General features: G+C 52.4%; 3 protein-coding genes across 3 annotated transcripts in view; 1 reads left to right on the top strand and 2 right to left on the bottom strand.

Annotated features, from left to right (window-relative positions):
• Window positions 1-816: 816 nt before the first annotated feature.
• Window positions 817-10,532, top strand: LOC115651062 (snaclec 3-like). Its single transcript, XM_030561914.1, has 6 exons — window positions 817-1,000; window positions 2,798-2,916; window positions 6,067-6,213; window positions 7,852-7,966; window positions 8,936-9,008; window positions 9,698-10,532. Exons 1-6 carry the CDS (start codon window positions 952-954, stop codon window positions 9,717-9,719), a joined length of 525 nt encoding a protein of 174 aa, XP_030417774.1. The 5' UTR covers window positions 817-951; the 3' UTR covers window positions 9,720-10,532.
• Window positions 10,533-26,183: 15,651 nt separating this feature from the next.
• DTX4 (deltex E3 ubiquitin ligase 4) lies at window positions 26,184-50,178 on the bottom strand. The gene is made up of 9 exons (XM_030561913.1): window positions 49,300-50,178; window positions 42,394-43,129; window positions 37,607-37,668; window positions 36,940-37,101; window positions 36,609-36,670; window positions 35,676-35,828; window positions 33,010-33,171; window positions 29,961-30,050; window positions 26,184-28,301 (listed from the first exon to the last, which is right to left on the bottom strand). The coding sequence occupies exons 1-9, from the start codon at window positions 49,505-49,507 to the stop codon at window positions 28,068-28,070; spliced, it is 1,869 nt and encodes a 622-aa protein (XP_030417773.1). The 5' UTR covers window positions 49,508-50,178; the 3' UTR covers window positions 26,184-28,067.
• A 10,505-nt stretch (window positions 50,179-60,683) lies between these two features.
• The window catches only part of FAM111A (family with sequence similarity 111 member A), a 1,710-nt gene continuing 1,445 nt past the window's right edge, over window positions 60,684-60,948 (bottom strand). The window contains exon 1 of the mRNA XM_030562229.1: window positions 60,684-60,948. This exon is cut by the window's right edge and continues 1,445 nt beyond it. Within this exon, the coding sequence (XP_030418089.1) occupies window positions 60,684-60,948 (265 nt within the window).

The raw sequence follows: 60,948 nt of genomic DNA, 5'->3' as shown, positions 1-60,948 counted from the left end.
GCACAATTATTCTCTCACTCACTCTGCAGTGGCTCACCAGTGTGATTGGATGCCACAATCCCCTCCCCTCCTTGATTATTTTTTTAGTGCAGATTTTATATACAGCTCGTTGATGGCCTTTCCCTGGACAGTTGAATGTGGTTGCATCAGAAATGGCCTGCCTTTGACCCTTCGCACGATTCCTTAACCTGCTGGGGGGCAGCAGGAAGACAAACGTCACAGCTTCTCTTCCAAACAATTTCTCCTTCGCCACCCCCCGCCCTCCATGGCTACAGTCTCCAGGATTTTACCAATCCAAATTAGCTCTCTGCAACTTACATGGACAATTTTAACTCTCACAATGTAACAAATTTGACCTGGAGTTGCTACTGCATGTTGTTTTTTAACCAGTGTGTCTACCCAATTTTTGCCCTCCCCGTCCAAATTGCTCCCTAGTTACAAGTCTGATGGGGGGGGAGGGGAACTCATTCCAGTGGGCATGGTCCATTTGCACACTTCCCTTTAAGAGCTGAATTTTCCACTGCTGGGCTACAGTTTTCTCTCCTTTCCACCTGTGCAGCCACTCTGTCCTCCCCTAATGGCAAAGAAAGGAATTGCAGGATGTAGGATGACTATTCATCAGGTCCCAGGGAGATTTTCTTGTGCCTTCTCTCTCCCTGCCTGAAGACAACTATTTCATTTGTCCACCACAATAAAGTGAGTAGCTGCAGGGCTTACTCCACTGGCCTCTGCATGGAGAGAGAGTTAAACCAGGCTGCTGGAGCCAAAAGGAACAAAGAGGAAGTTCAGAGGAGCAGGATTTCCTGTGATGAGTCCCTGCTGTGTAGAGGACTGATACAAAATTTCCTGCATCCGCACTGTGAGCAAAGCCCGAGAGTCCAACCTGAGGGGAGTCTGTGCTAGCCAGTGGGGCTGTTGGGATTTGTCTGCTGACTCGCATCCTCACCAGAGATGGGTCCCAGGACATTCTTCTCCCTCATGCTCATCTTCATTGCCTGGGGTGAGTTGCATTATCCTTCCCTGCTGCTAACGCCCCGCCCAACCACACTGTTCTGTAGGCACCACCACTCCACAGAGATGGCTTCGTGGAATCAGTGGGGAACCCTGGTCCTGGTAGAGAGGTGTCTTCACCGCCGTGCCCCTCCTGCCGGCTTAGCACCCATTGCTTTCTCTTGCTGGATTTTGGCAAAGAGACCAAGGACTGGGAGGTCCATGGACTCTGAAAACCTCACTCACCCCAGGCTTGAGAGGTGGAAGGTGAAGCAGAGGGTGCCTGGCTCCCTGTCTTCTCCTCTTCCCCCCACCTCTCACCCTGACCTTGAAGCTTCCTTTGTCTCTCCATCCCACTTGTGCCCCTTTCCATGCACCTCGGCATGGAATGACCTCCCTCTTCCTATGCACCCAGAGGTTCCCCTGTCCTCCAAAGTCATCCTAACTCCTCACTTTATGCTTGGGAGGAACTCCCTGTAAACAGCCACAAAACTGCCTCCTTGTCCTTCAAAATTCTCCCCTGCCATGACAGCTACAAAAACTTGACATCAGTCATGCTGCTGGCATGCCGAGACCCCTGCCCAACCTGTTGACTAATATGGTCACATTATTTGCTTGCACTCCTCCGTACGGCTGCAACCAGCTCTTGGCCTGGGTTGTAAGCTTTTGGGGCAGGGCTGTCTGCTTGTTCTTTGTACAGTGCCTAGCGCAATGGGGTCTTGGTCCATGAAGAGCGCTCCGAGCCGCTCCCGTGATATAATTAATCATCATAATAATAGCACCAGTGGGATTAATCTGCCACAGAGCCAGGGCTGGGACAGGTTCAGCACCCACTTCTGGAGCAAAAGGGGGAAGCAGTGTGCTGACGGATTCAGGTCCCACTCTGCTTGCTGGGCAGCACAGCTCTTCACTGCCACAAGCTAGCTCTAAATAATGTGGTTCATATTATTTTACTTTCCTTTCACTCTAAACTCTTCTCCATTCCCTTCTTCCTTGGGTCATGATGGATTCTTCGTCACTGGCCATGTCAAAATCAAGATTGGATGCTTCCCGAGAGATCTGCTGTAGGGATTATTTGGGGGCAGTTTTCTGGCCTGTATCATCCAGGCGGTAACACTAGATACCACCATGGTCTCTTCTGGCCTTGACTGCTATGAATCTTGTCTGTCACCACCTTTTATGTTTGTACCATGTCGTTTTTAAGCAAGAGACCCCTTCTTTTTCATTTGTTGTAAAGCACCAAGCAAAATGTTGCTGCTGTATTAATAATTATTGTGTATGAAAAACCACTATTGATAAATGAAGCAATCAGTGAAAATCATTAACAAGTCTAGCACCCCCTAGAATCATTCTTCTCCCTGCATGAGGGTATTGATACTGCTATGGTGGTGCCACCAGATGGTGCTGTTACGCACAATCTTAGCATGTGAGCCAGAGTACAGTCTTGGCAGATATAGTCTTGTTAGTTTGGTAATGCAATTTATTTTTGGGGGCCAAGTGTTGCAAAGGGCAGGAGGGTTTGTTGCTCCTTGGGAACCTGGCACCGATGCATGGGCTGAGATCACTGACAGAGGGGCTTGAATGTGTGCTATTTGTGACCACCTCTGTTCCAGGACTGGTGCATAAAATGTAAACGATCAAGGTGCACTAAGAAACTACTCAGACTTCATGTCACTGATTTCTCCTGCAATGAGCAATTGGTGTAATACTTACCTGCCTTTGGGACCAATGCATGAAACATGCTGCACTGATATTTTATTCTCTCTTGCATGCTTATTGCACTTGTGGTTCCCGATCTTCATACCAGGTGCCTGCTCTCAGGAGAACTGTCTCTGCGCCCGCGGCTTTTGTAACGAGGGCTGGGTGCAGTATCAAGACTCCTGCTATAAGGCTTCAATGGAACCGATGAAATGGCCTGACGCTGAGGCAAGTCTGAATGCAGGGACGTAGCGTGGCTTAGTGGAAAGAGCCCCAGCCTGAGACATAGGACAGTTGGACTCTATTCCCAGCACTGGTTTGCTGGGTGACCTAGGGCAAGTCACTCTCCTGTCTGTGCCTTCCCAATCAGTAAAATGTAAAGATACTGACTGACTTTGTAAAGTGCTTTGAGATCTTGTAACAGTGCATGGCCTCTGGTCCTACCTCTCTCTGAGCACACAGAGCACTTGGAGATGCTCTGCTTGGGAACACCACTTGTAGTTGATTTACACCAGTGATCACCAACCCATCGATTGTGATCAACTGGTCGATCCTGGAGCCTCTGCCAGTTGATCGCAATCTGTGGGCCGCTAAAAGTCCCGCAGTGCAGTGGGGCTTAGGCAGGCTGGCTGCCTGCCATGGCCCCACACTGCTCCCAGTAGCAGCTGGCTGCTGGCACGTCATGGTGGCTCCTGGGGGAGGGAGAGAAGGCGGCTCCGCATGCGACCCCCACTCCCAGCACTGTCCTCACAGCTCCGTCCTCGCAAGAACTGGCCAATGGGAGCTGTGGGGGTGGCACTTGTGGTCACGGGCAGTGCACGGAGACTTGTTGCCCCCCAAGGGGTACAAAGAGATGTGCCAGCAGCCAGCCACTTCCAGGAGTGGTGTCGGGCCATGGCAGGCAGGCAGCCTGCCTGAGCCTCGCTGCTCCACCTACCGGGAGCTGCCTGTGGTAAGTGCCTCCTGGACAGAGCCTGTACCTCGTACCCCCTCCTGCACCCCAACCCCCTGCCCCAGGCCGGAGCCACTCCTGCACCCAAACTCCCTCCCAGAGCCAGCACCCCTCACCCCCTTCCACACCCCAATCCCCTGCACCAGCCCGGAGCCCCCTCGTGCATCCCAACTCCCTGCCCCAGGCTCAGCCTGGAGCCCCCTCCTACCCTCTGAACCCCTCAGCACGTCCAGAGCCTGCACCCCTCCTGCAGTGCACCCCAACCCCCTGCGCCAGCCCGGAGGGAGTGGGGAATGGAGTGAGCAGGATGGGGCCTCGGAGAAGGGGTGGGGCCTCAGGGAAAGGGTGGGATAAATCCTGGGTTAATCTTAAATTCAAAGAGTGATCTTGTGTGTAAAAAGGTTGGAGACCCCTGATTTACAGTGTTCCCGCCTCACCTTTTCAGCATAGTGCAGCACCTCATCTGCAATAGCACATAATCCTCAGCCCCTTAGAGCAAGGACTGGAGAGGGAGGAGAGCTCGCCCCCAGAGATCTCTCCTGGGACTAATGCTGAGGGTACATCTACACTGTGATTAAAACCCCACTGCACTGTGTCTCTGAGCCCATGTCAGCTGCCTCGGGCTCGCAGGACAACAAATAGCTTTGTAACTGTCGGAGCTTGGGCTGGAGTCTGGGCTCTGAAACCTGAACGTCAACACTGCAATTTATAGCCCCATAGCCCGAGCCCCAGGAGTCCAAGTCAGCTGAGCTGGGCCAGACCCGGCCATGCTGCAGGTCTTTGATTGCAGCGCAGACACTCTCCCCTGGCACTACCTTCCTGGGCCTCATTAACCCTGTAGCTGTCTGCAGCCACCTCTGACCTGTCACGTAGGCACAGCTTTGCCCCTCCGCTTTACTCTGGGGCTCTTTAATGGGTGCCCCAGCGGGCAGAGTGCTGGTCCAGCTGCTGTCGCCCAGCGCGCCGGCCCAGATCAGCCGATGAGAAGCTCTTGAGAAGAGCTAGGGAGTATTAACAGCTGGGCATATTTGCTGAGCAGGGAGAGAGACAGGGGACAGGAAATGCTCCTGAGGGCACATTACTAAGAGCTGGATTCTGGCCAGCCATGGGTGGCGCTGTACATGGCTCCCTTGAGATCAGTGACATGATCTCCTATGATCTCCGTGATCTCCAATCGGTGACGTGGGCTCCTATGCAGCATCTGTTCCAAGGGCTCCACGGACGTCTCATTAAATCCTGAGCCCTGTGCGTGAATCTGCCCCTTGAGCAGCTGGTGTGACTCGTGCTAGGGGGAATCTTGGAATCCTTCCTCCACCACATGAACAAGTTGGGGGAATTTCCCAGCCTTCCAGATGGCATCTGTTCACCTACTCTAAATATTCCTTGGATGGCCATTATTCCCCTCCCACCAAGATCTCTGTATCCATAAGCTTATATTCAGCTAGAGGGCATTTCTTAGAATCACAGAATATCAAGGGTGGAAGGGACCTCAGGAGGTCATCTAGTCCAACCCCCTGCTCAAAGCAGGACCAATCCCCAACTAAATCAACTTTGTGGGTCTGTCTGTCTGTCTGTAAGGTGATAACGCTTGAATGCCACATGCCATCTGTTCCAAAACGTCAGGGAAACTTCTAGCCATCGATGCCCAGAGTTCTATTGATCTGGGGGTGGGGGGGTCAGAAAAAACAAAAATGGGGAAATGGAGGACACGGGTCTGGTTTTTGCAGAGCAGGTAGCTACAACCACCTCTCTAATTGTTGGTGGAGGGCAGCCATTAACACCTTCTGGCACAACACAGCCCCTGACCTGAGCTCTGCCTGTCCTCCCAACAGACTTTTCAAACGTTGACATTCTCAGGCTGTGTCTACACCAGGGAGAGGCAGAAGCTCTGTAAAAAAAGGGAGGGGGGGCATAGGTGCCTGAATCATGGCCCCTGGCCCCACTGCCTCTTCCCCAGAGACCCTGCCTCTGTGCTGCCCCTTCCCCACTAGCCCACGCCTCCACATCCCCTCTTCCCCCACTTTTAAAAGTGGGATGGATGTGTCCCCTTGCCCCCCCCCCCATTCTGGCACATGCTATAATGGCACAATTGCAGCTGTGCTGCTGTAGTGTAGCCACTTACTATAGCCACGGGAGGGGGGCTTTTGTCCCTGTAGCAAATGGCCTAGTCCCCTCCCTGTGGCGGAAACCAAGGTCTGAGAAGCTAAGAGACTTGCCCAGGGCCACCTGGTGAGTCTGTGGCAGAACTGGGAATTCAGGCCATCTCTCTTGAGGGCTAGCCCCTGCCTCAACGACCAGACCACCCCCCTTCTCTCGGGCCCTGACCCACTGATGTCAATGGGCGTTTTTCCATTGATTTCTTAGCGTTTTGGGTCAGGGGCGCTGGTTGCAGCCTTGTGTGATTTGTCCATGCGGTGCCTTTTCAGGTGGCGTGTCAAAGCTATGGCAAGAATTCCCATCTGGCCTCCATCCACAGCGTAGAGGAAAATGACTTCATCTTCCACCTGATGGGCAAGCCGCTGGATTACACTAAAGGACAGGCCTACTGGATCGGTGCACATGACACTTTCAAGGTAGCTCCTGCCTCACTCATCTGGCACAACCCGCAATCAGAGCAACTGCAAGTCAGAGCAATCGCCGAGGCTGGAGGGTCAGACTGGCATTTCCACTTACTTATACCAGAGAGACATCGTGGGATTGAGGGCAGAATTTGGCTCCCTCTGTCTTACATTGTGGGCTTATTATTTCAATCTAAAGTAGAGCGAAGAGTGTTTGCCTGGATTAGGCCCCAGGAGTCCTCAGGTCTATTCCTGCCTCTGCTGCTGGGGTGGCTTTAGGCAAGTCCCAGCATCTCCTTGTGCCTCAGTTTCCCCATCTGTAAAATTAGGGTAACGCTACTGACCTGCTTTGTAAAAAGTTTTGAGCTCTACTAATGAAAAGTGCTAGAGAAGAGGTAGGTGTTACTGTTCCTGAGCTGCAAAGCATGCTGGGATACAGGATGTAAAAAAGGCGCAGTGGAAACTACAGCTGTTTTGTCACCTCCGCACTCCAGCTGACGTTCACCCTCTAAGAAACAGGCCCTGCCATCTGGGCTTGCGGGAGAGCTAGGGCTGGGCGTGGCTGCTGCATGTGGGAAAGATGGAGGGCCGGTGCAAGGAAGTTTCACACCCTAGGGGAAACTTCCATCTTGTGTCCCCCCCAGCGCCTCCGCCCTGAGGTGCTCCCCCCACAGCAGATCCCCTCCCGCCCTGAGGTGCCCCCCTTGCAGCAGATCCCCACTCCCCACCCTCCGCCCTGAGGCACCCCCCCGCCCCAGCTCACCCCCCCCACTCCAGCTCACCCCTGCTCCGCACACGAGCACCCCAAGCATGCAGTCGCTGCTTCACTTCTCCCGCTTCCCAGGATTGCGGTGCCTACGCTGATTGGCGTTGCAAGCCTGGGAGGCGGAAGAAGTGAAACAGCCACAGCGTGCTCGGGGAGGAGGCAGAGCAGGGGTCAGCTGGGGCAGGGAGTTCCCCTGAGTGCCGCCCCCCCCAACTTGCTGCAGAGAGCCCTCCCTGCGCTCCCCTGCCCCAGCTCCCTCCTCCTAAATGCCAGTGGCAACGAAGGTGGCCGAAGATCCAGCCACCGCGGTCACTGCCGAAGAAAATGCCCCCCCCCCCCCCGAAATCCCAGCGCCCTAGGCAACAGCCTAGGTCACCTAAATGGTTGCACCGACCCTGGGAAGATGTGTTAGGATCTGGTGGAGGCTGGTGCGATCCCAAAGTGGAGGTGACACTGGCACGCGAAGGTGAACGCGGTGCCAGTTTAGGATTATAGCAGAGCTGATTCCAAGCCAGGGCGGTGCTGCTCACTCTGACAGACAGAAGGATGGCCCAGCGCTTAGGGCAGTGCAAGGGGACTTGAGAGTCCTGGGTTCAGTTCCTGGGTCTGCCACTGTCTGCCTGTGTGACCTTGATGCAGTCACTTAATCTACCCTGTGCTGAGTTCCCCTATCTGTAACATGGGGCGGACCCTTCCCCACTCCCCGGGGTGGTGTGAGGCTGACTCTGTCAGTGCTGGAGAGGGCTTCAGTGAGGAAGAGGCCTCCACAGCTGGGATATTAGGTGCTAGAGACAATGCTGATCCCTTACTGGCTATTGCTCCATCTCCTCTCCCTGCAGCGCTCCTGGCCCCCGGTTTGGTCACTAACACTGTCACCCTTTCTCTAGGAGGGGTCTTTCATGTGGACGGATGGTTCCAAATACAATTTCCGGACATTTCCTGCAGGCCAGCCCGATGGCCTCCCAGGAGAGAACTACCTGGGCTCTTGGATCCTGCAAAATGGTGGGAGTTTTGTCCTGGGGGTGGGGGGCAGAGGCTTGGTGGCTCCATTTGGTCAGGGCTGGCTCATTATCTCAACCCCCTGACTCTCGCCAGAAGAACATCACCCAGATTCAGTTCCTGCTGGTTGGCTGCACCATCCGATCAAATCATTTTGCTGTCTGGTTTGGTCCCCTGGCCCTGCCCTAGCAGCTCAGTCCACTGACTGACCTACCTCTGCCCCTGACTGTGGCTTATGCCAAATGCTTTGGAAGAAGACAACCCCTGCCTGCACCCCTCCAAAAACAGGCCAATCCAAACAAAAGCCCTCCCTAGTGTCTGGCCATTTCCTGGGGAGAGCCCTCCCCAGTACACCCCGATCAGTGCCAGAGGATGGAAAACTCAAGTGCATTGTGACCCAGGTTCAAAGTGAACTCCGCAAACAGAACCATGTGTGATCACCTCGGGCTGGGAGCAGCTCCGGCCTGCCCCATGTGCCGTCAGGTACAGCAGAACTACGTATGTGCGTGCAAAGAGGAGACACGTGGGCGGGGGGTGGGGGTGGGGTAAAGGAGGGTTGCCCCTCCATTTGCTGCTTGGCTTGTACTAAGCATGCTCACATGAACTGAGCATGCTCAGAAACACTACTGAAGCCAGCTGCCCTCACTCCGTCCTCCCCCACTATTGGCAGGCATGGGTCATCGGTTACATCAATTTGCAATGGAGAAATTGATGACCCAAGATGCAAGATGGCAATGGACAAGGGCAATATTGTTCTCAGCCTTTCTTTTCATGCCTCATCTCAGTTCCCACTAGTGTTTTCCAGTATCTATCTATCTAATCACCCCAGCCATGACCGAACAGATGTCCACACAGGTACAGTGGTTACATTAGCTCTCACATGCAGATGACTTTCCTAGTCATGGAAGTGCCCGTTCCTGCCAGCGGGTGGTTTGTTCTTAGGCTGATTCCTTCTGACTCCGTCTCTTTCAGGCTTTGTAACCTGGAACGACTATAACGCCAGCCGGTCCTTTCCGTTCGTTTGCAAATACACCCTGCGGAACAGGTACCATCCAGCTTCGCTCCCACCAGGGCGGGGTATTCTCCGGACAGGTGAACTCTAGCAGAGGCTGAAGGTGTCCCGGTGACTGTTTGGGCACCCCCGGGGCCCTGTTGTTGTTTATATTGCAGTTGTGCTCAGACTGGGCCAGCTACTGTACAAACACGTAGGAAGACACAATCTCTGTCCCAGTGAGCTCCACACACAGCGATGGCAGCATCCTGCCTGCACACCGCCTGCTTGGGAAGAGACGTCTTTGGGGAGCTTAGTCTCCAGGACTCCTCTGGCCTATGGGTGGGTGACTCCTGTGAGATGGGTACTTTGCTCCCAGGCTGAGATCCACCAGCTCAGGCAGGAGCCACTAAACGGCCTTCAGACAGGAGCATCTTTAGTTACTGCTGACCTGAAACTGGCCATACTGGCACTAGAGCCTTAGATGGGAAAGGCCTCGTATCCCCTTCCCTGACTCCCTAAACTTGCTGGGACCACTTCCCTGGGGCCTCGTTGGAGCTAGTACCCCCTACAAGGCAAAGGCCCCATGTCCCATTTCCCATCCCTTGAGCCAGCTAGTGCCACACCCTCGGTCCAGATCAGAACTGGCCCCCCTAGAGAGAAAAGGTCCCATCCACATCTGGGCACCACAACCAATAGCTGTTTCTCTTCCTATTTTGCATGGGCAATGCCTGTTCCTACAGCTTCAGGGACCAATCCTGGTAACAGGACGTGGTGGAAGACGCGGCCTGTATCCTGCAGTGGAGGCTGCGTCACTTTCCTGTTCTGTAGCTTCACATCTGGAACCAATTACTGCTGTGTCCTTATCCCATCTTTTGTGTCCTGGGTAGGACTGGGCGATTAACAGGTTTGGGGGTTTGCTGGGAATTCTAAAAATTAGGAGGGGAAATTTTTAAAAAAAAAATATTGTGCAAATGGAGAAGTGGGGAAAATCACTTTGCACCAAACAAAAATTTTGTTTTGATTGTGACCATATTAAAATTCTTGTTTGCTTGTTTGTTTTTAATCAAACTAAAGGCCATTTCAAAAGGGAAAGTAGTTTCAGACCAAACATGCCAAACGTTTCGATTTGTTCTGGGTTATTTTTGGTTTTTAGTTGTGACCGATACACTTTAGTGAAGCCAAAGCGATTCACCAAATGGTTCGGTTTCACCAAACCTGCATTTTTCACCGGAAAAGAGGCTGGTCTGAAAGGTGTCACACGACTGTATTCCCCCTCGGTCCCCGCTGGTGGGCTCCTGCTGGGAGCCACTTTCCAATGGGACCCTGCAGCAGGCCGGAGGCTGGGGGAACAAAGGTCACAGTCTCTTTGGACGCCAGAGCCACCCAGCTGTACACTGCACGCTCACTGCCATGGCATCACTCAGCTATTCTGCTCATGCAAATCTGCTTAGAGAACTCCCTGCTCTGATCCCTGCTTGTCTTTCTCCCTCCTGCTTTATACATGTACCTGGGCATTCCTACCAATGTTCTGGGCCAAAACAAAATGATCAATAAAAAAGCTACGTGGCAAGAGAACGAATGTAGTAGTCATTATACAGCACCTGGCACAGTGGGGACCTGGCCATGGGTGAGGCCCCCAGGTGCTACTGTAATGCACCTAATAATGTGCAGCACCTGGCACAGTGGAAGGTGTCAGGGCAGCAACATGTGGGGAAAGGTGTATAAAACCACTGCAGCTTTGCCAGGTGGAACATTCGCTTGCAGTGTCGCCTTGGGGATGAGTCAAGGTTCCAAATTTCCTCTTGACTCTCTGAGATTTCAAGGGACAGGGCGATTTCTACGCTCTCCTCCAGCTGAATTCCCCATCGCAAGTCACCAGCACGACCCTACAGGGCTCTGCTGAATCCCTGAGGTGGAATTGCTCTGGTAGGCGTTGGGCTGTGTCTGCTCTTGACTATAACCACAAAGGGCTGAATCCCAGAGCCCTTATCCAGCCGGTAACATTGGGGCGTTTCCCTGGCTAAGGGCTGTGTGAAATCTGCAGGCCCAATGCTACAGCCTCAAGTTACGAGGTGCCCCGAATGGAGACTCTGCTCCTGCAGGGAGGCAGCGTTTGCTCCACGGCAGAAAAATGGGGTTCATCCCCCTCAGCCTGCCTGGATCCCCAGATCCCACATGGATCAGGCCATTGGAAGACTGTAGCTGACTTGATGCAGCGTATAAGTTCTGCCAAGGGGGGGACAGTCCAGGTACCGATGGGCTCTCTGTCCTGGTGGAGAAAGGCAGCACATGACACACTCGAGTTAGAAACAAGACACGGATGTTTGCCAGGCTGGGTGAGTAACCCTGGCACAGCCAGCCAAGGGAAGGGGGCCTTCAAACCCAGCCAGGAGGCCTTGGGGGAAGACGCTTCATCCAGACAGTCGTTACTGGGCGCAGGGCAGGAGGAAATGGGTGAACTTTAAGGGCCTGTGATATACAGGAGTTCGGACTTGATGATCTAATAATCCCTTCATGTCTTAAACTCCATGAGTCTCTGCAAGGCACTGCATGCTCAGGCTCGGCCAGGCAGGTCTTTGCTGGATCTTGGGCTCCTACGGCTCTGCTTCAGGCCCGACAGCCAACAGAGGAACACCTCAACAGGCATCTGCCCTTGAGATGTCCTGCTGCAGGGTTAGGGCACCTCAGGAAAGTCAATGCGGTCTCTGGAGCAGTCTCCAGGGAGCCGGTGGGGAGTGATTTTTGCCCAGAGTGGCACCTCCTGCTGGCTGTCTTGGGGATTAGCACCGCAAGTCAGTAGCCCCATTCCTGACGTGCCTTGCCTGCCATCATGTCTGCTCTCAGATCCATGTCATGCCAAGGACCGAGGTATCCTCTGAGTCACTATCTGTGCTCACCTGGGGAACTGGCAGTCAGGTGTCCAGTCTCTACCCCAGTGGCGAGTGGGGGGACTCAGACCCTGAACGTAAGGGTGCTGGGGGACCGAGTGGGGCAAATGAAAGATAAACTACCCATTGCAAAGAGCAGGGGGACACCTCGCATACCAGAGGGAAACGTTTAGCGATGGTATGCAGGGCCAGGCAGAAGTGTGTCTCCTGTTGAGGGAGGCAGAAAGAGAAAGGGATGAGCTACAGCTACAGCTTAGGCAGCTGCAGGGTAGGAGACACCCAACCCCCCCGAGGGATGTAGTCTTGAGCGGGACGGTGTGTGATGGGGTGTCTACCCCACACAGATGTAAAAGGGGCTAATCCTGCATGGGAGCAGTGGAGTTCGGTCCTCCAGTCAGCCTAGAGAGGCTGTGTTGGGTGCAGGCAATCAGGAAAGGGCTGCAGGGAGCAGCCAATCAGAGCCCAGCAGGCTCACATAAAAGAAGTCCCTGGGGCAGAGCTGGTCAGTGGCTGCTGGGAGCTTGAGGAGTCAGCACTGTGTCTCTAGCAGGCAGAGAGCCCTGCAGTGTCATGGACAGAGCAGTGCTGGCGGGGACCGGGGGGGGGGGCGAGAGGGAACTCCCAGCTGGCTGCTAGGACTGTGGCCCTGAGGGAAGAGGGTGCTGGGGTTGCAGGGAAGTGGCCCAGGAAAACGTGCTGAGCAGTTGGTTGGGATGCAGCATGTGGTGGCCATCTACAGGGTCCCTGGGCTGGGACCAGGAATAGTGGGTGGGCCTGAGTCCCTCCTCTGCCCCACAGGGAAAGCAGCTGGATTGTTAGACTGGGATACACCTCTACCCTGATATAACGCGGTCCTCGAGAGCGAAAAAAATCTCACCGTGTTATAGCTGAGACCGCATTACACTGGGATAGGGAGAGGAACCGCTTTTACCACTCCCTGCCCCAGCTTCTCCCCCTCCCCTAGGCTTGCCACACCAATCAGCTGTTTGACCCTGCAAGCCTGGAGTGTGTGTGGGGGGAGCGGAGCAGCAGCAGCGCTCTCAGAGCAGGAGGCGAAGATGAGCTACAGCGAGGAGCGGTTCCTCTGCGCTCCACACCCTCCCCCCCGTTACTTGCTGCGGCCCTCCCCTGCCCCAGCTCACCTCTGCTCCATCTCCTTCCACGAGCGCGCCGCAGCCCTGCTTCTCCCCCCTCCCTCCCAGGCTTGTGGTGCAAATCAGCTGATTGGTGCTGCAAGCCGGGGTGGGGGGGGAAGCGGAGCTGCGGCGTGCTTGTGGGAGGCGGCGAAGCGGAGGTGAGCTGGGGCAGGGGTGCCTGGGGAGGGCTGCAGTAAGTAATGGGGGAGGGGGGGCAGAGGAAGCACTTGCGGTAACACAAATTCGGATATAATGAGGTAAAGCATCCCTGTCCCCCGGAGCGCTACTTTACCGCATGATAGCCGAATTCGCGTTATATCAGACTGCATTATATCAGAGTAGAGGTGTACTAACCACCGGAAGGGGGAACATGGATGGTGACACGGATGGAGGCCTGAGTTGCAAAGAGGGTGTTGTGGTGCCTGAGGTGGTGAGGGGGGCTGCAGGCAGATGCAGTGACGGTGTGCAAGCTGCAGACGGGGTGGGCGGCTTCAAGCTCCACCCCAGCGTGACCAGGAGGAGGTGCCAGTCTGGCAGCGGGTGATGCGCCCTGTGACATGCCCATCCCAGAGACAGCATCCCTGCAAAGGCTTGTCGCTTTGCATCCTGACACCCTGGTGTGTCGGTAGCTGCACTGGCCCCCTGTAGCCTTGTGCTTCACTGTCTTGTTCTGGGTGCCTAGCTCCTGCTGAGGTGTTTGCCTCAAACAGGTTGCCAGCCAGCCTCACCCAGGACTCGGGCCCTTCCTGGCCCTGCAGGATGGGGTCACGCCAAGGTGGAAGGTGGCCCAGTGTTTACAGGGCTGGCTCGGTGCTGGGAAATGAATGGCCGTGCTTCCCCCGGGGCTGTTGTACTCACCACAAAGTGTCAGCCCAGAGCAACAGGTTGGGGGGGACAATGCCCCACTAAAGGCTGTGGCCACAAACCCTTTGGAGGAAGAAACTGCACCACAGGATGTTCATTTTACCTTTGGTCCTTTGGCACGAGCTGTTTGATGTTTGGGGCCTTATTTCTGTTACTGTGGGCAGTTGATGAGACAAGTCACATCTATTCTTTGGTGCCATCTTGCATATCTCCAAAGAATGTATACACAGTCCTGACAGCAGCAGGCATCAGGACCGGCCCACAACATTGTGGCACCTGAGGCGGGGAGCCCCATGCCCCCTCGCTTGGGCCAAAACTTTGAAAGGTCTCAGTTCTGCCTTCTTCCTGTTCTACCCCGCTCATCGTACTGCTCTGCCTACCTATCCCAATAAAGGAGATATAACTTAAAATGCCTTGGTCAAAAATTTTAAGTAACACTTAAACGCCTGAACAGCAAATGTAACTTTTGTTTGCATAGTAAACACTGCATTTTTATCTGTTTGAAAAATCAAAGTGGTGCTTTCCATGCCTTCATGGCTGCAAAGATTTGAACTGTTTCCTGCTGAAGGTCCGTAGTCTGGGCCAACTCATGCTCTGTTGAGATGGTTGCAAGGCCAACCAGCCTCTCCTGTGTCATTGTGGAGCGTAAATGTGTTTTATTAACTTCAGCTTGGAGAAGCTGTGTTCTCCACTGGCACCTGTTACAGGAAGTGTTAGAAGTATGTGCAGAGCAACAAAAGCATTTGAAAAGAGAGTGGTCATCTTATGGGTGCACATATATTCCAGAACAGCCTTTGGAGTTGATCCTGCTGAAATGTATCTTGACAGGGCTTTCAGTTCATCACCTAAATCACTCGCATGTCATCATGTGTTAACACTGTCTCTAGTGCCCTGTATTGCTGGTGTAGGTCTCTCGGGTATAGTGAGGAGTTTTGGAATATCATACAACATCCCAAATATACTGCTGTGTTCCTTGAGCTGCATGGAACGTTCTTCAATTGACTGTATTGCACAATCTAGCACCTGGTTAAAGAATTCAACTTTGAATTATTGTTTGGGGTCTCTTATGGGATCACCCTGTGCCTTGTAATCAATGTCTTCTGCTTTGGTGACTCTTGTATTTTTGAATGGGTAGGAAAATAGCTTCAGTGTGAAGTTCCTCTGCCAACTTCTGTGCACTCTTCTGAACGTTTTGAAATCCCTCATCTGACCGGTAAGACTGTAGGTATGACTTTGCTTTGTCCAGTGTTTCCATTGCTCCAGATATATCAAGGTCAACACCTTAGAGTCTCTTACTGTTTGAAATAAAAGTTGTAAGCATGTCATGCCACAACACTAAGCCACACAGAAATGTGAAATAATGTATGTTTCTGGTGATTCTATTTCCCTCTGCCACTGTTCTCCCACAGACAGTTCTTGTCATAGCATTATCCACCAAAATGGCAACTATGGCATCATCTATCTTGCCAATTTGGTGTTTGTTAGGCTTTATCGCCTCCACTCGACTTTCCCATCGTGTGGCTCTTAGTGGGTTCAGTGTCACAGTGGATGTTCCCAGATGTTGCTTCGAAATTTGCCATCGATGAGTTGATGCAGAGAAAAATACGTAGACACTTTGAATTACATTAAAAAATTCAACAGCCTCACTAGAAGCTGATGCTGCATCACTGACCATCAAATTCAATGAATGGGAATTGAATGGGACAAAAAAACTCGAGGGTTTAACTCTCGGATCCATGTCTGCACTCCTCTGTTCTTTCCTCTCATGTTGGCACCATTATCGTAGCCCTGACCTCTCATGTCAGCTATTGCAATCCCCATATCTTCCAGCTTTTTAAGAAGCACATATGCCATACCAGCTCCTGTGGTATCATCAATGTCAATACATTCTAGAAAATGCTCTCTGACAGTCACCATTCAGGGACATTTTCACTAGGTTCTGTTGTTGTTGTTACAAAATGCATCATTAAAGTTGTTTGTTCCGTATGGCTGATGTCCGGTGTAAAGGCCAGAATAACAGAGTCATATCTTGCTGGCTTCAGATCTGCCAAAATCCTCTGTTTGACTTTTGTTGCCAGTAACTGTATGATCTCATTTTGAATTGTTTTTCCACGGTAGTGGTGTGTGTACATTTCTTGGGTGGTGACTCTGTCACGGAGTCAGGGCCTGTGCTTCCATTTAGGTGACCTAGGCGGTCGCCTAGGGTGCCATGATTTGGGGGAGGGCAGCATTTTGCCGCTCTCGGCGGCAATTCGGCGGCGGTGGGTCCTTCCACACTCTGGGTCTTTGACGACAATTCCGTGGCGGGTCCTTCAATCGCTCTGGGACCCGCTGCTGAAGTGCCCTGAAGACCGGGAGCGCGGAAGGACCCCCCCGCCGCAGAATTGCCGCCGCCGACCGGGAGCATGGAAGGACCCTCGCCTAGGGCGCCAAAAACCCTGGCGTCACTCCTGCACGGAGTGTGAGGAAGTCAGTGCCCTGCACCCCTCTGCCTGAGATTCACCATGACCTTCAGCCAGCCAGTAAAACAGAAGGTTTGTCAGATGACAGGAACACAGTCCCAAGCAGAATGTCTAGGTACAACCATAACCCCTCAATCAAGTCCTTCTGGGGGGTTCAGGGAGCTTAGACCCCAACTTGGGGTTCCCTGCGTTGCACCACCCAGCCCAAGACTGAAAACAGAACTCGTCCAGCAGCTCTCTTCCCCCTCCCCCCAGCTCCTCCTGCCTGGGAGAGTGAACAAAGGAGAGAAGGTGTCACTTCTCCCAAACCCCCCCCCCCCGGCTCACATTGCAGCTCAGCCCACGTCCAGACTAACCCGCGGCATCGGCGGGTTAAAATCGATTGCTCAGGGATCGATATATAGCGTCTAGTCTGGACGCGATGTATCGATCCCCGAGCGCGCTTACATCGATTCCGGAACTCCATCAACCCGAACGGAGTTCCGGAATCGACATGGAGAGCCGCGGACATCGATGCCGCGCCGTCTGGACGGGTGAGTACCTCGATTTTAGAAATTCGACTTCAGCTACGTTATTCACGTAGCTGAAGTTGCGTATCTAAAATCGATTTTAATACCCTAGTCTGGACGTGGCCTCAGATAGCTTCCTTCAAGGGAAGTTCCCAGTCCCCAATGTAACTCTCCTGCAACATTCCCAGGTCAAACCTGCCCTGCTTCCTGCTCCGTCACAGACTCTTCTTAGATGCTTCTGGAGTACAGCACCAAACTCAGTCATCAGCTCCACAATTTTAAGGAAGTTTCCATTATTTGGCACATATAATTGATCTGAAGTGCCACACAGTGCTAAGGTTTGGATAGCAGCATTCTCACAATGGCAATGAGCCTTTTCTGAACATTTTGCCAGTAAAGAGACTGTGATGCAATCTTCTCTTGATGCTGACCATCTATGGTGGCCTTTAACCTTAGTCTCATCTCAAGTTCTTTCCACCTATGGAATTCTCTCTGGTGATTTGCTGCCTTCTCATGGCATGCCAGATTTCTAGACAGATTCTTCCAGTCCTTTGTTCCTGTAGAACCCAGTGTGGCTGGAACATTAGACTGGAAGAGTTTGCAACAAACAGTATGCAGCATTCTGGGTTTTTGAGTACATAAGCCATGGCCTCTCCTCTTTGTCACCATTGGGGATTTCACACCAGGAATGTGTTGGATGGAAACTTCTATTTTCAGTGTCTTTGGGGAACGTGAAGTTTTTCACTTCCTGCGGCTCTTGCAGTACAAGGCTCAGGCTATTGCTCAAGTGAGTCCACAGTCCTGGGTCATCTAGACTTAAGGAACTAAACTCAGCAGCAGCTGTTTCTTGCGCACTCTCCTCTGTGGCTCTCCACACTCAATTGAAGAGGACAAATAAGCAGGCTGGAAGCAGGGCCTGAGTGAGGGAAGATATCAGCGTCTTAAGGGCCTAACTGGCTCCTAGTACTTCAGTTGACTGCCTGTTCTCCTCAAGCAGGTTCAGGGAAGCAGCAGGAAACTCCCTGAGAAGCTGGTGTGAATCAGTCCAGGCTCCTGGGGGTGCTGGAGAGGTACATAAGAGGCTCCTCCTCCTCTCTCTCCCTGCAGCTCCTGCTGCTTTCTGTTATTCCCTCACCTTTTCGCCCGCCTGCCTGTTATGTCTCTTGTGCCCTCCTTCCTCCAGCACAGCACTCCACCCTCTCTGTGCATCTAGAGCAGAGAGAAAACATATGCACCAGCAGCAGGCACAATTTTCTACACTCTGGGTCCTAGCGGTGCCCACCACAGCCTGGCACCTGAGGCAGCTGCCTCAGTTTGCCTCATGGTAAGGCCAGCCCTGGCAGGCAGCTCCCGTTACCAGAAATCCTCATGCCTGCCTCTCCAGCGTGCTGTCTGCCCAAGAAGCCCAACAGGTCCTTCCTTTCAGGGCCACGCTCACAACTGCTGCTTCTGGCTTTCTTTGTCTCCAATACACACATGCTTTGAAAGCAGGGAAACCCCTTGTTATAGGGACTGATGAACTGCCTCCTGATTGGGTTTAAGAGAGGGCACCTGGGCCCTAGGCCAGTCCACTGGAAGCTGCTTGACTCTGAGGAGGAAAGGAGAGACCCAGGAGCAGCTGGGGAGAGCTGACAGAGTGAGAGGAACAATATTGAGAGCTTAGCATTTTCCAGATCCAGACCCTGGTCGTCGGCAGGCAGGATCGAACCTGGAGCTAAATGAGCCTCTGCTGCATTAGCTAAAAGCCACATGGTGCATAGTTAATGTTGTAGCAGATTAATTAACCTCTAATCAGTGCCTCTAGAGGGGCCACAGCACCACACCCAGGAGGTGTGTGTGGGCTACACAGGCTAACCTGATTTCAGTTTTTGTGCTTCCTCCAGCTGTCAGGCCACTCAGGATCCTTCCCACCAGTTGCCTCTAGCTGACCACTGCTGTGCACAGTGACGGAGCACAAGTGTGGAACAATGTAAGTATTTAAGAAGGTGGAGGGGGGGAGGGGCTGTTTGATGGCGCTGTGGACTGGAATTCAGAGAGGTGGCTTCTATTCCTGGCTCTGCTGCGACAGCTTGGGCAGGTCACCTCCCCTTTCTGAGCCTCGGTTTCCCCATCCGTGAAAGGGGATGCTAATTACTTTGTGAAGTGCTGTGAAATCGCCTGATGGAAAGTGCACCATAAACCCTAGGGATGACTAATCTGGTCTGCAGCCTTAACTACAGCACTCAATGCCAGCTCTCAGGCTGTAAGGAGATGTACTAGATGACCTGCAATCAAAGTTAAGGTTGTGCAGAGCCCCTTAGCTTTGGCATCTGAGCACTGACAAGGCAGCAATCTTAATGCAGTATTTTTGTCATGGAATGAATAAAATACATTCCCCATTAGGCCAGTCCTGTGGAATGCTCCCTAGGGATTAGGGCTTGGGTAAAATGAACGGTGCTTGTATCCTGAAAGCTTTGGATTTCGTCAGATACGTTGTTCTGTTTCTGGCCTGTCATTTTCATCAGGGTCAGACAAGGCTCCCGTTGTGTTTGCATTCCTCTTCATGCTTCGCAGCCTTAATTCCCAACACAGGTTGAGCTGCAACAGCCGCAATCAGAAAAATGAAGAGACTTCTCAGCGCCTCTATCTACACACCCTGCCCTTGTCCTATTCCTAACATTGTTCAGTTGGAATAATTGTTTATTACTCCACAATTATATGACATCATAAATTGGGCCCTACCAAATTCACAGCCATGAAAAACATGTCACAGACTGTGAAAGCTGGTCTTCCCCGTGAAATCTGGCTATTGTAGGGTGGTCATGATACTGTTACCCTTACTGCTGCCCTGCCTTCAGAGCTGGATGGTCAGAGAGCAGCTGTTGCTCCCCGACCATCCCGTTCTGAAGGCAGCGCAGAAGTAAGGGTGACATGATATGCTATTGGGGTTAGGGCGATCAGATGTCCTGATTTTATAGAGACAGTCTTGATATTTGGGGCTTTTTCTTATAAGGGCTCCTATTAACCTTCCCCCCCTCCGATTTTTCACACTTGCTGTCTGGTCACCCTAATTGGGGTTCTAACTCCAACTCTAAATTTTAGCAGACATCCTTGTCCAGGGCAACTCACAAAGATTACAGTTGTACAGTACAATACTTGTGTATATACTGTATGTGCATATCCACAACATTTACTATTTATGCCGTGATCAACCTGTGAAAAATGTGATTTCTCCACAATTTACTAATCCTGAGTAAAGCTGTATTGTTACCAGTGTAATGATCTGTACCTGCAGTATATTATTCAGGCATTAGGTATTTCTATGCACTTTATAGCGTTCCAAACAGAACGTGGGTCCTGGTAAACAAAGGAATTCACACCAGGTGGAAGCCAATTTGTTTGACACTCGTTGTGGCTGGTTCTTTCTGTGTATGAATGGTTAGAAGTCTATGGATCACAACCATCACTAGAAGGAGCTATTGTATTAATTTAAAACAATCCTGCTTTGTGCTCCCAATGACACATCCCTGCACTGGTCTTCCACTTCTGGAGCCCTAAGAAAGAGGCTGCAGCTGGGCGCAGTGAGGTGAGCTTAGTCAGTGCCCTCACTGCTGGACACTTATTAAAAACCCAAACATGGTTCCTGCTGCCTCATTGTCTTGCCCTCCCCTGTTTCCTCTATCGCTCTCTTCCAGTCTAAGCACAATGCAGCTGCTGCAGCTTGCCACGGCCAGCCCTGGAGCTGGGTCTATGCACTTTGCCTGCAAGAGCAGGCTGGGAAATGCCTCCAAGGACTGCGAGGAACCTACAGGCTCTAGCAGCTGAAGCGCTATGGAGCAAGGTACTTAGGCCTATGTCTTCACAGATACTTCAGTGCCCAGCTCCCATTGTTTTTAATATGCATTAGGTGCCTAAATATCTTTGATCTGGGCCTTAGAATATCATCCATCCATAGGCCTAGCAGCCACTGTGACCTTTGCTCAAGGGGGTTTTCTCATGGCATTTGACTCTCTAGTGTAGTCCTGGTTGCAGCTGCTTTTACGTACAGAAGGACCTGGGTTCAAGCCCCAATGGAACCAGCTGTGCCCTGGTACCGGGTGTAAAAGCCAATGCTGCAACCTTCAGGGCTGCTTTTATGTCACGGGGGAGACTATGTTAGTGCCCACCCCTCTTCTCGCCCATCTTGATTCCCAGAGGCTCTTTCCCAGTGAAATGCAAAGGGGGTAATGTTGCCTGGGGGATAGGGCACTTGACTGGGGCTGGAGAGACATGGGTCTATGTTATTGGCTGCCTGGCCTGGGGTACATCACTTCACCTCTTTGGTGCCTCAGTTTCCTGTAGCACAAAGAGAGTGATGCTGATCTGCTCTGGAAAGCGCTTTCAGATCCGCTGATGGACAATACTATGAGTCTATAGGGACCCCTGGCTTGTGCTGCCACCATGTGGCCACTGCCTTTAGTGCTCAGGCCACTGGCACTCTGGATTCCTTGGCGAGTCCAACAGGGATTCTCATGAATGCAGCGAGGCTACCCATCTGCCTCCCAAGCTAGGGCTGCACCTCCTCCCCCATCAGCAAGAGTGCTCCAGCTGTGCATCAGTAAGGACTACGAGATGGGGCCCGGGTACTCCGTGCCCTTCGGAGGCCTCTTCAGCTGTGCAACAGGGACTGTGACCCTAAGGTGACTGTGACCCCCCACCAAGGGACTGTGAATGACCACTACCTGAAGCACTGCCTGGCAGAATTCGGCCAACACCTGGCTCTGATCAGCGACAGCTGCCAAGTGGCATTCTACATCCAGTCTGGGTTGTTCACTGGAGGGGCCCTGCCCCCAGCACGGCTCCCTCCATACACCTACCCATGTGCTATGATCCTGGTGACCAATGTCAATGTAGAGTGCTCCTGGGTCAAAGATGCCCAGATGCAGCTGTGGTGGCTATATGGGGACCAGACAGCAAATGTGAATAATTGGGATTTTGGGGGTGGGGCAGGAGGGGTAACAGGAGCCTATATAAGAAAAAGACCCCAAAATTGAGACACTCTATAAAACTGGGACATCTGGTCACCCTAAGCAGCTTGAGAATCCTGCTGAGATGTGCTGTGCTGTAGGGCTGGATGGGAGAGGGGGCCTGTTGGTAAAGAGACAGCTGGTATCATAGTGGCTGTCACCACTGGCCTGGCCATCCTCATTGCCCTGGCAGTCTGTGGCTCCTGGTGGTACAAGGCCAGGGGTTACTGCACAGTGGAGGAGGGGCAGAGCCTGATCCCACACAGCTTGTGTATGGCACCACTGCTGAACTGGGGAGAGATGCCACCAAGACCTGTAGACCCAGACAGGTTCATAGACTATCAGGATTGGAAGGGACCTCAGGAGGTCATCTAGTCCAATCCCCTGCTCAAAGCAGGACCAGTCCCCAGACAGATTTTTGCCCCTGATCCCTAAATGTCCCCTGCAAGGATTGAACTCACAACCCTGGATATAGCAGGCTAATGCTCAAACCACTGAGTTATCCCTCCCCTCCAATCCTGCTGGCTACTACTGGGGAAAGCCCCCTCCACCCCCAGGCAGAGCAACAAGCTTCCTGCTGCACAGAGCTGTGGGCTCCCCCTCTCCACACTGCATGGCAGAGCCACAAGCACCCTCTCCTCTGCTGGGCAGAGACGAGATCCCTCCCCCCCAGCCTGTAGCTGTGGCCCCATGCTCCCACCAGCCAGCCACCTGGAGCTAGAGATGTGTCGGGGTAACTCTTGATCCTACCTCAGAGAGAGACTGGAGTGGCGCCAAGTGCTGTCTGTGCTCTGAACCACCCAGCAATTAGAGACAGACACAGGGAGGGCAACTCCCTAGCCCTCCCCCAGGGCTGACGTGTGGGGGTGGAATTAACCCAGCAGGGTGATGGGGAACAAACAACCCATGGATATGGGTTGGTTGAGATCAGGCTGGGGGTGGCTGTGACCCAGGCACGACCCAATTCAGGGATCACTCTAAATGCCCCCTCCACATGGGCCAGTGCAGAGCTTCTCTGTCCCTTTCCTCTCCACCCGCCCGCCCCCACAAATCCCCTTCTGCCAATTCACCCCCATGAGATGGGGGCCTCAGTTTCTGATTGGCCTGTCACCTACCCTTTTGGGGTGTCACTTTGGGCCTGCCAAGTCTTGAGCCCCTTCCTAATGCCCAGTAGAGGGAAAAGCATAACCAGGCAGGGGAGGAGCCAGGAGGAGGACAAGGTTGCAACGCTGAGGTGTCTGAATAGTGGATGTCATGGATCTACTGGGAGGTGGTGGGGGCTTCAGAGCCCTCTGAGCCCCTAGCCACAGAGACACCCACCCTCCTATGCAGCAGTGCCAGGGGGCTGACACCAAGGCGTGGGGAAGTACATGCACTTTGTATTTCAGAGCCCCCATCCCCTCCCAGGAGCCCTCCAGTCTGCAGCCTGCCTCTCTCCCTAATCCCTGGCACCCACTGCCCAGCCACGCTGGCTTAACGCCCCTCGTCTCACCTATGCCCACATGACCCCACCGGGAGTGCTGTGTAGTTTCGGGTGCCTTTAGGGTCATCCTTCAACAAGGGGAACCTCCCCCCCCAACATCTCTCCTCCCCCTTTCTCTCATGCTACAGGCCCCAGACCTCCCTTGGCTCTTCTCTGCACGGTGCCACAGGGCTGCTGCGCTATAGCAGCAGATTGGCAGAGACAGCGCTCCGGTCACACCACCACTGCCCCACGTTAGTTTCCCCAGCTGGAAAGCCAAGATGATGTTCACCCTGCGGGGGGGTGGGGGGTAGTAATGGATGGGCAGACCTCCTTACACCCAAGGAGGCAATGCAAAGCCCAATGAAAGCCAGAGACCCTGCTCTTGGACAACTATCATGATACACGAGAGAAGCGGCCTCTCTGCATCCATAGGAAGTTTTTTCCAGCATGCTCCCAGGGGGCATCCATAAAAGCAAGAACAAAAATGGTTCTAGGTTGTGTTCTATTGAAAATACCTCCTCTCACCTCCAATCCTCCTCCCCTTTTCTGAGTGCACATGGTCAGCTCACATGCCATTAACGACAGACGGCCTCCTAGGAACAGGATGCAGAAAAGGAACCCAGAATCCTGAGTCAGCCACTACCTTCTCTCCGTAACCTCCGGCAGGTTACTACAATAGATTAGAAAGATGCAGCTTTTCTTTTATTTCAGTCAGCAGTTAATTGCACAAGGGATAATGCATTAAAAAAAATTGTAAAAAAATAAAATAAAATGCACACAGTGTTGTAGTCTGTGAAATCCAGCATTGTGTTTGGGGGAACGAGGTGGACAGATTCCTAGATCAAGAGGGTTTTTTCAATAGACTGGCCCTGCTCTTCCCTAGGAAAACAGTCCCGGGATTTTAGGGGTCACTCCTAGTATAATCCACCCTGTTCTACCACTCGCTGAGCTCAGCCCTGCATTAAACAGCTGTCAGGGGGCATTCAATGGGCTTTGAGGCAGATGGGGGAGGGGAGAAAACCTGAGTATCTTTGGGGTAGAGGGAATTAATCACAGATCAGAGGGGACATCATCTCTGGCAGGTGAGGGGGGCACTGCCTGCTCAGACAGACCAATGCAGAGATCCGTTTCAACTCAACTCACCGATACCTAAAGATTGGTGGTAGCGATGTGGCGGCCATGCTGGTCCCAGATTATTAGTGAGAGCAAGTGGGTGAGGGACTCTCTCTTATGGGATCGAATCGTGCCGGTGAACGAGAATCAGACTCCGTAACTCCCTCTTGGCCGTGGGTCGACTGTCCCCCTGGAAAGAAGGGGCTCTCGCATGACCAGTTGCCACAAATGGGTAACAAAAGACACACGGACAGGGCCGGGTGACGCAGACAGCAAACACCCTCCCGCCTGGTGGGAGAGCTCTCCATTTATTAAATTGGCACATCCAGCCTACATGGGCGGGCAGCGCCATCGCGTGGCAACACACCAGAGAGACGGGCACAATGCACCGTTCACAAACAGAACACAATATACAGCAGGACACTGCACCACCCCAGCTGCACACCCTGCATCCAACGCCACGAGGACACACAAAGACAGGAGAGGGATGACCCTTCCCATGGCCTGGCCTCCCTGCCCCACCCACATCCTTCTGGAGAAAGTATAAAACCACAGTTAGAAATTAAACAAAAGCACAGCTGGGGGGAACAATCACAGGGGCCTGTATGAGACCCCTTCCAAGCCTCTTCCCCTACCCTAGAAACCAAGTCAGACTGGAGGCCGCTCCTTGCTAGCATAGCAGGGGTAGAAGGGCACAGGTAGTGGGTGAGTAATGTGTGACAATCTTACTGGCTAGGAGGGAGAATACGGGACTGGGAGTTAGGCTGAGCACCAAGATATATTGGGAGAGGACGGAATATGGGACTGGGGAGGGAGCTGGAATAGACTAGGGGGGATAGAGGATGGTGGGGAGGCTAGAGCAGGGAATCTCAAGGCTGTGGGGAGATCTGTGCGATTAACAGGATTTTCAGTTTGCTGGTGGTTCAAAAAAACCCAAAAATTTAGAAACCAAAAAATTCTGGCAACTCAAAGAAAAAAGATTATTTCAAGTTAAGAGCATTTTAAACATTTGTAAAAAAAAAAAAAAAAAAAGGAAAGCAATCTTGAAGCAAAAAGGCATCGTTTGCCTTGTAAAAAAAATCAAAACGTTTCATTTTTTAGTAAAAGCAGCAAAGAGTCCTGTGGCACCTTATAGACTAACAGACGTTTTGGAGCATGAGCTTTCGTGGGTGAATACCCACTTCCTCAGATGCATCTCACCCACGAAAGCTCATGCTCCAAAACGTCTGTTAGTCTATAAGGTGCCACAGGACTCTTTGCTGCTTTTACAGATCCAGACTAACACGGCTACCCCTCTGATACTTGACCTCATTTTTTAGTGTTTTTTCCCCCTTTTGCCCAAAACAAGCCAGCAAAGTGGACACAAAATGTTTTGATTTCTGAATTTTTCACTGAAAAATGTTTTAATGAAAATTTCCCCCAGTTCTAATTTGGGGGTAGGATTTTCCCCCTCCCCCCCATCATTAGAAAGTGCTTAGGAAATACAGAAAAGGGGGGTCTTGGGGCACTGGCACCCTGGGGGATAAAAGGGGTGCTCAGGACAGGATGATATCAGCCCCTCACTAAGGGAGGGGTTGCTGTGGCAATGAAGGGGGTTTCCAGGCAGTTTGGGACAGGATCAGCTCCTCAGGCACCCCAGTGAGGTGGCTGCTCTGAACTCTCCAGGGAAGCGTGAACAGGCCTTGTGAAGCCTCTGGGTTTCCCCTCCAAACCCCATCTGCAGCCAATCGCAACTCCTATCCCTCCCCATTCCTGCCTCACCTGCCCCCCCCAGCCACATCACCTGCCCCCCCCCCAACTCCTCTGCATCTTGCCCACAGGGACTTCACAAGGGCTGCAAGGGAAAAATCCTCAAGTCAGGAAAGCCCAAGGAGCCAAAGACCTAAGCAACCAGACAGGAGAGGGTCAGGATCCCAGCAGGGAGCCACCTCACCCACTCCTTCCCCAGCTCACAACAGGGATGGGACGTGGGGCATAGCCCATGGGACCCACCTCCCTCACTAGCTGCAAAGAGGCCACTAGATGGCAGCACCACAGAGGCTGATCAGGGTTATGAATGCCCTATAGATTTTGCAGGGCTCGTTTCCCCAACATGGGGGCTAACCCCAGGCCAGGTGTTTCCAAGGTCTCCCATTACTGCCAGCCACAGGAGACTATGGATCTTGGCATGGGAGGACTCAGAACTGCCCCCACTGCGCAGTCACACTAATGGGAGCGTGTGTATTTGTGCCCTTTTCCCACCTTCCTGAAGGGCGTGCAGTGGCCATTTTGAAATGTGGCCAAGCCTGACTAGGCGCCTCTGTTTCAAGACGGCCGCCTAGCTTGCCTCACCCTCATGCCGTGGTGAACGGCCACTGCCAGCAGACTTGGCCTCAGGTCTAACTTAAGTACCGTTTCCTTTAAGCGTCCTAGCGCCAACGTCATCTTCAAGCGTGACACGATAGATATATGTACATATATACGACAAGCCCCCAAAACATGAGGTATATAAATTCAGATCAGTATCTGGGGGACTCCCCCATACAAACAGTTCAAAGAACCCATCTTATGGGAGGTGGGGGGGCGGGGAGGGGAGAATCGGACCTCCCTTCCCCTCATAACTCAACTCACACCCACCAGGTCTGACCAGACAGAGCCATCCCTGGGGCACGGTTCCTTCATAAGTACAAGAAGATCAGCTCACACAGTTCTGGACGGGGCTGGAGTAAACTAGACTCACTGAGACAGGGAGAACCAGACTTGGTTCTGAGCCAGTACAGGAGGGATTTCTCTCTCCCACACCCCACTGGACAAAGCTGACCCAGGTCAGAAAGGATTAGGGAGAGTGGGAGGGGAAAAGGGACCCGGAGAAGACCAGGCCTGGTTCTGATCCATCCAACTATCAGATTCCTGTCCCCTGCTCTAGTACCGTTCACACAGTGGCCAGAATGAATCATTAAGGAACTGGTTCTGCTCCAGCTCACTACGGATCGGCACCAGGAGACTTGTACCCAGCTATTTCTGGTCCTGACCCAGTTTGGCACATATCAAGGAGATGGGATTTCCACCTCATTTCCGAGCAGGCAGCAGGCCTGATTCTGACCCGATGTGGGGTGGGATCGGGGAGGTAGGCCTGGGAGGGTGAGGTGGCTTGGGAGGGGGGTATCAGACCTGCAAACAGCACATTTCCAACTCACACCGAGCCCACAACATGAAAGCAGCAGTGACATGACAACACACAACCAGTCTCCTAACTGGTTTGAATCCTTGGCATTCCCACAGGCCTTTGCAGCGGCGCCCACGCGGTGCCGGGGCTGCCTTATGGGACGGGAGCACTTCCTGCTGGGTAGTGCCCTAAGAGGCAGTTGATTTTCACAGGGTTTAGCGGTTCAATTCCCCCTCCCTTCCCAGCCAAGTGCAACAAGATTAACGTAACCTTGGATGAGGGGCGGCGCCCATGTTGGGAGACCAGCCCCACAGATATGCCCATTGACGAGGCACCATGGGCCTCCTCCTCTGCTCCAACCCCAAGCCACACGTCTCAATGGTGCAACTGGTGCCCTCTGAGCATCACAGCAGCAGCAGGAGGAGGAGGTAGGGGAGGGTGCAGGCACCGGAGCAGGGAGGAGGAGGTGAGTGTGGGGCGCTGCCACATGGCAAAGTGCTGCTCTCGCCACAAAGGAATGCCATCTCCTCCCCTCCCCCGTTCTCAGTCCTTCTCCTGGGCCGTGCTCTCCTCCGTGATGCCCTGCACCGCCAGCTCGGCCAGCACATTGTCCAGATAGTTGGTGTCGGGGTAGCCGTGGCCCGTGAGGTTAGAGCCAAACTCTGTCTTGTGGTGGATTTCATTCCAGATCACCGTGTCTGACTCGCCTGTGGTGCTGGAGGTACCGATGGCGAAGATCAGGCGGCGGTCCCAGGCCACCAGCAGCAGCTTCAGCACCTGGGGGTGTGCAGGAGGGAAAGGGTTAATACACAAGCAGCTGAGAGCCCACCCCAAGACAGGCTGGAGTTTGCACACAGCCTCTCTCAACTTGAGTGGCACGGTTCATCCCACTGTGTCGTTAACTCTGAAACATAATGATGACCGATACCATAATAATGCTGTTGACTATTTCACAGCTGATCATCCGGCTGATGTGCTTATCCCCAACACCACCAACCTGGCTCCCCAACCAAAACCTCCACCTGCCTCCCATGACAGATTTTGCAAGGCACCGAGTTTTCCATACAAAATGCGGCAAGATGTTATGATCAGCAAATTTTGAGGCAGCACAAAACAAACATGAGTTTATTTCCCTATCAAAATTCAATAAAAAACTCCATGGTTCAATTTTGGGGTTTGTTTTTTAAATGTCTACAACTGACGTATCTGGTCTCTTGCACACAGAGCGCTGCTCGATTTAGGTCTAGCTCGCTGTGGCATATATGAACCACAGCCTCTGAAAAGGCCTCGATCATCCATTAGAGATGTCACTGAAATGGTGGGCTCCTGGCATCTTCGATCTTTTGCAGGAGACCAAGTGAAAGGAGGTGGTACATCCCAGGACTGAAAGCTCATACCCTACGAGGAGCTTGTGCCAGGCTATGATCCCCATCATCATTCAAAGACCCCCGGGCTAGTCAAGAAACCCTGCATCTCCCGCAGATTTCCCTCCCTCATTGGCACTCCAATGAGGAGGGGGCAGCCTGTGACAGCCCCTTCTCTCAGCTCCACAGGACAATAACCCCACTCTGCAGGGATACTCTGTCCCCGGTCTGGGTCTGGAGAACATTTTCTATCTGGGATGTTAGGGGTGTGTGGCTCTTCCTTTGACTATTGTCCCTCCTCAAACCAGCTGCTCGATTGGATAAAGCTCACCCCACCCCACCCTAATGAACCATTGCTGAAAGCAGAGCCCCCTCCCTCCCCCGCAAGGCCGAATGTCCTGGTTTTGGGGGAGACAGGCCAGGGTCTAAGTTCCCTCTAAACTGCACAGCCGCACAGCAGCTTATTAAGCACTGTGTGGTGCTCAGGGCTGCAGCGGGAAGAGATGCTCCCCCTCCCCCAGCCCTGGACCTGCTGCAGTCAGGGGGGAGAGATGCCCCTGCCCCAACCCAGCTCAGCCCTGGAGCTTCTGTGGTGAGGAGAGGCGCCTCTCCCCAGCTATCCTCCCAGCCCAGGTGCTGCTGCGGGGAGAAAGAGCTGGGGGGTGTCCTCTCTCCCCGCTGTAGCCCTGGGGCACCCTGCACCCCAAACCTTCACCTCTGGCCCCACCCTAGAGCCCACACCCCCACCTCACTGCCCCTCATCCCCAGCCCCTCCCCAGAGCCAGCACCCCCAGGCAGAGCCAACCCCCCCTCACAGCCCCCAACCCTCTGCCCTAGCCCTGAGTCCCTTATCCCCAGCCCCACCCCAGAGCCCACACCCCCAGCCGTCTGCCCCAGCCCCGAACCCCCTCCCACACTCCAAATCCCTTGGCCCCACACCCACGAATTTTGTTATGTGCATCAATACGAAGATAATGTGTTACACATCGCCTCCATATTGGCGCACATAACAAAATTCATTCCGCACATTGGTGGGAAAAATTAGAGGGAACCGTGGCAGGACATCCCTTACCTTTCGGCCCTTCTCGCTGTCCGGGAGGTAGCAGTGTCGAGGGAATCCGCGGGCTGTGAAGCTTTTTCCGGGGTTTGGGTGCTCTGGTCCCTGGGCAGAGGGAGAGAGAGAAATGGCATCCTTTGGGATCTTGAGAGGTTGCTTAAACTCTGTCTAACCTTGAGTCATCACAGCACCCCCAGCTGCAGGGCTACAAACTGCAGGGCCCTCCAGTGCCCCCGTCACCCACTGCTGGATCTGCTACAAACCGCCCCCGCTGGGAGAGGAGGGTGCCCAGCAAGGGGGCCGGGGCCCTGCAGAGAGACATTCCCCCGAGCTCCCCACTCAGCCTTCCTGGCTGGCAACACTTCCAAACACGGCTGCTTCTAGCGCACACGCCATCACCAAGCACAAGATAGCTGCTGTGCCAGCGCGATCGTCCCCTCCAGAAACCGGGTCACAACCAGAGACATCCCTTGGGGTATGAAGTTATCGCAGAGATCTCTCCATGGCTGCACGAAGGCAGCCGCATGTATCAATACAGTAACTTCTCTCACAAGAGGCGCCCTCCACACCCATCCACACACAAGAGGACTCCTGAAAACACCTGAGGAACAAAGACTGAACTGGGGGAAGTGCTGGACCCAGGCTAAAGGGATTTCTAGCCTGTGCAGGAAAACCTGGGGATTCCAAGCTGCAAAGAAAGTATAGCTTGTGCCCTAAGAATCTGCAGCCTGCTTGTACCATCCATCACGGTGAGAGACTGTTAATTCTAATCCTATCTTTCTAGTAGGTTGAGCTTAGTCTGCATTTTTGTTTATTCACTAGGTTATCTGCTATCACTTATAACAACTTAAAATCTATCTTCTGTAATTAATAAACTTATTTTATGTTTTAATCTAAACCAGTAAGTTTGGAGTGAGTGGTTCGGAATCTTAGCTCAGGAAGCTGTTCCATTTCCTCTCCACATTGAGGGAGGGGGGACCCTATGAGCTTACAGTGGAAGATGGTATAATTTGGGGTTTATACTCCTCTTGGGTTGTTCCTAGGCTGGTAAACTGGTGGTTATTTTGGCTGTAGCCTCTCTATTGTTGGTTCATGCAGCGGCTGGTCAGAGAGCCTGCACGTAACTGCAGCTGGGTGTGTCCCTACTTGTGTGAATGGTGGAGGAGGTGTAGGACCGGGAGCAGGTCTGCCATTTGTCACAGCGGCACAGTGTGAGAGGGAGCCCCGGCTGGTGGGTCAGAGGGCTCAGGGGTACCAAAGTTCCAGGTTGCACCCCGGGGGGAACACATCACAGCGGGTAAACAGATGACGTGCTTCAGACCATTCCAGGCTGAGCTTACCTCCCTGTCTGAGCATTGTCTGTTGTCTGCTTCACAATACAGATCTATTTGCGTACATAACCAAGATGCTAATCAAGTAAGGAAATATACGCAAGTACTGATGACAGACTGTCAGAGTATATCTGGCGAGGAGGGGGAAGAGGTACCCCCAGCGTTCTTTACTGAGGACACAAGCGTGACTTGCCTCATGGGAAAAGCATCACAGTCAGGCCTGGCTGAAAAACACTGACAAAGCTTTGAGGGGAGCTTTAGCTGACTCAGTCTAGGTTACTGAACACATGTTATGATTTTACTTTAGATGTAACCTTTTATTTCCAAAATTTCTGCTTGCTTTCATTTGAATCTCCGTGCCTATACTGGAATTGGAAAAGGTACAGAAAAGGGCAACAAAAATTATTAGGGGCATGGAACAGCTTCCACATGAGGAGAGATTAACAAGACAGACTTTTCAGCTTGGAAAAGAGACAACTAAGGCCTGGTCCATACTACGCTGTTAAACCGATTTTAACAGCGTTAAATCGATTTAACGCTGCACCCGTCTACACTACACTGCTCTTTATATTGATTTAAAGGGCTCTTTAAATCGATTTCTGTACTCCTACAAAATGAGAGGAGTAACGCTAAAATCGATATTACTATATCGATTTAGGGTTAGTGTGGAAGCAAATCAACGTTATTGGCCTCATTATTTTACAGTAGCTACCCACAGTGCACCGCTCCAGAAATCGACGCTAGCCTCAGACCACGGATGCACATCACCGAATTAATGTGCCTAGTGTGGACGCGCACAATCGACTTTATAATATCTGTTTTATAAAATCAGTTTAAGCTAATTCGAATTTATCCTGTAGTGTAGATGTACCCTAAGGGGGGATATGATGGAGGTCTATAAAATCATGACTGGTGTGAAGAAAGTAAGTAAGTGTTATTTACTACTTGTCATAACACAAGAACTAGGGGTCACCAAATGAAATTAATAGGCAGCAAGCAGGTTTAAAACAAACAATAGGAAGTATTTTTTCACACAGCGCAGTCAACCTGTGAAACTCTTTGCTAGGGGATGTTCTGAAGGCCAAGGCTATAACAGGGTTCAAAAAAGAATTAGATAAATTCATGGAGGATGGATCTATCAATGGCTATAAGCCAGGATTGGTAAGGATAGTGTCTGTGGCCTCTGTTTGCCAGAAGCTGGGAATGGGCGACAGGGGATGGATCACTTGATGATTACCTGTTGTTCATTCCCTCTGGGGCACCTGGCATTGGCCACTGTTGGAAGACAGGATACATGGCTAGATGGACCATTGGTCAGACCCAGTATGGCCATTCTTATGCCTTGTTAAATAAACTTTGGCTTGTTTTCATGACACACTTGTCTCAGCGCTGTGTATTTCATGGAGCCATTACCGGAGATGGATCTGGTAAACTGGGAGCAGCGAATCTGTGAATATTGTGAGAGTCCAGTGGAACAGGGGCTGGATGCTTCAGGGAGATGCTCAGAGGGTTCAAGGTTGGAGTGTTCACTATGCCATTGAGTGACGGGGGGCCGGCGAGGCCTAGTGAGGATTGTGTGTGTTGCCCATGGAGGGCGGACGCTGATCCCTGGCAGGCACAGACAAGGTTTCCTCGTACTAAGGGCAGGTGGTAGCAAAGTGCCTCCCGACCCCAGGTAACTCTGGGAAGTGTCACACACACACACCCTCCCTCCTGTAGAGCTGGGGTCTCACCTGGATCCCCGGCGGGATGTTGTAGATGATCCGAATGGTTTTACAGTCAGGGTGCCCAGGCAGCGAGTGAGGGATGAGGTGATATTCCATCTTCCCGGGGGGCTGAGTCCCAGTCTTCACCCCATATATGGTTTTGCAGGTTGGACATTGCAAGCTCCCATCCTGAGAAAGGAGCAAGGAAGGAAGAAAGGAGAGTAAGAAACCAAATCAAATTCTTTACTTTTACTGTTGTCAGGCTGACATTCCTCCAATCCTCCCACACACCCCTCTACTGAACCACACACGCTCCCCCAACACCTTGATTAGGAAGTAGTATATGATCAAAAATGGTTTTCCCATAAACTGGTTGAGAATGAAACTTTCTTTGTTTCTTTCAAAAACTTTTATGGAATGTTTTCAGGTTTTCTGACTAAACAATTTATTTTTCTCCCCCATTTAATTTAAAACCGAAAAGTTTCGTTTTGAGTTTCGTGTTTCTTCCTTACGCCTTTCGCTCCCTTTTCTCAGTGGGGGAGAAAACACCCAAAAATGGAAATGAAAATGAAGCAAAAAAATTTTGATTCTCCAAAAAATTTCAAACCAAACACAAATTTGTGTTTGGTTTGAAAAAACATTTTTCCATCAGAAAAACTTCAACCTTCCCTAGAATACATTGAACGCATCTTCTTCCCAACACATACTGATCAATTCACATAGATGACCATTGTTCTCAAGGAGAGAGAGAGAGAGAGAGAGAGACAGACCTGCCCCAGTGCCCATCAGGACACTATTCTCCAATGTGAGAGACCCAACTTCAAATCTCTTTTCTTGATCAGGCAGTGGGGAGGGAGTGGGATTGAATCCATGTCTCCCACAATCCAGGGGAGTGTCCTAACTCCTGGGAAAAAGCTTTCAAGGGAGGTGGCACCTATGCTTCCTTCTCCGGCCATTTTGTGACTCTAGATTAGTGGTTTTCAATCTTTCCAGACTATTGTACTCCTTTCTGGAGGCTGATTTGTCTTATGTACCCCAAGTTTCACCTCACTTGAAAAATACTTGCTTACAAAATCAGACATAAAAATACAAAAGTGTCAGAGCACACTACTACAGACAAATTGCTGACTTTTTCCATCTTTACCTTTAATTATACAATAAATCAATTGGGATATAAATATTGTACTTACAATTCAGTATATAGTATATGGAGCAGTATAAACAAGTCCCTGTATGAAATTTTAGTTTAAGTGCTTTTAACGCAGCCTGTTGTAAAACTAGGCAAATATCTAGATGAGCTGATGTAGCCCTTGGAAGACCTCTGCAAACCCCCAGGGATACGTGAACCCCTGGTTGAGTACCACTGCTCTAGACCTTTAAAAATGCACATAAACAAAATGTTTTGTGTTGCTAAAACACTTCAGTTGACCCAAACCAAATGGTTTTGATGTGGCAAAAATTTTCAGAATTTTCAAATTCAGCTTGACCCAGACCATTTTTTAAATTTTATTTTTCAGAACTAACTACATAAATAAATAAAATTCAGTGATTCACCCTGCTCTACTCACAATACCTTCTGTAGTACAGATGGGGAAACTGAGGTACAGAGAGGAACCAGCTGAATTTCAACTGTCATGCTCCCATTCTCTTCTATGGGCTGGACTCCTCAGCTGGACTTCAACTCCCATGATGCATCGTGGCTGTACACCCATCCTGATGCAACCGCCTCCCCATACCAAGACAAGGAGACCATGATGCAACAGGGGAGATGTAGTCTAACCAGGAGCGCCACCAGCTTTTTTGTCGCCCTAGGCAGTGAAAGGTTCTGCCCCCAAAATGCCACCCCCAACAGAGGCAGCGGAAGGTCCGGCCGCCACAGTCACCGCCCCCGGAATGCCAGCACCCTAGACAGCCGCCTAGGTCGCCTAATGGGTTGCGCCGGCCCTGAGTCTAACCAGGCAGCCTGGGCAGTAGAGGAGAATGCCATCATAAGACACCCACAAAGTAACTCCCAGGAGACATGACAGCTTACTTTCCAAATGGAAATATTTTGATTGTAGCCAAGATATTCTAGCTTTAGATTTTTTTTGCCGAAAACTCAAAAATTCTCCGGCAGGTGAGGGGACATTTTCCAACCATATCTGCACATCAGCAACAGTCTCATGACTCCCCACCTGTATCTCTAACCACTGCCTCACGCACAGCACATGAAGGGCGGCAGACCAGAATAACTCTGCAGCACAGACATGTGTCTTAATGAAACAGGATAAAATCATGGGAAAGCTGTGTAAAATTCACTGACGCTTTAAGGGAGGAGAATGGAAGAGGCCTTCTGGGGCAGGGATGGCCAGATAGAAGGAAGACCCACTCTGAGAATGGTTTCTGCTTGACTCAAGTTTACAGAGACAGCCAAGCATTCGAAAAGAGTCAGTCAGTGCTCACTGCAAAAAGACTAAGCAAAGTCCTCCTGTCCCACAGAGCCAATGGGAGACACCAGGAGAAATGGCAGAGAGAAGCCTGGGCTCTTACAGCCTATCAAGCAGGAGGATTCAGCCCCAGGCAAGCGATCCGATGGGCTCAGTGTCCAACCTCATGTACAACCTCTGTTCCATGCTAGGACCCAGTCCTCGCTGGGGCCCCCTAGTAGCAGCTGGCCGAGCACACGCTCACCTCTCCCAGAGCCCACCACGCACCTTGTTGCCGTTGTTGTACATGGCGACCAGGCAGTGGAGGTGGTAGATGTGGCCACACTTGGACAGCTTCCCCACTAGGTCGGGCTTGACAGCTGGCTGGGGCCCCTTGTAGCCAGACGGGGTGGAGAGGCGCTCCATGCAGATGGTGCAGTCCTTCGGGGGGGGGGGGGGGGGGAAGGAGGAGGCAACAGTGAGAGGAGAAAATCGAGTCAGACGGAGACACGGACCTGGTCTGAATCAAGCCCAGGCTCGGAGTGATTGAGCATGCGGGCCAAAGTATATGAGCCAAGTGTGGAGGGGAGAGGAGTGCATGTCTTAGCCCAGGTCCCACTGGGCAAGAACTACCACCACGCAGGTTCAGTGGGGAGGCGAGGCTAACCAGGAATCAGAGCCCCGTCACCAGGGTGGGGTCAGGGCCCACTGGCGGGGGAAGCCAGAGCTGGCCTTGCTCTGCGGAAGGACAGGCAGATGTGAGCTCTAGGGATACCAGCCTAGCCCTGTTGACGGCGTGAGGATCCCCTTCCAGAACACACACTGACAGCCAGAAGCAAGCAGCTACGAAACACTCCAAGTGCAACTCCACCACATGCTTACACCCACTCAGACAACATGCACACAGCATGCAACTCCTACACCTCACATACAGTGTGAGCAACCTTTCCTCACAACTCATCCAAAAGGGCGTGTTTGCATGGCATAATAACCAACCCCGAGACCGTGCGATCCTGGTGCAGACGTGGCTCTGGTCTCGCTGTAGGTGGCGTAGTGGGTGTGTGTGTGTTTTTGACCAGCTCACTGAGGTCACAGCTACCTGTGCCTTGTCTTCTCCAGCACTATACAGCCAGAGCGCTAATGCACTACAGGGACTTTTGGCAGTGAAGACCTAGCCCAAGACAGACAGACAGATGGCAACCTGGCACATTGTGCTCTCACCTCATCTGGAGGATGACGCACTTTCTGCAGGTATTTCTTCAGCACCTCCTCCGGGGTTTTACCTGCGGCACATTGGAGCAAGAGTTACAACTGCCCTGAAGGGGTCTGTGGAGACATGAGGCACCCTAGGAAAGCGGTGCTGTGGAGCAGGGAGGGATGGATGGGGACAGAGCCTGTGGGGAGGGGAAGATGTGCAGTGATGCTGAGGTGAATGGCACCAGATGGGAAGGACTTCCCCTGATGGGGAGATTGGCAGGACATGAGGACAGGAAGGGGCTCCTGCCAGCGGCATGCGGATGCCCAGAGGCTCTGGGTAAGGGCTCACGCTCACCTTTCTGGGCCTGCTTTTTGGTGGTCTTGCGGCAGGTGTTGGCCACGCCCGGGATGGATTTGATCTCACTCTTGCTGACGGGTGGGGGGTGCAGCACCAGCTTGGGGGGGCGGGTGAGGCAGACGGGCAGCCCCGCCGCACTCATGAGGATCCCTGTGATCCCTGGCGAGAGAGATGGGGAAAAGCCCTGAGAAGCCAGCTCCGATAAACCCCAGGCACCCTCCCACAAGCGCTTCTGGCCAGCGGCCCAATGCCACACCCTGCCTCTAACAGACCCAGAGCCACCCCGTGAATCCCCTGCACCCCAGCACTCTCATACAGCAGACACCCCAACCCCATTCGCTCCTAAACAGCAGCCTATGAGTCCCCTCTCCTGCTGCCATACGTAGCACAAGAACCCCCTGTCCAGCCCTCTAATGGTGCTCTCTATCCCTTACCTAGAACAGGGACCCTCCCCACCCACCCCTTACAACGAAGGGGCCAATATCACTCTGTCTCCACTCCTCTGGGGTACAGGCTTGTCCAATATCCCCCATACACTTCTACACAGGGTGCTGCCCAAAGCCCACTCCCCACACCAGCCCCAGAAGTGTGGGTCTGCCCCCTTCCCCCGGAGGTCTTTGTTGCTCAGTCACGCTAGGCTGGCCTGACCGGCTGGCTCCCTCACCTGCTAGCGCGGGGTTAACAGGGCTCGAGCTGTTGAGGTTCTTCACTGGGACGGTGGGGACCCTGAGGGGAAGGAATTGGGGGGTCAGAATTCACTGTGGGTTCATCCCCTCGGAGAAAGCCCCTGCCCCACTGATTGGTGCAATGCTTGGACCACCGGTTCCCAGAGGCTCCCCTGTCTCAGTCCACCATCCCCCACCAAGGAAGTCCTGGCCAGAAAGTGGGGAGGGGGGGCTAGCGAGGTGCACACAGGAGCTCTGCAAACAGAGGGGGAGCAGGAACGTCAATGGACAGCGGAGAACCCCAAAAGCCGGGGACATGGGCTGGGGTAGGCTGAGCCATCCGAGCACCTCCGGACACAATGGCTCCACACAAGAGGCTCATCAAACCAGGGAGCGAATGTGGCTGGGTCCCCAAGTTTACAAGACACCCCTCACTGGAGAAGGGAGCTGACACAGCAAGGGCACATGGCACATTCCCCTTCCCAGGATGCCTTGCACCCAGCTCCCACCAGGTGGCTGCAGCCATCCGTCCTCTCCTTTCCAGGCTGCACCTTGCAGAGCACCGAAACTTTTATTGTTCACGTGACCCAACCAGACTAGCAGGTTTCGGCCCCGGCTAACATCCCGCAGTTCACACACCTTGTAGGCCAACCTGGTCTGGCAGGGGCCAGCATGTGCATACGTTAACCAGGGTGTGCATCCAATCTAGGCAGGAACATAGAGTTGGAGGGGTGAGTGTGGGTGGGGGAAGACACTCATCACTCGTTCTGGAAATAAAGCCACTAGAGACAACGCCAGGCTGAGGGGAGTGTGGCCCAGAGGCTAGAGATCTTTAGTCCCCACAAGGCCTTGCCCCAAAAACATCCTTGTCCTGATGACAACTGCACTGACCCTCCAACGTATTTCTAAGCTCTGTACCTAGCCCTAAAAATCACCTCAGGCAACTGCTCCACCCACCCACACATTTCAGATATGTCCATGGCAGCCTGTCAGCAGCAGAAAGCTCCAGTTACGCCCAGATGGTGCACAGCCCTGTTTTCCGGGGCTAGCTCTTCCGCCAGGACTGACACAGCAGGAGTACCCTGGTAATCTGGGCAATGGAATTTTTATACACCCATCTCCTATTCATTTAAGAGAGAATTTCTAGGGCTAGCGGGGCTGCAATCTATCAGACTTGGAACCGCAACCAAGTTCTAGGGGTAGCAATGCTGTTCTGGCCCAGACCACGGTGCCAGGACTGAATATCACAAGATCTTGGGCTGGCACCGAGTCTAACGACTGCACCATCTGAGATGCAATGATGGAGAGAGAAAGATGACGCTGCAACAAGACTCGGGGAAATATACCACTGAGAGGGGCTCTGGGCACAAGGCAGAACCCAGAGGCCCCACTACACCACCCACTCTCCTGTCTGGTGTTTGCTGCCAACCAGGGTGAGCCAAGGAAATTGCACAGACTGCTGGCTGGGCATGTCCTGCTCACTGCCAGTGGGGTCAGCTGAGCCCACAACAGGTGTTCCTCTCTCTCCCCTCCACGCTCTGCGCTTCTTGCTAGCATCCCAGTGAGGCCTGCTTTGCCCACTTTCTCCAGCAATGCGTATGCCCCTGAAGGGCTAAGTGGCATTGGAGGACCAGGAGAAGAAGTAGGGCTCCCAGGGGGCGACGATGGCAAAACAGCCCCCCACATTTTGCACGGGGAGAGGCCCGCGTCCCATTCTGCAGCCTTTGAAGGGACAAACGGCCGCACGAGGCTGCGGAATGAGACGCAGCTCCCCGGCGAGACACAGGGGTCGGGTGGCACAACGCCAAGGCACGGCGCGCCCGGCTGAGTCACAATGTGCCATTTCCTGGCTGGACTTTTGACACTGCTTAGGGCAGGGGGATCTATTTCATTCCTGGGGGTGGCACCACAGCAACGGAGGAGGGCGAGCCAGAACCGGGCACCTTCCTAGCCGGACAACAGTTGCCATAGCAACAGACCAAGGCCTAGCCAGAGAATCCTCTAATCTAGAGACATCCCACCCCCCCTGCCCCTCCTCCTTGCGTCCCTTTTCTCTCCGTCTTTAGAAACTCTGCCTGAGTCTTCGAACCATTCATAGCCTCTTTTGTTCCTGCGGCCCCTTCCTCCCGCTCCCTATCATGGGAAAGTTTCCCAGAGGGTCACAGGCCCGGGCGAACGGCGACAGAAGGCCGATGGCAAAGCCAGACAAAGGGCGAGAACCACGCTAATTAAATGGTCAAGAAAGGGATTTCTGGGGAGGGGGGCGAGATGTTTTCCTCATCAGGCAGCCGCATGAAAAGCTTTCTATAGGCCTTTTGATAGTGCCTCCCTCCCCCTGCAGGGCCAAGTGAAAGAATGTCCCATAGCTTCATTAAGATTCAAAAGGGGATTGCGGGGCCTCCCCCATTTTATGGTTAAAGAGGTCTCTGGTATTTGTCTAGGGGGAAAGAGAGGGGCTGGGATGGGAAGAGGGGGATACAGAGGGGCTGGGGTGTGGGCTACAGTCACAGGGGACTTGATTTCTTCCTTAGGGACTTTCCACCACCCTGAAGGTTTGTGCCGTACAGTTTTGGAGGCAACAAATAGTCACCACAAAGATTCTGGAGCGATGGCCCATTGAGCCCAGCGGGGGATCTGGCCCACTGACTCCACCAGAGCGATAGCTGATTTACACCAGCTGGGATCTGCACCGTGGGGTTTCCCCCACCTACGGCAGCTAAAACACAGACACTACGGATTACCCAGGCCAGTTGTTGATGAAACTCCCAGGTCTTAATGGCTGAAACGCTGGGACGCACGCCCTGCACACTTGGGCTGGAACTCACAAGGAAACTGCCAGTCTGGATCAGACCCCAGATCCAGCTAGTCCAATCTCCTGTCTCTGACAGTGGTTGACACCACATGCTGCAGAAGAAGCTATAAGAGCCCCACAGGAGCAGACATGATATAATCTCCCCCCACATTAGGTCTCATCCTGGTCTCTACTAGAGGCTGGCTTAACCCCTACAGCAGGAGGTTTAATATCCCTGCTACCTTTGTTAGCACTGGCTATTGTAACTCTGGATATTCTTGTTAATGGTGAAAACGTCCAATTTCTTTTTGAACTTTGCTAGGTCGACGGCCTCAACAATATCCTGTGGCAGTGAGTTCCACTGGCTAATGACAAAATGCGTGGAAAAGTATTTCCTTTAATCAATTATGAATTCTCCTCCTCTCCATTTCACTGACTCACCCTTGTTCTTATGTTATAAGACAGGGAGAACAGCAGCTCCCGATCTCCCTTCTCTAGACCACTAAGTATTTTACATATTTCCATCATGTCCCCTCTTACACAGCTCCTCTTTAAGGTAACGGTCCCAATCTTTTGCAATCTCTCTTCACGGAAGTTTTTTTTCAGGCCCTCGCCATTCACACTGCCCTTCTCTGAACCCCTCTAATTCTACAACATCCTTCTGGAGACTTGTGCTGTCAATGGCATCCAGGCAAAGCCACCCCACTGACTGATGTATTGGCACTACAATAGTCTCTGTGTTATTCTCCATCCCATTCCTTGAGCATCCTAACAGCTTTTTTGCTTTTCTGACCATAGCCGCACACCGAGCAGAGGTCTCCACTGAGCCATCTATAATGACAACTTATTCCCGAGCTGATGTGATTAATGTACAGTGCACAAGTGGTTTAAATTTTCCCCTCCAGTGTGCATTACACGGCATTTATTGACACAACTTCATTTACCATCATGTTTCCCATTCCGCAGGCTTGTTTGGGTCTCTCTGAAGTTCCTCGGAACCCTCTCTGGTCTTAACTCACCTAAATACCTTTGTGTCTTCTGCACATTTTCCTGCCCACCCTCCTTTCCAGATCACTAATAAATATATAAAATACCACAGGATCTAGCATGGCAATTATAATCCCTCTGTTGCCTTCTGCTGGGAGGAGAACTGACCACTGGACTCTACTTTATGCTTTCTGACTCCTACCCAGGTTTTGATCTAAGACACCACTTGGCCTCCTGTCCCATGCCAGCCTGATGTCTCAACTGCCAAAGGCCCTTAAAGCAAAACAGCAGCAACACCAAAACGAAAGGGGATGGGACTAGATGACCTCCTGAGGTCTCTTCCAACCCTGATATTTTATGAAAGTACAGACACAGCGTGAGATCGAAGCAGCGGATGCATGGTTCCAGATGGGCAGCCGTGACAGGTAGACCCATGCTATAGTGCAGGGGTTCTCAAACTGGGGGCCGGGACCCCTCAGGGTGCTGTGAGGTTATGACATTGGGGGGGGTCGTGAGCTGTCAACTTCTGCCCCAAACCCCGCTTTGCCTCCAGCATTCATAGTAGTGTTAAATATATAAAATGTGTTTTTAATTTATAAGGGGGGGGAAATCGCACTCAGAGGCTTGCTAGGGGTCACCAGTACAAAAGTTTGAGAGCCACTGCTCTAGCGGCAGCACAGATGCCCACGGACAAGGCCTAGGGTGCAGGGCACCGGAAGCAAACAGCAGGACCCCTGATGCAGGCTCTCCTTTCAAAGGATGTTAACTGAACACAGCTGAAAGGGTCAGCGGGGCAACCCTTGGAGCTCACTCCCAGAGTGGGAACTGCATAGGTTACCTCCCATGCACAGTCCTGCCAACAGCCACCAGGGAGTTTGGTCTCCATAGCCCACTTCATTGACCCTTGGCTAAGAGGCCGATTAGCACCAGCTATTGGAGCGCAGGTGATGTGGGTACCCTGGACCCCGGCTGACTATGAAGGGGAACCTGGCTCGCTCGCTCACTCACCCGGACGCAATCAGCACACGGGACTGGGCGATGGCCAGGCGCTGCAGGTGGGTACGGTTGAGGGTGTTGAGGTTGGCACGCATGGCCTTCCCATTGGCGGAAGGTGGGCTGGTGGCCGAGCTGGCTGAGCTCAGGGCTGGCGTGCTGGTCGCCTGCCTCCGGCTCACTTGGGAGGCCAGGGTCTTCAGCGAGCCGCGCGTGGTGGCCATGGCATCTGGGGGCTTGAGCCCAGGTGCTGGGACGGGAGGCTTGGGGCCGCCCGATGGGGCGGAGGCTTTACGCTGCTGCTGCTGCTGGGGGACTGCGGCGCCAGTCCCGCCATTGGCCCCAGCCGTGACCACTGCCTTGACACTCATGACCAGAAGGCACTGGGGGCAGGTGCAGGGTGGGGTGGGGGGTGAGCTGGAAACGCCAGGGCTGGCCGGCCATGACTGGGACTTGGGCAGGGCGCCAGTGACCAGCGGGTAGACCAGGTCGAGGCGTCGGCGGATGCGGCGCTTGCGCTGGGTCTGCCGGTTGATCTGGCCCATGGTGCTGAAGTCAATGACGTAGCAGAACCCAATGGAGGTGAGGTCAATCCAGGGGTGCTGCTTCTCGTAGGCCTGCTGGATGGTGATGCCCACCTCCATGTCGTAGGGCGTCCACGAGCCGCTGTCATTCTCCCACTCCCACACCACACCTTTGCCGGGCGCCGAGGAGGGGTCATAGTAACTGCGCCGCACCGGGCGGATGGTGCCTGGGGAGAGCAGGGAGAAACAGAGAGATGAGAAGAGTCTGCGGGAGAAAAGAGAAGATAAGAGTGCCCTACCCCACTCCCCAAGAGCATCCCTTGGAAGGGACAGGCGTTACGAGCTGGGGCCCACAGCCTCCATGGCAGGGGATAAGGGTACGAGCTTGGAGATACAACACATAACCAGCCCAAAGCAAGATGCCACAGCCTTACACTAGTGGTTTGCAACCAGGGGTACGTGTACCCCTGGGGGTTTGCAGAGGTCTCCCAGGGGATACATCACCTCATCTAGATATTTGCCTAGTTTTACAACAGGCTATACAAAAAAAGCACTAGCAAAGTCAGTACAAACTAAAATTTCATACAGACAATGATGTGTTTATACTGCTCTATATACTCTATAGTGAAATATAAGTAAGATATTTATATTCCAATTGATTTTTTTGTAATATATGGTAAAAATGAGTAAGTCAGCAATTTTTCAGTATTAGCAGGCGGTGACACTTTTGTATTTTTATGTCTGATTTTGAAAGCAAGTAGTTTTTAAGTGTGGTGAAACTTGAGAGTACGCGAGACAAATCAGCTCCTGAAAGGAGTACAGTTGTCTGGAAAGGCTGAGAGGCACTGCCTTAGACTGTAATTGAAATTGATGGAAATTAAGCACCTAAGCACCTTTAGGGATCTGGACTTCAGCTCTTAGGGGCAAAGACTGTTTCTTGCACTTCAAACAAAGTCGCATCAGCTTAAGGGGAAGGGCTGATTTTATACCAGTTTATTTATCAGCACAACTGTGCATGTGGACTCTCTTCCATCAGGCCTCGTCTCCACTAGATTCATAGATTCCAAGACCAGAAAGGACCACTGCGATCATCTTGTCTGACCTCCTGTCTAACACAGCTCAGAGCCTTGCCCTGAAACAATTCCCAGGGCAGAACTTTTAATGACCAATGATGGAGAATCCCCCATGAGCCTTTCTAAATTGTTCGACCGGTTCTTTAACCTCACTGTTACAAAGTAAAGCGTTTGCAGGTATAGAGATCCTGGCAAACGCTCCTACTGGAGACACAGCTGATTCTGGCAAGAGGTCCTCTGCTGGCATAGTTTATACCTGTTCTCTGAACAAAACCAGCAAAAGGACTTTTTTTTGCCAGTGTCACTTCATCTACACTGGAGCTTTTACCAGCACAGTTATGTTGACTAGAGGTGTGATTTCCCCCTCCCCTCCCCACTCCTAATCAACATAACTATGCCAGCAAATATTCTAAGTGCAGCCCAGGCCTTAATCCATCTGGCAGTAGTTTGTCCCTCATCAGTAGATTTACAAGCACAAGCTAAACAAATATACTCAGCATTACGCTGGTACACGAGTCCATTCAGAAGTTGCACTCATCTGACTAAACAGATTTAAGTTAGACCAATGGAACTTGGGAGCATAGACAAGCTGAGGGTCTGTGCAGCACCCACCACCATGGGGCCCAATTGGAGCTAGGGCCTTTATGGGCTACAATTATTTTTTTTAACCTCTGTAAAAGACAGAAAAATTACAGTCATGGTTCCACAAATAGCCTTAACTCTGACCCCACCTCCCTACCCACCTCTCTTGGGAGTCTGCTGCTGATGTGAATGTTACAGATTCAAGGTGTATTGCAATCAACAGGGTAGAAAGGACAGCCTGAGCTTTCTGTCCCCTTGGCTTTGATTTCCTCCCAAACATAACCACCTCCAAATGCTGTTTGCAGCAAGGACATTCGTTGAATTGGACTTGAATGCAGTTTGACACTGTCTATAGCACTCAGACCCAGCCCAGCAATGTGAGTCGTAGAGGACTATATTAAGAGGTGGTTATATTGTGTAGCAGAGCTAAGCCATGGGTATCCAAGGCAGCATTATTTCTGGACTGTAGGTGGAGGGGTAAGAGCAGAGATGTCTCTGTTGACAGGTGGCTGAATGGAAGGAGAGTCTATGTGTGAGCTGCTGCTCCATGGAGAGGTGGGAATGGAGGAGGAGAAGTGTATCTACATTATGGTCATTGATAGTTTTCCCCAGCATGAATCAGAACCCAAAATTCATGCGACTCCACTATTGGGAGAGTCTCAGTGAGCTTTAGGTCTTTGTGTGTGGGCACCCCAGAATTGGGCTGAGCCCTGGCAACTCATTTCATCCCTGGCACGATGCAATGGCATTCTGTGTATTTTTGGTAATTCAAGGCCTGCAGTGCAGACTGAGAATGCGGATACAGGATAGGGGTAGAAAGGAGTGGGGAATGGGTAGAGGACAGGCATTGGTAAAAGTGCAGAGTCCAGTTAGTTTGTGGAACCTCATCTAGGCGATTCCCGAATTTCAGATGTTTTGTTGTTAAAATTGCTACAAAATTTCTCTTCCCATTTTAAGAACCAACCTCCATTTGTAGCCTTCACACAATTGTGCGTTGGGCAATTTCCTTAGTTTTTAAAGGAAATGTTTTACGACAATGATGCAAAAAAATTGTCACAAGGCAATACACGGGAGACTACAGCCCTGCAAAGCCGAACCACGTTAGGCAATAGAACACAAGACAACACTACTCAGATCCAGTACTCCGTGGGTGCCGTCTTGATCCTTTCTGACCCAACGCTGCTCAGTTGGTGAATCTCACAAACTCTGACAGTATCGAGTTTTTAAACCCTGCTGGACTTATTCTGATAGCACGAGATCTAAGACAGAGATTTCTGGGGCACATAACCACTCTGTTGTGTTTCCCCTCTTGCGCCCAGTCCCGCCGCCACCAAGGTCAGCAGCACAATCTCCACTGACTTTGACACTGCAGGATCAAACTTCTCATGAAAAAACTAACCTTTAGTCTTACATGCTACACCTCATCCAGTCACTATTGTGCCAAACAAATGTGCAGCTGCTGGACCCAGCGCTTTGTGAGATAGGGCTTTCCCAAAAATAAAAAGTTTCTACAGACTTAAAAAAAACAACAACAAAAACATAGCAGTAGAACCACATCAATCCTAATGACAGATTCCCATTAGAAATCCCATCGAGGGTGGACAGCCCAAAGGTTAGGGTACCAGCCTAGGATTTAGGACACCCACGGTCAATTCTCTGCTCCAGCACAGATTTCCTGCAAGTTCTTGGGCAAGTCCCTTAGTTTCTTTGGGCCTCAATTCCACATCAGTAAAGCAGAAACACACACGTGTGATGCGTGTGGCTAAATATTAGAGATTGTGAGGCACCTAGACACTGCAATGGTGGAAGTAGACTAGAAAACACTGAATTTTGCAGCTCAGTGTGTGAACAAAGAAAGGATAACCTGGAGTTTAACTTCATTACATCCGCTGCTCCATAACATGCACGTAAGCATGCTGTAAAGCACAAGGAAGTCTCAGACCTGGTCCACGCACCAGGTTGGTACCACTGTAATTATTCTGGTGAGCTTCTACCTTAACGTTTAAATCAGTACAACCCCTAGTATGGTTTATACTGGTATAGCTTCTGCCTCTTCCCCAATGGCAACAGCTATCACAACATAAGCACTGGTATATAGTTAAAGTGCTACAATTTTGGGGTATAGCCCCCTACTTTGTCAGCTCCAGCACTTCATTAAATCTCCATGGGAGGTCACGCTAAGATTTTTTAATTGTGCACATTAACACGGTGGGTGAAGGGAGTTCAACCGCTTCCCACCTGACTTTCCGAACTCCAAGCTTGACAGAATTCCTCAGCCAATTAGTCTGAGTTTTCAGTTAAAAAATATTGACCCCATCGAGAAAGGCCATGCAATGAGACGTGTGGGGGACAAAGGGGGAATTGCCGAGGAAGCAGTGTGTGGGGAGGGGTGGGGACAGAAACCAAGCTCTGAACAGCATCTGTAATTTATTATAATCCCAGATGAGAAGGGGAAGGAGCCAGTGCTGGCATTCAGCATCTGGCAGGTCCAGTGCCATGCAGCAATCCTGTGGGAAAGTCCCCCACTCCCCTCCCCTAGCCAGAGACGTGCATCCAGCCTCCCATTCAAGAAGGGAAGAAAAGGGACAATAGCTATTCAAGGCTCAGCTGGGGTCGTGACCCCCCACATCAGAGCCCCTTAATGACCCAAAACAACAACATTCAGAACAAGCCAGCCAGAACAATTCCCCATTCAGCCCAGCGGCAGGGGTGGGACCGGGGGCCTCCTCTAGCCCCCACCATCCCACCCCTCCTCACTCCATCAGAGCCCGTTTCACTATTACTCCCTGCCTTCCCCTCAGCTAGAACATGGGGAAAGAGGGGGTCCCCATTGGGAGCCCCATGTATGTAGGGGTGCCCCCAGTGGAAACCAACTCCCCATCCCACCGAAGCAGATGGGGGGCCCTGCTGTCTGCAGATCTCAGACCTGTACAAAAATGGAGAGCCTCTCCTCTATCACCCCAGGGGAGATGACGGAGCTGGGAGTGGGGTGGCCTTAACTCTCTGTGCCAGGAGCACCAGCCCTCAAAGGGGCAGCTCACCTGGAGTGCTGTGGCACCCTCCCCAACCACACAGGAAATGAATAGGGATTTGAGAACAGGCACAATCACCTTCGGACCACAGCCCCCAGCCACAGACACCTGTAGCTTCTGAAGGGGCATCACACCAAGAGCAAAACCAGGACCCCATCCGGAAGGGCTGCCCGCACCCTGGGTCACCGCCTCCCTCCCAGGCATCCCCCTGGGGGTCACCACCTCCCTCCCGCTCCTCTGTGCTGGCTCACTGTGTCACCTTTCTGGACAGACTGTGAACAATGGATCCCTGGCCCTTTCATCATTGGGAATGGTGGTGGTGGAGGGGGGTGTATTCTGGACAGTCTCAAGAGGAAAATCTGTCCCCAATAAACCTGGACAGATAACTTGCCTCTGTCTTCATAGTGACTGGCTCACTGAGTGGGGCGATTTCGGAAGGGCCTGGACTGAGCAGACACAGGGCCAGCGGGAAGGATGGGGAGAGGGAGCTGAGCCACGCCTCATGGGGGAGAGGAACCCAAAGGAAGAGCGGTGCCAGATCACGATCCATCCCGCTCGGGAACATCCAGGGAGAGGGGCACGGTGCCCATCTTCCCCAGCATCATCTCTGGCCACACACACACCACCGCTGCGCCCTCATTTCTGGCCAGGGCCACTGATATCTCCAGTCCTGCCCCCAAAGCCAGCTTATACCCTTGCATCTACAGGGCCGCACAGGGCGCTAAGCTCAGAGTGCCAGAGAGACTAGCCGAGGAGCCAACCATCGTGGCCCCATAGTAGCCCCAGCCTGCACGGGCGGCCCTTCCTATACCAACAGCTGGATTCTGCGCCGCCCTCTCAAGCGGCATAGCTTCAGCCAAGAGGGAGCGCTTCCCTGCTTCATAACAAAGCAGGGAGGGGCTGCCATAAAGCCAGGAGCCCCTGTGCTGTCGGGGGTTCCCTATTCCAGCTGGGACCCACTCCAGCTCTGACTTTCCCCTCTGAAAAACCCCTCTGTGCCCCCGGCACTCCCCATGCTGCCATCTCTTTCCTCCACCCTCCGAGTTCCAGTCCCTTCTCACCCTGGCTCCACTACCCCCTCCCAAGTGCACTGGCCACCCACAGCCCGGTGCCAGGGTGGGCACTGCTCCACACCCTGTATGCTGGGGGCGCTGCCCCACCTGCAACCGCCTCTCGGGATGCACTGGGGATTCCCCAGCTCCGTGTGAGCTCACAGGCGCCCAGGGATTCCCAGGCAAGCCGCCTTTCCTGGGTATATTCCTGTTCTCGGAAACACCCACGCACCCCCATCCTTCCCATTGCGAGACCGGGGGCTGCCTCCCTGCAGGGAGCCCAGCTGCAGCTGGGCTGGGAACACCAGCCTCCCAGTCTCGGGGACTGAAAAAAAAACAGGCACCAACCCTGCCACGCTTCGGGGAACTCCCCCCCAACTCTACCAGTGCCCCTTAATCCCCCCCCCAAGTCCCTGCTATCCCAGCCCTGGACTCCCGCCACAGCTCTGCCAATGCCCCTCAGCCCGGACAATACAGCGTAATATGGACCAGGGCGCCACAGGGCAGAAAACAGACGGAACGACCCCACAGGGCCGAGACACTCCGGACGGGGCGTCCCTTCCCCAGGGCGATCCTGGTCAGGCCAGGTCGGGCCGGGACCGCCCCACCCCCGGCAAAGCAGGGCGATCCGGGTCACGCTGCCCCCCCACAAACTCACCGGTATCCTGGCGGAACTGGTGCATGGAGTGCAGGTCCAGTAGGTAGGGCGCCAGCCGCCGGTCCGCCTGGCCCAGCACCACGCTGCCCGCCCGCGGTCCTGCCCGGATCACCGCCTCGATGTGGTGGCTGACGGCCGGGCTGTAGGGTCTCCAGCGGCCATGCTCGTTCAGCCATTCCCAGACCACCACGGCCGAGGCCAACAGCATGGCTCTGTCGGCCGGGGCTCAGCGCCGCATTGGCCCGCGACCTCAACAAATCGGGGTGCGGGGAGAGTCTCCGGGCTGCTTTTTTTGGAGGGGGGGGGATATGCAGGTCGCCCTCACTCCCCCCTCCCTGCAGCGCGCCCCCCCGGAGCTCCCCTGCAGCGCCCAGCCATTGCACCCATCCGCCAAGACCCGGCCACAGGGCGCTGCTCTGCGATGGGGTCCCGGGAGGGGGATTAGCTCGCTCTGGGTTTCTTGGAGGAGGGGGGGTTAGTTACACCAGTTGCAGCTCCTCCGCCTCCTGCTGCTGCTTTTCGCTGCAACAAGCCCTTCTCGAAATTTCATGCTCTAGTTTTTTTCCTCCCCCCTTCTCCCCCCTTTGCACGGGATGAGCAGCAGCTCCACCTCCCTGTTGCTCTCCTGCCTCCTTGTTTTAAAGGAATCCGGGTGGCCGGGATTTCCCGGACGCAGACAGGGAAATGCAAGCCGTCACCCAGCACGACGTCACCTTTCCAAAGCTGGGAAGCGGAGCCCCATTGCACGGCCCAGTTGCTTCCTTCCCTCCTGCCTATTGCACCCTCCCCAAACAACTTCCTTGGGTTTTGCAGCCGGGGAGTCTGAGCCGCAGCGCGAGCTCCCAGGAGCATAGCGTCTCGAGGGCCCTCGCTGCCCCCTCCCCACTCTCACCACATTACCTCATGCCCGGCCCAGCGCCAGGGCGCCACCTACTGGCCACGTAGCTGGAACTGCAGCTGCAGGGTTGGATTGAACCATCTCACCCGAAAAGAGGGGGATTTCACCTGGGGGGGTTAAACCATTTATCAGCACTTTGGCATAAAGAGGGGGGCGGGGGGTTCTCCCAGAAAAGGAAGCTCCAGGATCTGGGTGGGCCTGAGGGTGTCTGTGAGATTCCCCCCCACAGCTGGGACAGTGCCCCTCCCAACCCACGGCCCCTTGCTGTCCCAGGCCTGCACCCCCAGCTCTGCTCCTGCCCGTCAGTGCTAACCGGCAGCCCCCTCACTATTACAGCCTTGTGCCCCCAACTCTGCTGCTGCCCCTCAGTCTGGGCTGGTGCAACCCATTAGGTGACCTAGGTGGTCGCCTAGGGCACTAGCATTTGGGGGGCGGCATTTTGGGTCCTTTGGCGGCGACTGGATCTTCGGCCACCTCGGTTGTCATCGGCATTTAGGCGGAGGGAGCTGGGGCGGGAAGGGGGGCGCGGGGAGGGCCACCTGCAGCAAGTAAGGGGGGGGCGGCACGCAGGGGAACTCCCTGCCCTGGCTCACCTCTGCTCCGCCTGCTCCCCTGAGCACGCTGCCCCACTCTGCTTCTCTCCCTCCCAGGCTTGCAGTGCCAAACAGCTGATTGGCACCACAAGTCTGGGAGGCGGGAGAAGTGGAGTGGCGACGGCGTGCTCCGGGAGGAGGCGGAACAGAGGTGAGCTGGGGCGGGGAGCTGGCGCACGGCTCCCCAGGCTGGGGGGAGCTGCCATGGGTTGGGGGCATCACAGGGCAGAGGAGGGGAGCTGCTGCAGGGGGGTACCTCAGGGTGGGGGGGGAGTTGCCATGGGGGGGGTGCCTTAGGACGGGGAGGGCGGAGAGCTGCCACAGGGCTCTGGGGGATGCAAGGTGGAAGTTTTGCCTAGGGCGCGAAACATCCTTACACCTGCCCTGCCCTCAATCCTAACCCACAGCCCCCTGCTATCCCAGCCCTTCCCCCCAGAGCCTGCTGATGCCTCTCAACTCCAACCTGAGCCCACCCACTCTCCCAGCCCTGCCCCTAGAACTCCTCAACCCCAACCTGAGCCCCCCCCACTATCCCAGCCCTGCCCTGCCCCTAGAACTCCTCAATCCAAACCTGCAGCTCCCCCCATATCCCAGCCTTGCACCCCCTCAACTCTGCTTGTGCCCCTTGATCCTGACTTGCAACCACCTACTATCCCAGCCTGGGCCTTCCTCACATGGTTCTACAGTTGTATGCCTAACTCACTTCTGAAATCAGACCTGTGGCTTTTTTAGCCTGGCAGGATCCCTTTTAGAAACTCCCTTAAGGAGCTCTCAGGGCTTGTTGGCTGCTTCCCAGCCAGCACTCCCCTTCCTAATAATCCTTAGAATTTGTCAACACAATCTGCTTGGTGTTTGCAGACAGAGCGCTGTGCACAGCCAGAACCGGTTTGAACAGCTGCAAACTCTGATTAATAGGCAACTGCTAGCCAGGTGTCTGGGTCTTTATGACCCAAGCCTGCCAGTGGTGCAAATCCTTGCAAAGGAACAGGATCCCCACAGCCAGAGTCTTTGGGCTTGGCTTTTACTGAGAAGTGACCTGAGTATCAACCCTGTGCACTGAGTCATTCCGTTGGAGCTGGCTTCCTAGAAACTTGGGCGTAGGCCCAAGGGGAACAGTGACCATTGCTTAGCAGCTGAAACCTGGAAGGTTCAACCCACCAGCAACGATCACCCATTCCTGTCCCTGTTGCCCTTCACACCTGTAACAGCCACCAAGCCAGCATGTCTCACCTATTGCATGCATTGCAGTGACACCCTAGATAGCTCCGCTGCAGTTTGAACCCATGAGTAGCTGTGACTCTGGGCAGCTATAGAGCAGGGGCTTTGATTGCCTGAGCTAAAGGATGGGCTCCTGCAGCCCCGGGCCTGTAGAAGTCATAAATCTCTGTAAGTGAGGTCGCCACTAGAGGAAGACAGAGTGCTGCTAGCCTGGGTTATGCATACAGCACACTGCCCCACTTGTCTGTGAATGGCAATAAATTTTCCTGACTGCAGCCAGCCTGCCCTGAAACCTTGAGGCCCCTTTCACACAGTGAGTGTTTCTCCCAGCTGTTCGCTTAGCTTTTGAGTTAAACAAGTAAAAAAAACCTCACACTCCTCAGAGGGGAATTGCCTTGGTCGAGAAGATGTATCCCCTCACCAAGACATAGGCAGTTCTCTGGGGATGCTAGGGTTATAGCATGGCTGGAAAATTGTCCCCTAAGTATCTCAGCTCTTTCCTAACTGCGACCCTGCTCACTCTTGGCTGCTACCCATCCCTCAACTGATTCCCCTTCCTCCTCTGCTCCCCATTTAGCTGAACGAGTCTCCAATCTCTTCCAACCAACAGGGCTGGCTGCTAAGAGAAAGATCTCCCCTGACCATGGGGAGGAGACCCAGCCCCGGTTTCCTCTTTGCCTGCCTAAGAGCCTCCCACTTCCTACACATGAGAGAGGCCCCCCCACTCCCAGCAGCATGAAGCCCAGCAACTCCCTAATACAGCAGCGGTAGGTGCAGCTGAGAGAGCAGATACCAGCTGGATGGGAGCAATCAGCAGCACTACAGCTGCCACCTACAGTCCTGAGACACCAAGCCAGGAGCCAAGGGTCAGATAATTTCACAGTAACGGGGGCTGCCCCAGCCAAGTTAGAATGTTCTAAGTCACACAGCTGGGGCTGCTCCAATACCACTAGGAAATTCCCACAACCCTCAGCCCAGGCACCTCATAAGTTTCTTGGATTCATTATCATTGACCTAAAAAGGGAAATCATTATTGTGGAGCTAGTGATGAACCCTGAAAACTAGGTCGGAGCCAGCTAAGATCTCAGCTTCACCCTTCCTTCACGAACCAGCTCAATCATAGAATATTGGGTTGGAAGGGACCTCAGGAGGTGATCTAGTCCAACCCCCTGCTCAAAACAGGACCAACACCAACTAAATCATCTCAGCCAGGGCTTTGTCAAGCTGGGCCTTAAAAACCTCTAAGAAAGGAGATTCCACCACCACCCTAGGTAACCCATTCCAGTGCTTCACCACCCTCCTAGATGCCCTCAAACACCTTGCTTCCTGGTGCCCCCAAACACCTCGCTATGTGACATGAGCAAGTGCCGAGCTACAGCGCTGAGGCCTCTCATCCTTCCAGTGGGTTTAGTGTCTGGCTTCATTTCCCAGCTCTGCTCTGGACTCTTTCCAAGGCCTTGGGTGACTCAGGCAGCTAAATACAGATGAGAAGCTCGGCCTGTCATGTACACCTTGTGCACGGTAGGTTGCAGGGCTGCTCCTAACAGGTCAGGCTCCTGTACCAGATATGGACTGGCTGCAGAGCTTCCACCAGAGAAAGAGTTACCAAAGATGTGTTCCCTTTAAGGGACATGAATACACTGCCAGGTATGTCTGGTATAGGCTCAGGGAAGGGATATTACAAATGGTGCTGCCTAGTTTAGCATTCCAGTGTAGGGCCTTCTCAGGCCATGTCTACATTACAGCTGCGACTGTGGCCTAGCTAGTACTGCAGTTGTGCCACACATCATAGTGGCTGTCAGCTGAGCTTACTGCATACCCCAGGGATGGGACTCCTGTCTCTCTCTTCCTCCACAAGCTCCCTGGATACCACCCACCTTTCCCCCTGTACTGCAGGCACTTTGCACTCCCCTGCTTCTCCCCTCAGGCCAGGGGTTCTGGATCCTCCCAAGACTCCCCCCTTCCCATGCCAGGTCCCCCCAGATAAATTCCATAGCTAGGCTGCAGGATTTAGGATTTCACTTTACAGTTACTCGCTCCTCTGGTTGTAAGGGAACTCGTAGAACCATAAGCCTGCTGTACCATAGTCCTGAGTCTGCAGGCAGGCAAGCACTGCAGCTCTAAGGGGGGAACTAGCCCTTTGTTAACACTCAGGCCTGCGGGTCTCCCCTACTAGGCCTGAGCCAAAGCCCTCTGGAAGCAATGAGAAGACTTAGAGGGAGGACAGAGGCCCTGAGCCTTAAAAATATTTAGGTTCCTAACTCCCACTGGTTTCAAGAGGAGTTAGGCACCTACATACCCACTAGAGGTTCTGTGCCAGTGACATAGACTCGCTGTCTACACTACAGCCATGGTTTTCAGATTTGGTTAGCAAATTTGAGGGCTTCAGTTTCCAGGGGGTGGGGGAGGTGGGTTTGTCAGCTGGAGAGACTAACTCATTGGAAGCCAGGCCTTTGTGGGGAGTCTCCCTTTCCAGGCACCCCTAAGATTAAGGCCCCCTCCAAAACTCTAAACACTCAAACTTGGCCTTACAAGCCCCACCCCATTTTTATAAGCTGTTTGGGGAACACTCCTTTGCCCTGGCTACCAACACAACCGGGCTGCAGCTGCACAGCAAGGGTTGTCCCATGGCACACCTTGCCATCAACCCACACTGTGTTTTAAACCATTGAATTGTAGGGAAAAATCTAGGCCATTTTCCCAGGCTGCCTTCCCAGGGGATGGAGTTTGCACAGGACGTGGAGCAGCACTGGCAAGGCAATGCATTCTGGGACACAGTACTGCAAAAACAGCTCAGCCGGTTCGGTGACAGGGGCACAGCTGGGAGACTTCCCTCCCCTCTGTACAGCTAAGACAGTGTTAGGCCCTGATTGCAAGAAGCTGCCCACGTGCCATGCCATTGTGCTCACCATGAGAAGGGCAGGCACAAACTACGTTCAGAGCAACTGCTGGCTACAAACTCAGTTAAAAGTTCTAGTACGAGACAACCTTAGATTTACTCCTCTGTGCCTGGAGCACCAGCAAAGAGGAATGAAAGAAAAATGGTTGGTAACAAGCAGAGATCCTGAGGATCGTTCGCTTTGTCAAACCTGTGAGCTTCCAATGGATACAGTCAAACCTCAGTTTGTTCTGGCTGGGCAGGCACCAGAAAGCAGGCTCTTGCAGCGATAGCAAGGGTGCCTCTGTGCCCTTCCAGCAAGCAAAACTGTCAGGGAGCTTGTGCTTAGCCCACTGCTGCTAGGGCTTTCCAGGCCCAGGCAAAAGGTAATTAGAGGGCAGACCTGTTTAGAAAAAAATCCCTTCGTTTCTCTTCTGTTCCTGATTTAAAAATAATTGGGCAGAGGGGTGAATGGAGAGCAGCTGGCAGAGATCAGCAAGGTAAGGGCAGCTGGGGCGTAGTTAGGACACTGTAGAGCGAAGTGGCAGAAGACCAGAGCCCTCACCACAGATAAGCAGGTGGGCAGAAGCCAAGGAAGTCAATGGGCAGCAGGAGTCTAAGAAGCTCCTGGCTGCCTGGCCCATCACTCTGGACTGAGCAGTTACACACACTGCAGCTGTGTGCAGGGAAGCTGCAGAACACATCAATACGCTGAGGCAGGGGCAGGGCTGGGGAGCAAGGACAGTGCAGGGAGGGGAGAACTAGCATGGACCTTGGACTCAGGAGAAGCGAGGTAATCCTTTGATGTCAGGCTTTTGCCAGGGGTCACACCAGCTGGGGTTCAAGGGTTAATACCCAGAGCAAAGGTCTTACATTCCCTGAATGACCCAGATTGATATAACCCACAGGCAGGGGCTGCTTCCCCCAGTGCCAAGATACAGCCACCTCTGGGGAACAGCACACGCGTGGTGTTTAGCACAGGAATCAGGAAGGGATCCCATGGTGAAATGAAGCTGCAGGGGTGGGGTTTAAGACCTACTGACCCAATCCCACTGGAGTTTGGCCAGGACTGCAGGGCTAGCACCTCCTCCTCTTAGGCTGGAGGGGGGGATCCTTTAGCAGTGGGCAGGCTTCCCGGAACCCAATAGGTACAGGCATCTTTTTAACTCTTTGTTATCTCGTTCTCTGTTTGTTCTTGGCATTGACAAAACAAGCTTTGTAACTTGGCTGGAACTAAGGAAGTGGGGAGCAGAGCAGACAGGGGAGTTTGACAGAGGGAGGCTTACGATCCCTGTTCTGACACAGTACAGGGGACCACTTGTTATGAGCTGACAGGTCTATTTTTGGTTTCGCCACAAAGAATCCAGTCCAGTGCCCAAGTTGAGGAGGACACAAACGAGTCTGGGACCAATGCCCAAGTGCCTTGAAGCTTCAGGAGCAAAGCTGGGCTCTCCCCCTTGCGGTCACAATGTCTCCCTGCACTCCTGGCAACTGGCACAGCACAGCTCTCAGGGCTGAGCCAACACCTTCGGTGCAGGGACAAGGCGCCCAGAGAGACAGCGACTGGACAGAACAGCTGCCCCTGCCCCGCAGGCTGAGAGCAGAGACCTGGCTGGCACACAAGACTAGGGTGATCAGGAGCAAGTGTGAAAAATTGGGAGAAGGGGTGGGGGATAATAGGAGCCTATATAAGAAAAAGACCCAAAAATCGGGACTGTCTCTATAAAATCGGGACATCTGGTCACCCTAGACAAGGCCCCTTCTTGGATGCACAGCAGGAGATGGCATCATTGGGCTCTTGTATGGAGATTCAAGTGACTCCACTTCCCTCCTCAAATGAAACTGATAACAGTCCTGAGCACATGGGCTGAGATAAGGCAGCAAACTAGCGACTAGCGCTGAGCTCCCTGACACTGAGGCAGAGCTGTGTTTGGTGGGATTGCATGGATACCCATCAGTGTCCTGGCTATTGTGCCAGGGAGCTCCTGGCATTGGCCACCAGTAACGCCCAGCACAGCGCTGTGTGTGATTACCAGTCACTGCAGGGGATTGATGCAGCCATGAGATCTCCAGCCAGCACGGAAGAGAAGAGTCAGCGCTGGTAGGCAAGTTTTCACTGGCAAAGCCTTTTCATCCAGAGCTTTGCAGACCTATGACTAGTGGGGGATTTGCCTGGGGCACTAGGGTTAGAGCGCCTCAGGGTATGTCTACATCTACAATTTTGCAGCGCTGGTTGTTACAGCTGTATTAGTACAGCTGTATAGGGCCAGCGCTGCAGAGAGGCCACACTTACAGCAACCAGCGCTGCAAGTGGTGTTAGATGTGGCCACACTGCAGCGCTGTTGGGCGGCTTCAAGGGGGGTTCGGGGAACGCGAGAGCAAACCAGGGAAGGAGACCAGCTTCGCCGCGGTTTGCTCTCGCGTTCCCCGAACCCCCCTGCAAACCGCAGGGAAGGAGACCTGCTTGCACGGGGGTTCGGGGAACGCGAGAGCAAACCGGGGAAGGAGACCAGCTTGATTACCAGAGGCTTCCTCAGGTATGCTGGGATACCTGCTTATTCCACGGAGGTCAAGAAAAGCGCTGGTAAGTGTCTATACTTGATTACCAGCGCTGGATCACCAGCGCTGGATCCTCTACACCCGAGACAAAACGGGAGTACGGCCAGCGCTGCAAACAGGGAGTTGCAGCGCTGGTGATGCCCTGCAGATGTGTACACCTCCTAAGTTGCAGCGCTGTAACCCCCTCACCAGCGCTGCAACTTTGTGATGTAGACAAGCCCATAGGCTGTAATCTCCCTGCAGCTGTGTTGCTCTCAAGGCTGGCTGAGTACAGAGGGAGAAGAGCACCACCTACTGAAATGACACTGATTCCTACAGCACAATGATTTTCTCTGGAGACTTCTTATCCATGCGCTGAGCTGACTGTAGGGGTCACAGCACAAGGTGATACCACTGGAGGCTTTTTGGACTCTGCAGCTTCTGACAACCCACCAAACTCCACTCCTGACCGCTCCCCACCCCCAATACACATACTAAATGGTAGAGGTTTCTTACTGGCTTAATAAAAACTCAATGAACACATCAATATGAGAGATTTTTTAAAACATTTATTTAAAGATTGACAGCTTGCATAGCTATTGGTACATGAGCATCAATACACAGATAGGAACAAATTTTATCCCATTACGAATTTTTAAGAGACATTTTCAGATTCAACAGCCTTTATTTCCTTTATCTAGTGACTAACTTCATTTTAGAGATTAAATAGAGGAGTGATTTGTTTTTTTTACTTACGATCTTGATGTATTCTTTGTGTAAGTCTCAACTTGTCCAAACTTTCACTTTGCAGTTCATATGAGGTAGCATAAGGCTGCAACCTCTGGGTTGCCAGCAGTGTAGTGCACTGTTTACTTTACTTTAAAATGACTCACAGGAGCAAGAACAAAAAGAGCAGGAAACTCCCCCCCTTCCCCAGGCATTGAGAAAAAGGAATCTGTCAGGTTAAACTGAAGGAGGATGTCATTCTGTGGCCCAATTTAAAGATAATATTTCAGTTACAAGTGTGCATGTCGTTCCCTGCATGTAGAGTTTGCTGCACCAACTCAAATTTCATGCAACTCCCAGTCTACAAGGCAGAATAATCTCTTCCTCAGCCACACACACAAAACACTGATTGTTTAGATATAAAATTCAATCCAACTATAACCCATCACTTGGGGTTTTGGAAGAAAGAACAAACAGCAAAGAGGAACAGATTTCCTATAAAACCTGAGCATTGGTACCATCTAGTTCAGAATCCCAGTTCATCTGTGTCCAACGCTAGATGCTTAAGCAGAAGGCAAAAAGCTCCCATAATGCACCTTGCCAACCCCGTAGTGTCAAACAAGAGGGAAATTCCTTCTCAGACCCCACCATGCGTGATCATATCACGCCCTGAAGCACAAGGACTCGGATATCTGGATTTTATATATTGCCAGTGAGCTTGTAATGCTAGGGATAAATTACTAGTTATGCTGATGATAATGGAGTGTTAGTATGGAAGTGATGCTGCTAATGCCTGTGTTACTCCTTTGAACGTACTGAGGGTGAACTTGATGATTCCAGAATCCTGAGCAGACCCAGAGTCAGTTAAGTGCTAGTGCAGCTAATAAAAAGTGCAGTGACTTCCTCTCTCCTGACAAGCCTGATTCCTGAGTGCTTATTCCCAGTAGAGATGGAAAGCGAAAACTCATTAGCCAAATGATAGACTACAAGAGAAAGCAATGTGGAAATACTCTTAGTCCAGAGATCCATCACCCGTGAGTACCACAGGCAGGAGAAAGGGTTAAAATGCCAGAGCTATAAAGCCTATAGTTACATGCATCTTTCATCCCTTCCAAACTGCTTTATATATTGTATATATAGGGATCACTTGCCTACCACTAAAACACCGTTACCGCTAGTGACAATTTAACAGGGACAATGCACAGCACAACGTACAGGAAGCGATATGAAGAACTTTGACTGAAACTACAAGTTTTTCCTTCCTATTTGCTAAAATCTAATTATCAAGGACAGATTTTAGTTAGGATAGCCTGGCTAATATCCTTGTTTTTGCTCCAAAAACGTGCTGTAAAAGTGCAGCCTGCTTAAAGCTTTGGGTTTTGTTTTACGCCTATTTAACTTCAATGACTGATTAACATTTTGGATAAAGGAAGATTCAACACCCTCACCCTTTTAGTCAAGGAGCAAGAGCTCACAATGAAGCTCCATGAGACATTGCAGAGATCAAGACACACAAAGTAAGAACTTTCAAACCTTTTTGCTTCTTGGAGGTATAGACAGCACAAGCACCGTTTTAAAAGTGGTTTGCAGTTCACCTTTCTATCTCGGTGAGTCAAATTAACCACGTCAGGGTAAACTTCTGATGCTGCTGTCCTGGGGTCTTTTCATTCTAATCAAGTAAAGCAACTGTTTTATTAGTTGCTTCCGCTCAACACACGAAGTTTCTACTCTCCATAAAACTTGTTTGCCAGATGGAACAGTTCCGTAAGGACTCAGCTGGTTTTGAGACCATGAGAAAGTTGCATCAGTTAAAACAAAGATGTGAAATGAAAGTGATTTAGTTTAACTAGTGCAGATCTCTGTGTGAACTAATCAGTTTAATTTCACACCTTTAAACTAGTACAACTTTTTTGTGGAGACAAAACCTCAGCATGAAACAAAAAACCCTGCAGTATGGTTCAATCTCTCCCTGACAGACTATGGATTCAGTTAAGGCTTTATAACACTTATTTTCATGACTTAGTTTAAAAAATAAGACACGGACAAAAATTAAGAAATCATACATTTTTGGATTAGATTTCTGATTTAAAATTTCCCTAATTTGAAACTCTGACCCTGTTGCTTCATTACCAGAAACAAAGGTCTCAGAGTGAGATTCTTCCTGTGGGAGACAGAACATGGTATTTTAAAAGATTGCTTAATTACAGAATCCATTTTAACAGCCCACTAATTAGTTGCATCTCTTGGCAGTGAAGATGCATGTTACTCAGCCCAAATTATAGAACAGGACCCATGAAGGTATGGGTCTCTTCTTACCACCACTACCTTCCAAGGTGCAAGTGATCATTCACGTGGATTAAGTGAAGCCAAGTCAGCTGAATGGGGATTTTATGGGTGGGTAAGTCCACAGGTCAATTTTGATGGGAACTGCCAAGAAAAATAAGTCGAATGACAAAGGTTATGGAACGCAGAGATAAAATTGTTCCAACAAACTGGCCATTGGGAGATGGCATTGGAAAAGCATTGCAAGGATTCAGGCAATGGGTCTTGGAGATGGAATTAAATCCGCCACTAAGTCATCATTTTCCAAGTCGCTGTCACTTTCCATTATCACATCATTGGTCTCAGCACTGAGGGCTCCCTCACGGTTATTATGGGGAACCTCTGCTGTGTCCTCAGAGCCACCAGTATCTCTCAGATGGCCTTCGAGCACAGACTTATACCACTCTGGATTCTTCTTTTTGATATCAGACAAAATGGCTTTTAACAACTGGCCCCACTCAACAATGCTGTTCTCC

The sequence above is a fragment of the Gopherus evgoodei genome, chromosome 4 (assembly GCF_007399415.2).
Source record: "Gopherus evgoodei ecotype Sinaloan lineage chromosome 4, rGopEvg1_v1.p, whole genome shotgun sequence".
Taxonomy (NCBI): domain Eukaryota; kingdom Metazoa; phylum Chordata; order Testudines; family Testudinidae; genus Gopherus; species Gopherus evgoodei.
This window is presented reverse-complemented; position numbering and strand designations above follow the sequence as displayed.

What these genes read in the sequence shown, in the direction of transcription:
- LOC115651062 (XM_030561914.1), top strand. Translation starts at nt 952, where the DNA reads ATGGGTCCCAGGACATTCTTCTCCCTCATGCTCATCTTCATTGCCTGG. An exon ending in GCTCATCTTCATTGCCTGGG is followed by an intron (nt 1,001 to 2,797) that starts GTGAGTTGCATT and finishes TCTTCATACCAG; the next exon opens with GTGCCTGCTCTCAGGAGAAC. An exon ending in GTGCACATGACACTTTCAAG is followed by an intron (nt 6,214 to 7,851) that starts GTAGCTCCTGCC and finishes CCCTTTCTCTAG; the next exon opens with GAGGGGTCTTTCATGTGGAC.
- DTX4 (XM_030561913.1), bottom strand. Translation starts at nt 49,507, where the DNA reads ATGCTGTTGGCCTCGGCCGTGGTGGTCTGGGAATGGCTGAACGAGCAT. An exon ending in TGTTAACCCCGCGCTAGCAG is followed by an intron (nt 37,102 to 37,606) that starts GTGAGGGAGCCA and finishes CTCTCTCGCCAG; the next exon opens with GGATCACAGGGATCCTCATG. An exon ending in CAAAAAGCAGGCCCAGAAAG is followed by an intron (nt 36,671 to 36,939) that starts GTGAGCGTGAGC and finishes AATGTGCCGCAG; the next exon opens with GTAAAACCCCGGAGGAGGTG.